This window comes from Malania oleifera, chromosome 9, assembly GCF_029873635.1.
Source record: "Malania oleifera isolate guangnan ecotype guangnan chromosome 9, ASM2987363v1, whole genome shotgun sequence".
Classification (NCBI taxonomy): Eukaryota; Viridiplantae; Streptophyta; class Magnoliopsida; order Santalales; family Ximeniaceae; genus Malania; species Malania oleifera.
Window position 1 is genome coordinate 31,418,740 of NC_080425.1, and position 72,089 is coordinate 31,490,828.

Genomic DNA, 72,089 nt, shown 5'->3' on the forward strand with positions numbered 1-72,089 from the left:
GAAATTCGGGTTCTTGTGGTGGTGGTAGTATCATCCGCGGCTTATCTAGTAATATGAAGGTCGCTTCTCTGAAAAATTTGAGACATGTACTAAAAATGGAGCAGAGTTGTGGGCTCTTACTAGTGGTATTCGACTTTGTAAAGAAATGGGATATCAAAATATTTGTATTGAAAGCGACTCCGAATTGGTGGTGGGATGGCTCATATATGGAATTTGTTCCTCCTGGTACTTATGGGACATTAGAGAATTATTAGAGGAGTTACAAGGTCTTCATTTCTCTATAAAGCAGCAATTTAGAGAAGGTAATCAGTTGGCGGAATTCTTGACTTGTCAAGGCGAAGATGAGTATTCCAAGCCTTCCTTTTTAATTGACATCATTTGGTTTTCCTTTGATTTTTCTCTAGTTTTTGTTTATGTTTGATTTGTTTGGTTTTGATTCCATATAGACATGTTTAGATTGGTTTATTGAAATAGCATTGGTATTTTCATTGGTTTTGATGCTTGTGATGGTTTTTATAGTTTATATGTAAATTTCATGTGTCCTAATTACCACGATTTTACATCGCCATAAGCAAGAGCTATCAATAAAATTGGGGTTCCGCTAAAAAAAAAAAATAGTGATTGGCAAGTTGGTCAACTTGATGCATTGTGAAGGAGATATAGTGATTATATGATTATATGATTCAAATTTTCAAACTGCTACATAAATTCGAGTGTGTTTGTGCACAGACACGTGCATGTGTGTGCATGCACACGCGGGTGTGTGTGTGTGTGTGTTTGTGAGAGAGAGAGAGAGAGAGAGAGAGAGAGAGAGAGAGATTAAAACGTTACGATTATGATATTATTTACCTAAAACAAAGAAAAAATAAAATTAAGTTTGCTAACTAAAAAACCCAAAAGTTGATTATCGAATTTGCATATATCAATTTAGAAAAAGCTTAATACCCCTGTATTATATTTTGTATTATTTTACATGGAACCAAAAAAACTACAATTATAGTATAAATGCACATTAATGGGTTCTGTAACCGTAAAGGTTGGCATATACTATGGAGTTTTCTTTCTAACAATATCATTTTCATTTCTTAACTTGGTAACTAAGAGAATAATTAAAATATGTTTAAAATTTTAATAATAGTGATAATATTTTTAAAAAAAATTTGAAAATAAGACCAATTATGCAATATGAATTTTGGACAACTAAGGAATAACATATTTAAAAAGCAAAATTTGTGAAAATGAGTATTAAGATGAACGAATAATGTAACTCAGAAAGGTAAAGTATAAATTAATTAGGCATAACACTTGTAAAAAAATAAGGAAGCCACACCTAAAACGATTTGAGCACTTACATAATACACTAGTCAAAGGACAAAATGAACTAATCAAAGTCAGTAAAAGGGTTAAGATAGAAGAACATAAAATAAAATAAAGAGAAAAATTCAACATCCCTTCATTTATTAGAGAACAACAATCCAAAATCATATACTTAAAAGTTTTCATATATCTAATCTCATTTAGTGAAACTTAAAACTTGATTGTCCTTGAAAACACAAACAATAATATCTTCATCTTCCATCAAAATCAATAATCTCAAATTGATGTGTGGGCCAAGTGTTCAGAAAGGTACCTAATAATTTCAAAGCATTAAAAAGGTTTGAAAGGTTCATACCAATTTTAAGGTCCCTAAATATTTCAAAACATTAAATAAGTTAAAAAGGTCCATACTAATTTTAAAATGTCATAGAAGCCGTTTAGAAGGCAATGCCAATGCCATATTGTAGGGAGAAGAGGGCTTAGTGAAGAAGATACCTCATTGTCTATGCGTATATATGGTCGCAATAACCTACCCAAAAAATTTCCGAACTATAAAATCACTTTGATTCATAGTAAGTCTAATCTTAGAAGTAAAACAATCATAACTTAATGTGCTTCTATCACTAAAAAAAAATAATAATGCCAAAAAAGTTTATACATTCATGAAATGTCACACAAGAAACAAATAGTCACATTTCACCCTGAAAACGTCTAGTCTTATCCTATTCCATGTCAAATGAAATAATACAAATTTTTTACATGAATATTTTTTTCAAAATTATTACATCCCTAGATACTTTTTTGCACCTTTCCTTCCATTCATAGGAATACATCTTTATCCACTTTCCTTGCTTCATTTACAGTGATTTCATAATTTTACTGTACAAGAGTGCATTATAAGAAGAAATGCACAGTAAATCAGTTGGGGCTATACAAAATGTGCAGCACCGTCGGTCCATAATCCCAGCATATATTCAAATAACGAACTGGACCAATCATTTTCGTGATGAGCTACTATGAGAGGCCATTTTCAGTTTGATCACTTTCATCTTTAACTAACAATTCCACTGGGTTTTCTTCAGCCCAGACAGCTGCATCTAGATACCCAAGCTCAAAGAGCCTGTCTAGAACATGATCATCTGCTGGCTCAAGTGCCCAATTTAAAAGCTGCAGTGGATGGAAACAAAGGCATTCTCACTGGTTCATCCTCAAAGGAACCAATTAGAAAGCAGTGGATGGAAACATAGCATTTACTGGTTCATCCTACAATGTAACCACCACTCAGCAGTACAGCAGTAAAATTACCTCACGGGGAGTAGCCCTATTCTCAGGGTTGCAGTCTGGACTGATACCAATTCCTTGTAGTCCCAACCGACTCGCGGGAAAAGCACAAACACGAACCTGCAAAGCAAAATCCACCAACCTCAAAACCATTTTTTCTATTACTTAAGTCAACAATGCAAGATTCTTGAACACATTCCATTTTGTTTCACTGAATGAGAAACAACACTTCAGTGGGAAACCTTTGAAAACATAAAAAGAATATTGAAAAAAGAAACAATCTACATATTTTATGTTGCACAGCATTTGAAGGCCTAAGTTTGGAAATTTTAAAATACAAAACAGATTCAAATCCATTATCAAAATCTGGATCCTAATAACTCTAAATGGAAAACATGGATGAGGGCCATTAGGCTATGCTACTTGGGATCCTGAAAAAAAAATCCCATACGTGACATAGAATTGATTCATTCCGTAGAATGATAGTAGAATTAATGGGGCATTTTGCTCAGATATGTACATCAAGATGAAATTGCTTATTATTACTATTGTTATTAACCAACTGGTTTCACATCAGGGGGGCAACATCCAGAGCAACAACCCCAACAGTTTGGACGATATCTTGAGAAAAGTTTTTAGCACCAGTGTAACTTGAAATAACCGCAAAATAACCATATTAAGTCCAATCCTATTTAAAGGTCATACTCCCAGCGAATCAGACAAAAATACATCCGCAAGATAGTAATCCTATTCCAGAACATAAGATACATAGGAAAGTAATACCAGGGGATCATTTAAGATAATTTGAGCTAAACCGCCACTAAAAGATAGGTTCCAATACACAAGAAAATCAATGGATCCATGGATCCATTAGAGCATAGTAACCTAATTAATGCAACTAAGCGAACGCGCTTGCTCCAAATTCATAAATTCGAGAATTTTTTGTAAATGAGCATAAGATTAGCATAAATCTTGTCTCTAGAGAGCGCGAATTATTTACTTAAGAGACCATATTGTTGTGCAAAGCACAAATTGTACTAACATAACGTATCATTACAAAAAGATCATTTATATAAGAGAAATTATAACATTTTATTCTTTCCTTTAAGCCAATTTATGTAGAGAAAAATATATAATAAATCTGCCAAGAGATAAGAACTAATTTTTCAATGCCTTAAATTCTTTCTAAGATTATATTTAATTATGAGATCAGAAAATGGTTTAGGGTTTAGGAACAAAAAGAAAAATAATCATAATACCTAAATTTTTAAAATTTTCTGCCTGGGTTCGCATCCATACATTCACTTTCACCCAATGATCCCCTTTGCTAGCAGCTTACTAGCACTCCCCCGTCAGGTTGATAGTTCTGAAATCTTTTAGATCATCAGCAGCAGCCTATCCCTCCCCCTTTTTTTTGTTCCGTTCCGTTCTCCCTTGTTTTGGAGCCAGAGCAATCAATAGGTGCATTCATGATTCCTCTCCCAACTTTCCATAAGAATTAAAAGAAATGAATAATGTCATCATGTTTTCCTTCTAATAATCTCTGAACAAAGTTGATAAGAGAGCCATAGTTAATCCATCAGGACTTCAGGCCTTCTCTCCTCAACAGGACTTAACGCTTCAGGTGTCAAAGCCTCTTCAAAAATTGATTGAAACACTTACGATCTTTGTGCAAACATCACCAGTCTCCCACGAACTGCTGTGTACAGTCCCTCATAAAGCTGAACATCCCTTAATCTCATCTCATTTTCTTTAGTAAGCATCACACCATTAAATGAGATGTACCAATACAACTTACCCCACTGAAAATTAGCCTTTCAATCTAATATGTTGATATTCTTATATCTAACTTTTAACAAATGCACCCTAGACATCTGCCTCCAACAGATCTCCTCAAAACCCATAGGATCACTCAATTCGCCTTTCACATCATCCCTCCTAACCACCTCCTCTTCCAGGAAAGGTCCAACAATGTCACAAAATTATGAAATTTTCCCCTACTCCAGGATAGTTAGATTGCATAGAAAAATAAGTTAGTATAATTTCTTCTTAACAATTCCTGACCTCAAATACTGAAAACAAAATTATCCACTTACATTCTTTCCAATAAATTATGTGTGGAACCCTGTAATCTATACTATATATAAAAGTAAGGGGTAGTGTCAATATTTTGTGGACCAAAAATATTCTCATTTTTTTAAAGTGAGGCCAAAAATTCATAATGGAAGTAAACTTCTACACTATATGTAGATATAGTTTTTAAAGTAAGATTAAGCATTCCTAAAAGTGATAAATTTTTATATTATATACAGAAATGCAAATTTTGTAAATCCTTTTGTGCACAAAAATACCCATATCTTTTAAGATAAAATTAAATATTTCTCAATGTTCAACCAAAAATAAATACAATTACATTTAGACTCTTTAGAAATTATTGTTTAAATATAATAGAGAAACTTTCATTTGGTTAAAAATAAAATAAATTAACATACAGTATGTTTCACATATCAATATCTTTATTTATGGTGCAAATTAATAAAAGTGCAAATAGGATAAATCAACTAATAGAAAAACAACATTATACTATTGAAGACAAGATATTCCTAAAAGAAAGCAAGGTTAAGAAAAATTAGATAAAATTATATTTATAAAATTGATAAGCTAAATGTTTGTAAAAAAAAAAACTTCAAATGAAGTAGCAACATATATGTGTATCATATACAAAAATATTAATAGTGTAATCACTCTATAAGACAAAAAAAAATATAATTATCTTTTAAAAGTAAGACAAAGAATTTATTTAAAAAATTATTTAGAAATTATTAGATAAATTTATATTTAAATTTTTATTTTAAATAGGTTAAGATTTTAACTTTTAAAAATCCATTAAATTACAAAATAAAATAAATATAATACCATTATAAGTACCAAATTGAAGGCATATTTCAAAATAAAATAGGTAAATTCCTTTGACATTTTCTTGTAAAATTATTGTGAAGTGTCTAACAGTTTTTTGATAAATAATAATATAATTTCTGAAAAATAAATTCTAGAAATAAAATTATAAACCTAGAAGTACACCATATAATAAATGTTAAATTTTGTTTAAAATTTAAAAAACTCAATAAAAAATAATAATTATAACTTTGGATTGATCTTCTTACAAAATTACTCACTATCTAAACACTTTACAAGTATAAGTATTTCTTAAATATTGTTAAAAAAATGATATAATTAACGGCATCACCATTGGGACCACCCTAATAATGTTCTGACAAAGGGTCGACCAACGCTAAACTATGGATTTTGAACAATACTAATGAAATAACTAGATTAACAAACAAATAATAGGAAAATGAACTATGGTAAATAGTTTCTTTGGAAGTTTTTTCTCTTCATTTAAGACTTGATATTGAGTAAGGGATAACATGGGAGAGTTAGGACCTTTGATATTTTTGTTTTGCTAATAGGCTCTAGGAATTTTAGGTTCAAAATCAACCCCTCATAATTCTACATTTGATTTTCTTGCAGGTGTATAATTAAACTCATTTGAAGAGACACTTGAAGTGGATGGTTTATTTGATTTTAGAAACCAGATATATGCATACTTTGTTTTAACTGCTCAAAATCTGCTCCGCATCTTTCCTTGCATTGTAATTTTGCATGGAAAGTTTGGAACAAGTTATTCAGTTATTTTAGAGAAAGTTGGGTTTGTCCAGAGAGAGTGGAAGAGTTTTTGGCAGTATCTTTTGTTGGGTTTGAGTGGAAAAAGGAAAAGCGCTATGGATTAGTGCTTTGTTTGCAGTATTTTGGGGTTTATGAAAGGAAAATAACTCACATATATTTTCAAGGAAGCAATTAGCTTTTTAGTTGGTGTGGGAGAACATTCATTTTCTGGCCTCTCTGTGGTGCGAGGGTAATGGTAATTTCAAAGGGATATGCTTCTCAGATATTAAGCAGGATTGGCTCTCTGTTGACTTCTTAGGATGTGCTGATTTCTTCGGGATGTTTTTTACATCTTTTGGCCTTCTTATTTTGTTTTCCTTGAGGTTTCTTAGACTTTGTTAAGGAGGTGTCTCTTCTCCTAATTGTACATTCTTATTCTATCTACTAAATTTCTTTTGCTATCCAAAAAAAAAATTACAAGAAAGTGGGAAAGTATATTTAAAAAGTAATTTTAAATAAATTAAGATTTGAACCCAGAAAAACCTATATAATTAAAAATAAAATAAGTACAATGGTATTATAAATATCAAATAGAAAAGGTTTATCTCAAAACAAAATAAGTAAATTTTTTTGACATCTTCTAAAATTATTGTGAAGTGTCTAAAATTTTTAAGATAAATAATTCTATAATATTTATAAAAATAAAATTATAGACCTAGAAGTACCACTCCATACAATAAACTTTAAATTTATTTGAAATTTTAAAAACACTCTAATTGATAGTAAATAAAAAATAATAATTATGAAAATGTAGATAGAAAATCACAATTTAGATATTATAATAAATTTATTCGTTTTCATCGTAATAAGTTATATTTGAGATTCTTTTTACACAACACAACAACAACAACAAACCAAGTCTTAAGTCCCATTAGGTGGGGTCGGCTATATGAATCATTTTCTGCCAATTTATGCGATCATAGACCATTTCTTTTGACAAATTCAGGGATATTAAATCCTTACTATCTCTTTCCAAATTATTTTAGGTCTAACCCTACCCCTTTTACTATCCCCCACAGTAACTAACTCACTCTTCCTCACCAGCGCACTATGTGACCTACGTTACAAGTGTCCATACCATCTGATTCGTCCCTCTCTTATCATATCTTCTATAGGAGCTACACCCAACTTACCGCGAATATGGTCATTCCTCATACCATCTGAATCGTCCCTCCCTTATCTTATCTTCTATAGAAGCTACACTCAACTTACCGCAAATACGTTCACTCCTTAATCTACAATGATATATAAATATTAAAATTTTGTATTTTGCATAAAGTTAATTAAAGCATTCCTATCTTGCAATATCTCAAATATTTTTTTAAGATGCCATGATAGTATCTCATGTCTATACTAATATTTTATAGTTTTAAACAATATAAATTTTTATAAATAACTCCAAAAATATTCCATAAAGTAAATTGTGATAATACATATTATTCATTTGTTTCAAATAATTTCTAAAATTTTATTAATTATAAAAATATTTTGCATCACATTATTCACATACAATTACGTGCAACGCACGTGACACATTAACTAGTCCAATAAAATGTTTCCAAGGACCATTATAAGAATCCAAAGCAAATACCGTTTGCGCAGCAGATGTTGGTGGCATAAACAATGTCAAACCTCCATCAATGCAAAGTCGATTCCGAAATGTTGTTGCTGGTCTTGGTGCAAGATACCTGCACTGCAGCACAATTTTAGTTCAACTCTATTTTACAAACTAGGATGTAGAGCAGGCATTCTGAGGCAACAAGGCAAATTAACAATTTACCCAGGTATAAAAGAAGACGTGAAGACCGCATCAATTAGATCTTCTTTGGAGTCAAACTGATCCACTAGTAAACCTCTAGGCTTCCAAAGAATCTGGGTTACAGCAACTGTAGCAGAAACATCAATTGTTCAAGCATAAAGATGGTCCACGTCAACAGAAACATAAGAACAAGAAAAAAAGAATGAAACATGTTACTTTGGCCTCTTGAATAGAACAACTACCTAAAAGGATGTCATTTTACCAACAGCAGCATAAAACAGAGTAATTCTTTTCATCCAATCCCCACACCCATGATATGGTGTGAGATTCTAGTGCAGTATGTGTTATTTTTAATTATCAATGAGGTTCCCTATCGATATAGATGCATGATATTAAGATATCAAAATAATAGTCAATGAGCTTCAAACCTTGCAGGTGACCAAGGTTCTCTCAATTTGATCAACACAAGGTTCCCTTATGATACAGGAGACATGATATTAAATATCTAAGTCATAACTCATAATCAATGAGATTCGAACCCCACCCTTTCAAAATTTACCTATCAGAAAAAATAGTCAACGCAATAAATGATTTAACAACCACAACCCTAACATTTGCACTGCGTAAAATCTTTAGATGAAGAAGAATAAAGAAAATGGAAACTTTTAACTAGCAAATCTAAAAATTTAAATTTGAATTATTATACGAAAATTGCATAACAAAAAGAAAGTACTTCCTATTTCTTTTTACCTTTTTCTCTTTTGTAGAAAGAAGATTAATGACAATATTATCATGTTGAAAAAAAACAAAAAAATAAACAAAAAAATAAAAGGCAACCAAAATACTACCATTAAAAGTCAAATCAAGAAGAAAGCTATGAGGTATTTAATATGGAACTTGGACATTATAGATTTTATAAACATTTAAGAATATTGCTGTAATTTAGCCACAAAAAAATATGAAATTCAGAATGCCAGTACATGTGCACGACATCAATCAGATACAATCACCTAGTTCAGGTAACATATGAACCCTTGTTATTCGAATAATTACTTATCTTGTGATGGGTGTTAGTAAATAAAAACCAGAGATTAAAATATTGATACATTACTCTTTAGTTAAGTTCAAACAAACTAGAAAAGTCCCAAGATGACCATAAGCTAGCCTATATTACTGAACAAAATACAAAATATTTAGGATATAGGAGGTACCAGTTACTAAAGTAAAAGCTAAAAGAAAATTGCACAGTTAATGATGCTAGACCAGATGAAAGACTTCAGGCTAGTTTTACAAAAGCCCAGTCCAATCTCAATCCCAAACTTCCCACCCCCACAAAAACACAGGTTGTGAAAAAAGAAAAAAAATTATAGCAATAATAATTTTAAAATGTAGAAAAATGATGAAGAGAAGGATTATTATAAGCGAAGGCCCTTCAGGGGCCACTTGAAAACACAGCTAAGGAATAGTTTTAAGCTCATTTTGACCACTTATGACATGTCCTACGCTCAATTTAGTCACAAAGTCACAGACTATTGCATCTAAGAGGGAAGAAAAATCCATTCTTACCACGGACCCTCCCATTAGACCTAATATGAACATCATCCGGCAGAAATTTGACAAGAACATCTTTGAGCACAGCCTGCACAAGAGGAAATTTAATGGATTAAAATTCTAAATCTTGAATTAAATAGAAGACTTAAATTATGTTTTGCTCTCTCTTAGCCATAAAGGACAAGAAGAAATATTACTAAGAGAGATAAAAGTAGAAGAATTGGAAAACAAGACATCCCCCAACACACAAAAAACAATATAAAATAAAATAAAGCTAAAGTTACAATGCCCTCCAATCTCTATGCACACAAGGCCGCTGCACTTCTCTAAGCAAACCAAAGTCCAATCACCAAAGCAAAAGCCAAAAGGTTGACCCAGTTACAAACCAAAGCAAGACACATCACCTATTCACCTACCCATGGAAGATTCTAGTTCCACTCCAACCAAATACACTGAAGTCCTTAAATTTCTGAAGAAAAAAAAAATTCCAAAGGAGGTGACGCCCAATCCTCAGTAAAATACAAAAAACAATGCAAAAAGAAACTTGCATTTGTTATGCCACTTTGAAAACAAAGAACACTAATGAGGACACAAAATCTTATGATCTTCTAACCTCAAGAACAACCTTTATAATAATTGAAGGATTACAAACCCGGAGAAAGATCTGATTTTGGAAGCAGTCTCAGCTTCCCAGACATGAGAACGTAAAGGGAAATACGGACCACATGAATCACAAATAAGATGATCAAATGTCCTAGAGGCAGCATCAACTCACACCTCTTGAGCATTTGTGCCTACTAAAAATCCAAATCATCCAACAAAACTCATGGGTTTCTAAATATCTGTCTCCAATTCACTTAATGGTCCCATATACAAGATATCCTCTTCCAAACATAAATCCCTTTGAGAATTTAGAGAATCTGTCAATCACAGATTATGACAACAAAAACAAAACCAAGCCTTAAGTCCCACTAGGTGGGGTTGGTTACATGAATCATTTTCCGTCAATTTATGCGATAATGGACAATTTCTTTCAACAAATTCAAGGAGTCAATCACAGATTATCTTATCCTAAATTGAAGTTACAACCACCACATACTAAGGAGCAATACAGAAAATATGTTTTCACAAACACGATGTCCTTTTTGGATTATTTGTTGTCACTACACACAAAGATACATGCATATAGACACACACACATACACACTGACACACACATATATATGTTAGAAGAGAATATGTTATTTTAGTAATTGGGTTGTGAGAGTAAGGGTATTTTTGTCCTTGAGCCTATTATTATTAATATGTAAGGAAACCTCGAGCTGTATGTAAAACTCCAGGAACTGCCACCTCTTTTTTCTTTCTCTTGCTTTCTTCTTCATTTGTTGTCCTTCTCTTCTTCTCCGCTCTACCTCTAACATTACAACATGGATCGGAGCATTAATCTCCCCTAAATCTGACTGATAAGAGCGTTTTTTAAGACAGTCTGTTTTCATTTTTTTTTTCCTTATCCTCGCTTAATAGAGTTCTCAAATCTGGTTTTCTGGTTGGTTTGAGAGTAATTTAGGGGCCCTTATTTGTCTTGGTTTTGTGCTGCATCCTTGGTATGATGCTGTATGTATGCTGCAATTATGCTTTGTTTCAGGTATAATGCTGGTGCAGTTCTGCTGTTTTGGCAGGTGTTGGCATGATGTTGTTGTTTTGCTTGCTTGCATGCAATCATGTATCAGTTGCCAGTAGTTTTGATTGGTGCTTAATGACCATTTCCTGTTCTTGCCTCCATTAGTTGCTACCAGCAATAACGTCTGCTGCTGGGCTACCACATTGTTTATTAAGTGCCAGTGGTGCTTATTGTGATCTGCCTTCTACAGTGTAGTCCTCGTAGGATAGTAACTCCAGGTTTGAGGTAACAGCTGCCTCTTGAAGTTCGGAAATGCAGGTCTATGCTATAGTTGCTGTGTTATTTCTCATGTGCGCTGATTGCAGTGTATAAGGGGGGGAGTCAGATGGCCTCTACAGAGAGAGCTTCAACTGATACTGTTAAATGTACAAATCACAGCCATCAATTGGTTGGATCCTCTTAACTACCTGTTGTGGTCTCAAGTATTGTGTGCTTGTATTAATGAGAATGGGAAGCATAAGTACTTGTCACATTCTCCACCATCTCCACTCACCAAGCTCCAAGGATTATGAAGATCGGATGAAAGAGAATGACATATAGCTTGTGTGGTCATGGAATGGCATGGAGCCATGAATTGCGGCCTAATTTAATGTTTCATAGAACAGCCAAGGCCATATGAGATGATCTTTGTGAAAGCTTCTCTCAAGATTAACATAATAAGCATTTTAGCACTTTGAAGGGTATGTGGGAGGAACTCAACATCTATCAACCAGTTAGGTCCGACATTGATCAAGAGGCAAAGGGCAAAGTTTTTGGTTGTTGCCAAGTTTGGCTTCAGTTCTGAGCTTCTACCCATCCGCAATTAGATTCTTTCCAGTGAAACCATGACACCCATGAATGAAGCGTATGCTACTAAAAATCCAACAAATCACCAAAGATGGCTCTTGGCTTTCTCTTCAAGCATCCATCCATGATAGTTCACCAATGTTTAGCACCACCTCCAGCTGTGTGTGTGTGTGTGTGTGTGTGTGTGTGTGTGTGTGAGAGAGAGAGAGAGAGAGAGAGAGTGTATATATATATATATCTTTGCTAGTCTGTTGAATAATTGTCAATTTTCTGAGGTGGAGGATCGTCGATCTTGGTCTTTGGATCCATCGGGGGATTATTCTTGCAAATCTTTTTGTGATTTTCTGACTAGATCTAATTCATCTTTTCCTCTCTATAGATCCATTTGGAAGGCCAAAGTCCCCTTCAAAATCAAGGATTTTATCTGGTTAGTTGCGCTTGATAGAATTAATACCAATAAGTTTTTACAGGTCAGGAGACCTTTGAAGTCTCTACCTCCAGACATCAGTGTTCTTTGTTTTAGTTGTTTTCAGAATCTGCATATATACATTGTGATTATGCTTGAAGTATATGGAACAAGTTAATTGTTTTTTAAGGCGAATGTTGGGTGAGTTCAGGGGCAGTGGAGGACTTTTTGGCAGTTTCTTTTGTTGGTTTTGGCAGGAATAAAGATAAGGCAGCATTGCCTTTTCAGTATTTTAGGGGTTGTGGATGGAGCGTAATGCTTTCAGGGAAGAAGTTGTCGCACCTGTTGGTTTGGGAAAAATACATTATTTGTCTTCTCTTTGGTGTGTGGGACGGAAAAATTTTAAGGGGGTGAGCTTTTCTGATATTCAGCACGATTGGCACTATGTGCTGGATTGTTAGTCTGTGCTGGTTTTACTTCCTTTTTTCAGTTTTACGGTTTTCTCTTTGTTTTTTATCTGGATCTTTCTGGATTTTACTACGGAGATGTCTTATTCTCCTCGCTGCATATTCTTAATCTATTAATGAAGTCCTTCTTTTACTATCTAAAAAAATAATATATATATATATATATATATATATATATTTGATAGCAAACGTTTCATTACTAGAGAAAGAATCAACAAGACAGCATGTGCCTCCAATCTCTTCGTAACTCAGCTAGCTCCTCTAACGAATCCAACCCAACACATTCCAATAAGGCCGAGTACTGAATTTTGTCCCAAACAAGCACCCAATTTAATTTTTTTCCCAAAAAAATCCGAGCATCATGCTCATCTAGTATTCCCCATAAAACCGCAAAAATGCCACACTTACATAATGCTGCCCTATGCATCCTTCTAACAAAGCCAGCAAAACAAATGGCTAACAAGTCTCCCACTGAAGGACATACCCAACTCTCTCCCAGAATACCAAAAAACTTATTCCAAATCCTCCAAGCAAATTCACAGCGCAAAAGAAGATGAGAAGCTGCAGAGTTCTTGTAACAGAGCACACATACATCAACAGAGAGCCTTCAAAGGTCTCCTGATTTGCAGCAAGTCATTAGTATTTATCTTATTAAGCACAAGCAACCAAAGCCTGAATTTTTGGGGGAGCCTTGGCCTTCCAAAAAGTAGGATAGAGCATAAAAGAAGAATTAGAACAAATCAAGAATTCAAAAAAGAAAAAAAAAAATTGCAAGAATACACTCCCAACTGATCCAAAAACCAAGAATGAGCATCCCTCCCCAAAGAAAGGTTACTCCCATTCAATAAAGATAACAAAGATGACAACACCAGAGTCTCCTTGTCACTAAGAGGTCTCCTAAAGTGGAGATTCTAGGAAACCAAGGGACTTTTCAAATCACAAACAAAGAAAGATATGGCTCTATTTTGCTCAAAACTCAATTTAAATAGACAAGGGTAAAAAAAAATGGAAAAGGAAGCATTTCCCAGCCAAGGGCCTTTCCAAAAACGGATACAACAACTACTCCCCATTTAGTGCAAGGGGCAAATGAACGATATCTCTAGGAAATGGACCTTCATGGGCTCCTCAAAGAACATCTTATATTACCATTGAATCAATAGCAAGGTTGCTCCTTTGAGATAGGTTGGTCATCAGTTCAAGTATGAGGAAACAACCTCCCTACATAAAAGCAGGGGTAAGGCTGTGTACACTGACAACCCTCTCCCTCCCCCTACCCTTGAAAAGTAGGCAACCTTGTGGCCTAGGGACCATGGTTATCAAAATCCAAATACGGATCATGCAATTCTACAATCCTACAATCCATACTTGCCTAATTGATCCGGATCTCAAGTAGAATCTTAATAAAGAAGGATTGTAGTAGGATCTTATCTGGATTGTTAGAATCTTAGGATCGCGATCCTACCTATCCTACTTTTGCAATGGAATATGGATTTTTCCAATTTAGGATTTTAAGGAAAAAAGCCCAATATATTTATTCTAATTGACCCAAACACTTTACTGTTGCAATAGACACAAAATTTGGCCTCGTTGGCTCAAATGCACCAAAATTCGGGCAACATAACAAGCATGTTCTAGGATTTGTTCGATCCAAGTCGAGAGAGCAGTTGAGCATCTCTTGAAAGCTCTCTAAGAGCTTAGAGTTCTTGATAGACAGATCCTTGGTTGTCTATCAGTAGGTTTAGACTGTTCTTCCAGCGTAGAGGCCAGCTGAGAGCTTTGAGATCAGCAAAGAGCTTCAACAAATAGGGAGTTGCACAGTTAGGCTGAGAGCTTAAAATTGCTGGCCTGTAGCAGTTAACTATCTTTGTACTTCCTTCTACTTTCTTCCTCTCTTTTTTTTTTCTCTTTCTATCGACAAGCAAGAGACCTATCTTTTTTTCCCAAAGCAGAGAGCATATAGCTTTCTTTTTCCTTCTCTTTTTTTGGCGAATAACAAAAAGTACTTCCTCTTCATTACTTTTTTACCCTTCTTCTCCTCATACTTCTTATGGTCTGATGACAAAACTGCAGAAAGTGAGAAATTTACATCAGTTCATTGAATTAAGATTAGCAATTTCTTCTTCCTTCTTCTCTTCATGCTTTTTTTTTATTTTTAATTATAATTTTTAAAATAAATAAGCTAGCAACAGTCTGCCCTTTGCAGAGAACTTCACAATTCAGGCTATTTAGATTTTTTTAGGGTCAAAATTGTTGAAGGAAAAACCTGCTAGGTGCTAGCTAGCAAGCTAGCTACATTCCTGAAATTTCTTAAACTTACTATTAAGTTTTTTGGATTATTTCATTCAGAGTTGTCATAAATTAAATATATAAATTTTCAATTTATTTTACATTGTAAGTAGAATCTTACAATCCACGATCCTACATAGGATCTTGTGAACCGTCCAAGCGATCCTATGTAGGATCCTGATTCTAACTACCTCACTAGGGACGCCCTTTTTTAATCTATTCATTCTCATCCAACCCAAACTTGCTTTTTATTATTTTATGCCGAAGGGACAATTCTTCTAAAGGGAAGTGCCATAACCATTTAGCTAGAAGAGCAATGCTTTTAGACACCAACTTACCAAGACCCATCCCTCTCTCCCTTTTAGACCTATGAACATCTTCTCAACTCACTAAGTGGTCCCTACGACTCCCTCCACCGGACCACAAAAATTCACTCATAATCCTCTCAAGCTTGCCAGCAGAACCCACCGGAATCTTAAACACAGACAGGAAGTACAACGGAATGGTAGAAACACACAGGCATGGATTAGGGTTATTCTTCCCCCAAGGGAGAAAGGACTCGCTTCCAACCATCTAATCTCTCTATCGCCCTTTCCAAGTAACAATAATAACTGTTATTATTTAAAAAGGTAAAAAAAATATATTATTATTCAAGAAACACATTTTTCAATAAAAACTAATGTTGAATTAAAGTCAGGCATATGAAATTTTACAAATTAAATATTTTATATTGGGAGCTTTTTTCTTTTTCTTTTTTTTGAAAAATGACTTATTTTTCCTTCCATTATAGCCACCATTAGAGAATAACAAACATCGGAAAGGAATAGAAACTGTGATTTGACCATGATCACATTTCTGCCTTGTTCCATTCATACCTATATTTCTTTCCTACTTAAATTTTACCCTGAACAAATTAGGTAGAGGTTAAAAAGACTGTTCAAAGTTTCATTAGCATGACCTTAGGTACTTGGTGGAACCAGTAAAGCTTAATGATGTCAAAAAAAAAAGAAATTTAAAATGAGTCATCATGTCACTAAAATGTTATTTGAAACTTTATCGCATATGTTACAATTAACATTTGCAGCAACAATACCAATTTAACACATTTCCATAAAGGAGAATCGAACACATCTAAATCCATTAAAATCTGCACCAGTTAAACAATTTAGCAAACCACATAACAAAGCAAGAGAATATAACTATACAAGCACTATACTCAGCCTCCCAAATAACATTGCTTAAAACAATGAATATATCTTTTTGATTGAAATAAGAAATTATGAAAAAAGTACCCCAAAAAAAAAATTTTCTCGGGAGATGTCATATTCTCCATTTTTAAAAATTATTTCCCTATTAATGACATCCTCTTTTGCTATAAAAAATAAATAAATAAATAAAAAGGTACAAAAAATGGAGAACAAGGTATCCTCCTAAGAAAAAAAGAAGGGCCTAATGGAAAACTAATAAAGGACAGCCCTCAAATCTCTTTACACATCAGCTAACCATACTCTAAAAACAACCCGTAAGCAGAGCAGACAACAGAAACCAAAAAGAGAATCCTACTCTAGATGTTGTAAAAGCATATAGAACAATTCTAAGTTGTTATAAGTGAGATTTTTCAAGTGCTCCAAAACAGACATTAAATCAAAGGAAATCACCTCCCCATAAAAGTCAGCTCCAGCTAAATACACCAAAACACATCAAAGTTTTTTTATAATAAAAGAAGAATTCATTAATGGAATAAGAATATACAGCTAGGAGAATAATACATCTTTGGAAAATCCATAAAAAAAAAAAAAAAAAAAATACCACACACACATCATGAACTAACACTCCAACACATAACGCCAATTGCACATAATATCAGAATAGCTCACCTCCTTAAAATTAACTTGTCCCACAAACCAAAGAGAAGCCAAATAATGTATCTTTTCCCAAACCAGTAACTAAGCCGACTTCTTACCTAGAAAAAGGCGCGCATTACGCTCCATCCACAGCCCCCAAAAAACTGTAAAAAAAAAAACACATTTCCAAAGCACTGCCATTTCCTTTTTCCCACCAAATCCAGCAAAAGTCACTGCAAAAAATCCTCCACTGTCTTAGAACTCATCCAAAATTTGCCTAAAATACCAAATAACTTATTCCAAACACTCCAAGCATAGTCACAATGAATGAACAAATGTGATGATGATTCTGAACAATAAGGCAGAGAACACATATGCCTAGAGATATAGCCTTCAAAGGTCACCCAACCTGCAGCAAGTTATTGGTATTAATTCTATGAAATGCAACCAACCAGATAAAAGCCTTAATTTTATAGGGGACTTCGGCCTTCCAAATGGAACTATAGAGAGGAAAAGAAAAATTCGACCTATTCAAAAGGCAAAAGACCAGAACGATCTACAGAAGTAGAAATCCTAAAGGCAAAAGACCACCTGGATCAACATCAAAAGAAGAAATGGACCCATCCTGCACTGAGCTTATGCGAAAAAAGGCATGGAAAAGAGGTAGACAAGACTACATTCCCCAACCAAGGATCTTTCCAAAACCGGCTTTTACTACCTCTACCCATCAGGAATTTAATATGGGGAATGATGAGGGGATAACTCTAAGAGATAGCTTTCCACGGACTCTCCGAAGAACATCTAAATCAAAAATTAGTATCCCATCCATTCTTGTCTAATCCATACTTTTAACAACCAAATGCCACAGAGAGGAATTCTCTAACAAAAACCACCCAATCCATTTAGTCAAATGGGCTGTGTTTTTAGACTCTAGATTTCCAATATCCCCAAATCACCCTCCTGCTTAGACCTACCCACCACTCCCCAACTAACCAATTGATCCCTACTACCCCCTACACCCAACCACAAATAATCCCTCATAATCTTCTCAATCTTACTAGCAACCCCAGCTGGAATCTTAAAAATCGAAAGAAAATGTAAAGGGATACTAGAAATACAGGGCTGGTTAAGGGTACTTCTACCACCAAGAGAAAAATGAGCACCTTTCCAACCATCAAGTCCCTTAGAAACCCTTTTCACAATACAATCCCGAAAGCTAGCAGATCTAGGATTTACCCCCAAAGGAATCCCAAGATAAGACAGCGACCATTCCAAAATACTACACCCCACCTCTACAAAAAGCTCCCTATCATTCTCAACAGGCATATGGATAGTCATGATACCGCTCTTACCCATATTGATCTTAAGCCCAGAAACCTTCTGGAAAACGTGAAGGAAACTCACAAATATTCCTAAAGGATGGTTTATGATCCTCTAGAAAATAGATAGTATCATCAACAAACTGAAGGTGTGAAGCCTTGAACCCCTCTCTCCCCACTTCCAATCCTTTCGCTAAGCCTCTATCCACTGCCCTATCCACCATCCTACTCCAAGAATCAGCCACTAAAACAAACAAAAACGAGGAAAGAGGGCCACCTAATCCCTTTCATAACCTTAAACCAAGATCTAGACTCACCATTTAGTCATTTACTAATACCAAGCAGCTCACATTAAGCATACAGCCTTAATCCAATGCCACCATCCATCTCCAAACCCCTTCCTCGCAAAGATCTTATCCAGGAACTTCTAGTTCACTCTATCATAAGCTTTCTCAAAATCCAACTTAAAGATGAGATACCCTTCTTCTTCCTTCTCCGAATATCATCTACAACCTCATTAGCTACCAAAACGGCATTCACAATTTGCCTTACCCCAAAAAATGCACTCTGAGCCTTAGAAATAGACCTATCAAGCACCGTACTCAGCCTATTAGCTAACACTTTAATGATGATTTTATAAACAGTGGAAACTAAGGTAATAGGTCTATAGTTTGAAATATTAATAGATTGATTCTTCTTCATGCATGAGAGTTATGAAAGTGGAATTGATACTCTTAAAATCCCATTCTCGTAAAATTCATTAAAGACCTTAAGCAAATCATCCTTAACCACCTTCCCACAATCTTGGAAGAAATCTATATTAAAACCATCTAGTCCTGGAGCTTCATACCTCTCCACCCAAAAACTGTGGCCCTCACTTCCTCTTCCTCAACGCTAGATAAAGGATCCCCACTCTAATCGTTCAATCATAGGTTTGCTAACATCCTCCTCGCGATTAAATTAGAATAAAACTCAATGATTTCAGCAGCAATTTGACTCTAATCGGTTACGGTGACCCCCCTATCCACTTCCAACTCCCTAATCAAATTCTTCCTCATTTTCCCTATTGCTATCCTATTAAAAATCTAGAATTACAATCACCATCTCTCATCCATTTAAACTTTGTCTTCTGCCTCCAACTTCTCATTTCCTTGAAAATTACCTCTTCCAACTCATTCTTCAAAGATGCTCTTCTCCCCAATAGAGTATTATCTTCTTCCTTCATATGAATCATATCTAACTCAACCAACTCTCCTAAGATACTAGCCTTTCTAAACCGTAAGTCTCCAAACACCTCCCCTATTCCATTCTTTCAACTTCACCAACCTTTTAAGTTTCTCCATGAATCTACAGCCTGCCCAATTCCTTTCCACATCCTCATTCCAAGAATTCCTGACTAAGGGCTTAAAGGAATAGTGATCCAACCACATATTTTCAAATCTAAAAGGAGTAGGTCCCTAGGCAACCTTTCTCGATTCCAACAAAATGGGGAAGTGGTCAGAAGTGGGCCTAGGTAAAATAGATTGAGAGAGATTAGGGAACTCATCCTCCCACTCTGTACATAAAAGGAATCTATCAAGCCTACTTGCCACCACTCCAGCCCCACCCACCAACCAGGTAAAATTAGCATTATCAAGAGGAAGGTCTCTCAAACACACTCCCTACAAAGGAGTCAAAACTCAGCATAGTAGTAGTAACTCTATCACCTCCTTTCTTCTCTCGAGAAAACCTCACCGTATTAAAATCACCTCCCACAATCCAATTAAAAGCACAAAAGCCATACACATAAACAAGTTCATCCCAAAAAGAGCTCCTAAGCGTTGGTCTAGAAGGACCATACACCGACGAAACCCACCAATGACTCTGGCCTCTCACCATCTACAAAAACAGAAAGAGAGAAAAAACCTACTAGACTATAGACTTTAACTATAGAGTGAGTATCCCACATAACCAAAATACCACCAGCTAACCCTCGAGAAGGTACGCAGACCCAGTCATTACTGTGACCTTCCCAAATCCCTCTAACTAACCGCCCCACCCCCCAAAAAAAAAAAATCAACATTCTCAAGTTTGGTCTCCTAAATCAAAACCATATCAAGGGAGTATCTAAGCAGGACCTCTTTTTTTAACCCCCTCTTTCTATAATATCCTAGCCCTCTTAACATTCTAGCTGATGATTTTTATAATTTCATTTGTTTGCCTTCCTTCTCAATTCCCTTCCCTCCCCCATAAAACACATCAAAGTTGCACATCTCCAAAGAATCTTCCCCTCTTCATTGCAACCAAAGCCCTCAAACTTCTAAAAAAAATTTCAAAAAAATCAAAAAAACACACCCCCTTCGCCGCAAAAACACCAAATAGTACTCCGAATGTGCCAAAAGGAGGAACAACACAAAAACATATATGTAATCAATTAACCACTCTTTTTTTATAATAAAAGAAGATATATTAAAAAAGAGAATGACTATCAAAGCAAGGATACTCAATCCTCAAAAAGAAAAAACAAAATCAAAGAACAAAAAGGAAAATAATAATAATAATAATAATAATAATAAATGAAAACTGAAACTATTCAAGAATGCCCCTCTTTAATCCCCTCCCATCATAGTCCACCGAACACTTTCAATTCTCTAATTACCTCTGATCCTTATTCGCCTTAAATTTACCCCCATCAAGTCTATTAAGGCTTAATATACATTATTGGCCCACAATCTAATAGCTTAAGCTTTTGAATAAAGTGGTAATCTAACATGGTATCAAAGTTGGTTACCAAATAGTCTTCTTGCTCGCATTTAATGTAAGTTTGCTAAAAGAAAATTATTGTCTCCCCAACATGGGTAATACACATTGCTTGTTTATCTATCAATGTGCTTTCAGGCTGCACGTGCGGGAGAGTGTTAATGTTTGATATACATTGTTGGCCCATAACCTAATAGCTTAAGCTTTTAGGTAAAGTGGTAATCTAACAAAACTTAACTTCATTTCCTCCAAGATAAGTCAATGTGAGGCTCAAGCTATCCAACAAAATCTGAGTGTCTTTAGCAGTTAATTCACCACTCTAAGAACAAAGCACAAACACATATATAGGGGCGAAGCTTTATAAGGTCTTCTAGCCAAATGCAAATCAGTGGTGATAATCCTCTTAAGAACTGCAGAGCATAGACTAGATGAAGACCCTAATTTTGGAAGAATTTCAGTTGTCCAAATAAAAAAGTGCGAAGGAGACCAAGCACCATTAGAATCAAATATTTTCAAGAAAATCCTGCCAAAATCCACATCTTGAGATGAGTGAAAAGAATCAGGCACCCCTAACAACTCAATTAAATTAGTTGTTTCCCTCTCATTTAAATTCCTTCTAATGTAGAAGTACAATAAACAATACCCCTACCCCCGAAAAAAAGAAAGCAAGAATCTAGAAATAGGAGAATGATGACAACTAGAAATTTGATGCAGACAATAATAAGAGATGTAGAACAGACACTGCTACTCCCATAAAGACGCAGAAAATAATAAGGGATGTAGAACAGACACTGCTACTCCCACAAATGAGCCATCACCCAACACAAAACTGCATCAAAGGAAGAAGAAGAAGAAGAAGAAGAAGAAGAAGAAGAAGGGAAATATGAGATATAAATTCCTAGTGACTCACCTGACTGGCATTTTATTTCAAAGCAAAAGAAAAGATTTCATTAATAGAAGAATTTACACATAGGAGAATAAGACATCTCCATCAAAATTCTGGAGCAAACCAGAAGGAAAAAACTAAAAACAACAAAGAAAGAAAAGAATTCAAAAGATTCCTCCAATCTCGCTGAACTCCGGAAAGTTAGCTCCCTTATAAAACCAAACCTAGCAGACGACAAAGACGCCAAGTAGTGAATCTTTTCCCAAATCAGATGCCAATTCAATTTTTTCCTCAAAAAGATCCTACATTACACTCCACCCATAACCCCAACAACACCGCAAAAATACCACATTTCCATAATACAGCCCTATCCTTCCTCCATCCAAAACCCTCAGATGAAGCACCCAACAGTTCCTCCACTGATGCTGGCACACCCAATTTTCTCCCTGAACTTATTCCCACCAAGCAAAAACACAATGCCAGAAAAGATGAGATGTTGTTTCAAAATTCAAATAGCAAAGCACACAAACATCTAGAGATAGAGCCTTCAAAGGCCTTCTGATCAGCAACAACTTATTACTTATTCATATTGATTTTATTAAGCACAACAAACCAAATAAAAGCCTTAATTTTTTGGGGTACTTTGGCCTTCCAAATAAACGAATATAGGGGGAAAAGAGAATTGGGATGGATCAATAACTCAAAAATGATTTGCGAGAATAAAACCCCGAATGATCCAAAACCAAAATGGAAAATCCCTATTTGAAGAAAGATGGCAAATATTCAACAAATACAAGGAAAGATAACTCCACTAGCTCTCTACCATTAAGAGATTTTCAAAAATGAAAATTCCAAAAGACCAAAGGGCAATTACACCTGCTTTCACGTCCCAACCATTCTGTTGGACCCCTTATTAACTGTGAATCTGTAATTCATCTTGTGCCAAAGAGAATCAAGCTAAGTGGAAATTTTCATAACCATTTCTTCACTAAGGCAATGTTCCAAGACAATAAGTTCCCACGCCCATACCGAGACTACCCTCCTCATAAATATATATTTACTTTATAAACAACATATCTTTAATATCAAGAGAAATAATCCATGTGAACTGTTACATATGCTCTGATAGGACAAAGTCAATCAATTCAATGCATAATAAATTAATAATTAGAATTTACCTTATTTAGAGATTAATTAAATGTCTTGTGCTTTTAAATAAAAATTATTCTCTTTACTCAACTTAAATTGACAGCTTTTTGAGGTAATTCCAATTTTTTTTTTATGTCCTATTTAGAATAAGTTAAATGGTTGACAGGTGTAGAATTTATTTGACAATTGTGTATAATTTTTTACCAAATTTTGACCAAGAACTTGTGCAGCTTTTTTAAGAATAATTTTTTCCAATATTTTGATTCCTAATCATTTATATGCCAAGTTAGTTTACCAAAATCTTTATTTTGTGCTGTTTTTGAGTTGAAATTGAAGGAGCCAAACCATACAGAAATTTTTCAGACTTGTTATTGCATAGGAGTGCAAATTTCTTTTTTTCTTTTTTTTTTGAAATTTTTTATTTTTGTATGTATTCTTATTGAAATCAATGGAGGGGGTATTTCCTCAATTAAATGTAAAATATTCAAAAACTCTATTTAATTTTCATGTAAATATGCTGCTCATTATACTGGAAACATGATACCAGCTATTGATTCCATTGGAACGAGGAAAATATGCAACATGTGCAACTTTTTTGTACCTAGTGTCCAAACAGAGGCATGCCTAAGAACCTAGGCATGTGCCTTATGTAAGTTGCCACGACTGAGGCTACCATAGGAATAGGCATTGGCGCCCCAATGCACCTTGCACTCAAGCATGCTCTTAACAACATGCACCGGACTAGAGGCATGCCCAAGCACGTAGGCATGTGCCTCATGCAAGTTGCCACAAGGAAGACCCAAATAAGTCAAAGGCCATTTTAAAATTGAATAGCCTCCAACGATGGAAAAACCTTTTAATGCACCTCTCCCCGTGTCCATACGAGCTACCCCACACTTAGACATATTGATTTTCAACCACAAAATTTTCTCAAAATTTTTAAGTAAAATTAAAACCTTTTGGAATTTCACAACACTATCTTCAAGGAGAGGAAACAACAAGCTCCTCCCTAACTATCCTAAGACCCCTAATGTAGGCCCTAAGCATGACCCAACCGCCAGAGTGGAAAAAAAAAGGAGAAAGAGGATCCCCTTGCCTTAACCCTCACAGTCTTGAACCAATCCCTCAGTTGACCATTCACAACAATTAACAAATTCACCATAGATAAGCAACCTCAGATCCATTTTCTCCACCAACCCAAAAGCCACTTAACCAAAACCTTATCCAAGAAACCCCAACTCACTATATCAAAAGCCTTTTCAAAGTCCAATTTAAGAACTCCCCTCCCTCCTTTCATCCTAACATCCTCAACCACCTCACTAACAGCCAATGCTACAACTAAAATATTCCTATCTACCAGCTCCAAAGTAATAGTACCTCCTTACACCTCACAAAGCCACTTGGACAAGGCCAAGGACTTAAATTTTGGTCAAAATGCCAAAATTTCGGTTGAAATGTCAAAATTTTGGTCGGAATTTCAAATTTTGGGGGCATCTCTTAAGGAAATTGAGACTCTGATTTTTATTTTTATTTTTTTTGCAGAAATTCAACCAAAATTTCAGGATTTCAGCAAATTTCAAAAATTTAGGTTGCTCTCACGAAATTTTGCAGAAATTATTTTTGGGGGGGGGGGGGGGGGGGGGAAACAAAATTGCAGGGGGAAATTTTAGTGCCGCTCTCTGCTTTTATTTTGTTTTACCCACATGATTTGTCAATTCTTTTTTACCAGCCCGTGAATATACAGCGGACAGAATTGAGAGAGCAGAGAAGAGACACTGGAGTGATGGAATCCTTGGACATGAGTCAAATCTCAGTTCAGTACTTCAGTTCTCACTTTTCAGATGAGTCATAACAAGAGGAGAGAGAGAGAGAGAGAGAGATCTTGCAGAGATGCTCTGCAGCCTGCATGCAAGCCCTGTCCGGCTATTCCACAAATTCCTCAAGAGGCTGAATCTACACAATAATGCAAACAAAAGGAAAAAAAATTTCTATAAATTAGGTGTGTAGCATGGACAAGTATACACATACCTCAAGGACCTCACACAAAGTCGCTTCTTCTTCTATCTTCCATCTTCCATCTTCAAACTCCAAATAAAAACCCTAGTTTGAAGAGTTATCACCAATCCACTGTCACCTGTCCTCCCACCACCAGCAACCCAGCTCCTGCCCCTTCAGTCCTTCCCTCTAGCCTTCGGCACCACCTCCATCTCCCAGCCAGCAGAACCTCCCTCCCATCTCTGCAATATGCCTCTCGCAGACTTCACGAGCAGGAGCAGCAAGCCAGCAACAAGCAAAATGGGGGAAATAAAAAATTTGGTTAAGTATATACTTAAGATCTCCCTTCCCAACCCCCCCCCCCCAACCCAACTTTTAATCTATTCACAAGATTGACCCTCATTAAATGCCTCTCCCATTTACCCCCTTCTTTAATCGTAGTAAATTGTAAGTTTAGTAAATAAATAAAATTAAATTAATTTACTACTTATCAGCTTATTATAATATCCATTATTTCATTTATTTGAATAATTTAATTTATTAGTAATTTAGCAAATCATCATTAATTTTGTAAATTTAATTTAATGTTTGTCTTATTTATTAATTTGATTTTGATTTAGCATCTAAGCAATTGTCCACTAAAATTGCTGGCTAATTTAACATCTAATCATTGTAGCCTTGTAGGAAAGTAAAATTATCAGCAAAAATGTCTAGAGGAAGAAAACAAGATCCAGCATGGGAACATGGGTACCCAATGTCCGGCACAAAGAATGGATTTATTTGCAAATATTGCAGATTCAAATGAAGAGTGGTGAAGCAACTCGATTAAAGATGCACTTAGCAAATTATGACCTACGGCATAATATAAAATTTTGTGATAAAATTACATTCAGAAGTAAAACAAGAAATGAGAATTGTTTTACAAAGAAAAACAGCAACTAAAGCAAAGAAAGTAGAAAGAATGGAAGAAACAAAAAATGAATTGTCGTGGAAATTTGATGCAACCACAAGAAATTGATGAAGAGGATGGTGCTGATGATATTGTATACCCAGTTGACTTTCTCCCTATGAGAGATTTGCATACCATCGAGCATTCTATTCTTCAAAACAGATGGAATAAGAAAGAGAACAATCTCGTAGGTTTGCAGGCCGCAAACAAGGAGGCAATTCTGGGCTGGTAACAGTGGAGAGAAACCTCCCTTGAGGCGATCCCAAAGCATGAGAGAGCCAGAAGCTGAGTCGTATATTTCAAAGCCTCCTTAGTATTACAAATCAAACAAAGCAAAGCAAAAGAACTTGAAAAATTTATTCAAATGAAGCAAAATAAAAGAAGCAATTAATAGGTTGATTTCAAAGTTTTTTAGATAAGATATTGTGCCACCTACAAAGGCAAAATCACCTCAATTTAAAAACATGTCTAGGGTTGCCAAGCATCTAGAATGGGAGTCCATCCACTAACACCCTATGAGATTAGAACAAAATACCTTGACTTAGAGGTAAAAGAAATGGGCCATGTATGGCTGCATTGTAACGTGTGATGGATGGACAAGCCCTACAAAATTATTCATTATAAATTTCATAGTTTACTCCAAAGGGAGTACAATTTTTCTAAAGTTAGTAGATGCTTATGGCAAAATAAAAGACCATGAATACATATATGGCCTATTAAAACATGTTGTGCAAAAGGTAGGAAACCAACATGTTATCCAGGTGGTAATAGATAATGGCAGTGCATACAAGAAAGCAGGCTAAAATTAATGAAAAAATTTGACTTGTACTGGACTCCATGCACTGCCCAGCATTGATCTCTTTTTTAAAGAGATCGAAAAAGGAGGGGCAATAAGCACACTGATCTTGCAGGGAAGACAAATCACTAATTTAATATCTAACCATGGATGGTTGCTTGCTAAAGTGAGGGAGCACTGTCACGGGGATATTGTGCGTCCAGGGGCTACACAACTTGCCATAAACTACATTCGTCTTGATAGCCTATGAAAAACAAAAAGAATAGAGCAGGCTTAAAATTTCTATTCACATTTGATGAATGCGCTGAGCATTCTCTTAGTCGAACAAAATTGGGTAGAGAAATTGAAAGCGCAGTTCTTAACCATCAATTTTTGAGCGAGTGGCAAAAGTTTGTAATATTTACAAACTCATATATCGAGTATTGCACATAATTGACAGTGAAATGTAACCGACATTATGAGTTATGTTTAAAGCAATAAGGGTGATGAAAGAGGCCATTGAAGTAGGGGAAAGATGAGCAAGATGGATTCTTAAAGTAATCAATGTCCAGTGGGAGAGAACCCTTAAACATCCTCTTCATGCAGCAAGTACTAAATTTAAATTTAATATTTTAAAATTTTAATAGATTCATATATCAAACTACTTATAACATTTTACTTTAATTGATTGACGACTTATTTTTTAAATCCAAAATGTCAATATAAAGGTGTTAGGGAAGATCCTTATTTGCTAGATGCAATTCATAAAGTTCTTAACACCCTTGAGTCGCATTCCCTTAGGCAGGACCAAATTGGAAAATGACATATATTTTCAAAATAAAAATTGAATAAAATAAGTTTTAATCTGTGCTTAATTATTTAATAACAAAAATTTTTTTTCAATTATTTTATTTAGAGATGCAAAAAGAAACTTTGGAGAAGCAACTACTAAAGCAGCTAGGGCAACCATGGCACCTAATAAGTATTTATATATAAATGCATGATACAAAGTTACAAACTTCAAATACAATTTGATAAACACTAGCTTATGTTCTTAAAATATCTTGTACAACTAATTGGTGGATGATGTACGGATCAAGTGCTCCAAGCCTCCAACCTCAAGGAAGCTAGTATTGCGCATTTTGTCACAAACTGCATCTTCATCAACTCATGAATGAAATTGGAACACATTTGCACTCATTCATATGAAGTTAAGCATTAGACTATATTTTTTGTTATTACAACATGAATCTTCGAATAAGTAATATGGAGGCTGAAATGGACAAAGTGGTTGAACAAGATCCTTCGGGCCTTCTTAACATATCAATTGAATTGAGTGACGAAGATGAGCACCCACATTTTCAATGGATCAGACCATCTTATCTTGATGAACGAGACAGAAATCCCCACCCACAAATGGCCAAGCATGCACGAGATGAGTCTGGCATTGATTTTAATCAAGTAATGGCAGAAGAAGTTATATCTAGCAGTGATGATTCACTAATGAATCTTGGGTCTAGATAAGGAGCTTCATCCACAATGCCCTCTAGTGGTGATGATGATAATGACGATGATGATGCTAATGGTGACGGATATAACAATAGTAGTGGGCAAGGTGGTGATGGTGGGGACTATGGAGGAAATGAAGGATGGCAAGACTATAGACTAAAAGGGGAATATACACGTCCTCCCCAACTAGAAGATAAGGGTCTACAAAGAGAAACGCGTCCAGTTGACAAGCAGTACAATTGTAGAAAAGGAAAAGGGAGGATGCCTCAAATAGAAGAGGAGATCTTTTCCCTTAGTTTGGAATCTATTAGTATAGGAGCAGAGCATGACACCAGTAGTATTAGTGGTTAGCAGTCTACCTAGGACAATTTCCCACAATCAACATCTGGCCAACCATTTCTATATGCATAAGAGCAAGCACGACAATACGGAAACTGACAACCACATACCTACAGGTATGGACAAACAGATCAAGAATATGGGTATGCAAATGCAAGCCAATCCTATAGACATACACAACAAGTAGAACCTGCAAGAAGACGTCATGGTACAAGAAGATCTTCGGGCCGAGCAGAAATTGCCATGAATCAAATGACTATGGAGGGGTATGAACAACGCATGTACACCTATACTCAATATTTTTGGAAATTATATGACATGGAATTATTTTTGTAAACAATATAAGTTATATAAAAATCCCAATGATAGAGATAAGAGATATGACTTTGAGCAACCAAGAAACTCCATGTGGTATTAGAGCATTAAATATATGATATTTATTTTAAACAATGTAGTATTTAAAATAATAAATTTTTCGGCTTAAATCATCAAATGTATAACTCAAGAACTTCATAATCATTTGAACGTTCTTTACTTCGTAGTTTCCTCCGTGATATGTAGTTTGCATACCTTACACGCTAAAAACTTGTCATATATGCATTTTTGTTGATACCATATTAAGCATAATCATCCATTTTAATATTTTCTATGGTTTCATGGTACATATCCATTATTTGCTATAATTTTCTGTAATTTCTTTAAATTGAAATCAAAATTCGAAATTTCCATCAATTTTTTTGTAAATAAAGACCATAGAAATTTCCATTGAAATCAAAATTTGAGTCCTTGGACAAGAGCACAGCTAAAATTCTATAAAGCCTACTAAGCAAACTGATAGGGTGAAATTCCCCCATCCTCTTTGAATGCTCTTTCTTAGGAATGAGAGCAATAAAAGTAGGATTCACAATCTTTGCAACCATGCCCATCTAATAGAACTCATGAAAAACCCCATAGTTTCTTCTCGAATCACCTCCCACCTATCCTCGAAGAAAGCTACAGTACGGACATTGGGCCTTATCTCTCTCCAACCCAACCCCCCCCCCCCCAAAAAAAACCAACAAAAGAAAAATCTTCCACAACAAAATGTGCTCTAACCATGTCGCTAAATATCCATCAATGGGACTCCAATCAAAATCATCCACCAAAAACCTCTGCTAACAACTCTAAGCATACAACTTCCTATAAGAGTTCAAAATGCGTTCCCAATCTGCATATGATCTCTCACCACACATCCCAGACTCTAGCCCTAGCTCTATGATCAATACTTTTCCTCCTCCACCCATTAGCAACCCTATAAAAAAAATTCAAATTACAATCCCTATTTCACCCATTTGATCCTAGACTTCTACCTCCAAAAAATGTCCTCTTGAAAAATGATCATCTTCAAATCATTACTAAGGTGAGCCCTTCCAACCATTATTATATAACAAAATATGGTGACTTCCGAGAGTGGTAGAGGGTGTGTGATATCTCCGAGGTCCACTAGTTGACAATCGTAATGGTTGTTACAGCCCATTACATATCACAGTAGGCATTATAGACGGTTATGGGATGCATAGACCATTACAGACCATTAAATTATCAAACCTGGAGGTCACAGGTTCGAGGTGTGGAAACAACCTCTTGTAAAAATGCAAGGTAAGGCTGCGTACTATAGATCCATTGTGGTCCACCCCTTCCCCGGACCCCGCATACGCGGGAGCTTTGTGCACTGGGCTGCCCTTTTTATGTTTTATGAAAAAAAAATTCATCTTTGGGTTCATTTCTTTGACATTTAGCTTGTATTTTATTCAAATAAACTTTTTCTCTTGTTCAAATTACATTTCATATTCTAAGTTCTTGCACTCTTTTTTTGTGTTTTTCTTACACCTAATCTAGAGACAAAAATATGTTCTATTTCTATGCATGTTTGTTCTTGTTCAATATATGAAGATTCAATGTTTTATTTGTAGATAAAAAAATTCCATTGAAGACCGAAAAAGTCGCAAAATATGGCATTGTATGTCTCATATATCCTTATATTTATGATTTCTCAGTGTAAACTTCACTTACAATCAACAAAGTAGTGGAAAGTAGCAAAGCCATGCTTCTTTTCAATGGTGGAAACTAAAGCAACCAAGATGACATCCAATACTTGCATTATATGTTATATTAAAATCTATTAAAAGTTATTAAAAAATAGTTAAAAGCAGTATGTGAGATTTTGTGATCCAAACATGCGAATCTACATGTTTTCAACAAGTTTTCTAATGCAAAAAGTGAATTCATGGACATGGTGTTAATTATCGGTTGTGCAACGTCCGTGATGCCTGCAACCTTTACACCAGGACCATTAACTTTACATGGATCGTTATCATTTTTCAAAACAATGCTTCCAACCCTAATCTCTTCACCAATCAAATCACTTTCCTCTAGCTCCTCCTAACACTCAATCTCAAAAAATTATCATTCTTCTTTTTTTTTTACTACCAAAAAAGGTCATTATTCCACACTTCAATTTATTTTTCAAAAACTTCAACTTTTTCATAAATTTAAAACCCGCCCATCCTTGAGTGCAATCATCTCCCCACCATGTCTTAAAACAATCCCCAAAGATGGTATGCATCAACCATATATTTTCACATTTGACGGTGAAAGGAATAGAACCTCCAACAACAATGGACAATGATCTGAAAAGCAGTCTAGCTAAAACCTCCTTAACAACATTAGGAAATAAACCTTCCCACTCATTAGTGGGAAAAAAAACTCACGAGAAGAAGCTAACCTTTTCTCTAAAGCCATTCAAGCAAAATGATAATTAGAAAAAGCCACATCCCTATGCCCTCAATCTCAACTAAGTGAATCAAAGTACCTCACACAACTGGCCACCCTCATCCCTCCTAATCTCTCACTAACAAACCGAACAACATTGAATCCCCCAACAACTGAATGTGGGCTACAAAAACCAGAGAGAAGAGCCAACTCCTTAAAAAAAGAAGCTTGCAAGGAACACAAAGTAGGCCCATACACAGACATAAACCACCAATCCCCAAAAAACCCTCACCTCAAACAAACCAGACAATGAAAAAGAATCAACCACACATTACTCAATAGACAAAACTCTAGTATCCCCACCCCATTATCTACCCAACATTCTAGAGGAAGGATGCAAAACATCCTACCTTTGAAAGGAGACTCCAAATATGCTTAATCAAAAAAGAATCCGCCTTCCCTAATTTAGATTAATAAACAGAATTTCTTTTTTATAGCAAAAGAGGAAGATTCCATTAGAGGATCAGGTATGTACAAAAAGGATAATAAGAGATCTGCATAAACAAAAAAAGAAAATACAGAAAAGGAAAAAAAACAATGAGGCCAACAAAGAGAGCCAATAAAGTTGGATATCTGAGAAGGTCACTCCTTTAAAGCAACCCAAATCACCCCACCATAGCAAAGCCAGGTAATCAATCTTTTCCCATAACAAAATCTTCAGCTTCTGCCTAGAAAAATACACGTCACATTCCAATCATAAACCCCACAGCACTGCAAAATAAACGCATCTCTATAATGCTACCAAAGCCTTTTTCCTGCCAAAACCAGGAGACTGCCAAAATTTTCTCCATCATATACAGACAAACCCAATTCTCTCCCATTAAGTCAAATAGCTTATTCCACACTATCCAGGCAAACTTGCAATTTTTCTTTGGTAATAAAAGAAGAATTCATTAATAGAATAAGAATATACATCTAGGAGAATAAGACATCCCCTTATCGAAGTCTGGAAAATCCAGATTAAAAACACAAAGGAACAACCTAAAGACTAAAGAACAAAACAGAAAAAAAATAAAAAATACCATCATAAACTAACACTCCAACACATAACACCAATCATGCTGAATATCAGAAAAGCCCACCCCCTTAAAATTCCCTTGTCCTACACACCAAATAGAAGCCAAATAATGTATCTTTTCCCAAACCAGCAACTGAGCTGATTTATTCCCTAGAAAAATGCAAGCATTACGCTCCATCCACAGCCCCCAAAAAACTTCAAAAAAAATAGCACATTTCCAAAGTACTGCCCTTCCCTTTTTCCTGCCAAATCCAGCAAACGCTGCTGCCAAAAAACCCTCCACTGTCTTAGAACTCGCCCAACATTCGCCTAAAATACCAAAAAACTTAATCCAAACACTCCAAGCATAGTCAAAACAAATGAACAAATGCAAAGATGATTCTGAACAATTAAAGCAGAGAACACATATGTCTGGAGATATAGCCTTCAAAGGTCTCCTAACCTGCAACAAGTTATTGGCATTAATTCCATCAAGCACAACCAAGTAGATAAATGCCTTAATTTTAAAGGGGACTTTGGCCTTCCAAATGGAACTATAGAGTAGAAAATAAAAATTCAACCTATTCAAAAAAATCACAAAAAGATTTGCACAAGTAAACCCCCAAAGAATCCAGAGACCAAGACCGCCTTTCCTCTTCTAAACAACAGTTATTCTACAAGACTATCAAAGGGGATAGCTCTCGCACCTCCCTATCATTTAACGATCTATGGGAGTGGAAATCCCAAAAAGGCAAAGGACCACCTGAATCAACAACGAAAGAAGAAATGGACTCATCCTACCCTAAGCTTAGGCGAAAAAGACACAGAAAAGATGTGGACAAAACTACATTCCCCAACCAAGGATCTTTCCAAAACCGGATATATTACTACCTCTACCCAGCAGGAATTTAATATGGGGAATGAAGCGGGGATAACTCTAAGAGGTAGCTTTCCAAGGACTCCCAAAGAACATCTAAATCTCAAATTAGTATATCCAGGAAAAATCACAATTAAAACAAATATGACCTGTTTCTGAACTGTTAAAGCAAAGAATGCGCACATTTGGAGAAAATGCCTTTAAAAGTCTCCTACTCTGCAGCAAGTTATTGGTTTTGACACTATTGACCAAAACCAACCAAATAAAAGCCTTAACTTTTGAAGGAACTTTGATCTTCTCCAGATATTTTTTTGGGAGCGGAAAAGGGACTAGCCCCAAACATTCCAAGAAAGAAGGCTCCTTTAACACAAGTAACCTTACCCAAAGTCCAACCTCCCTTCTCATAATTAGGCGAAGAAGCAATTCGACCTAACTCTCTACTCAGCTTCAATCCTTTCTTCCTCCCCCTGGCAACCCCTTAACCAGTTCTAACAATTGCATCACCAGGGTCCACTAGACTGAGACCAAACTCATCAAAAAGTGTTTGGGCATCCCGATTGTCCCTCTCATCCCCCAGGAGGTACATTGTACACAAGTACCCATCATTGGTTAAACCTTTTTTGGCACCGAAAGTGATTAGAAATTAGGATTAACATGCATGAGAGCAGAAAAAATACTTTCAGAAGTGTCAGCACTCCAAATTGTGCCCCAAATGGCCCTTTACTAGGATTGCTCGCCTCATTCTGTGGAAGAATCAGGAATTGATATATGAACAACTGAAGGTAAAGCCAAATCCTGACACTTACCAGAAGATTGAGGACCCTCATTAGGAATAACACCATGTTGAACCAGTAAAGAGCCATAACAGTACAATCCTTCCCTTTCCTCATCTTCTCCTTGCAGCTTGGACTGATCTCGCCTTTGAAGAATCTCTTCCCTATGGGAACCCAGACCTTCATTACATCTTAACTGCTCAAATAAGACGCTCTCTTCCTAGAAATCGTAAGACTTGAAGGAACCATCCTCCACTTCGTCTTTTTATCTGGATAGAGGCTCAAACTGATTGGAAACCAGAATCTGCTTCCTTGACCCTTTCAGCTCTAATTGATCCTCCATAACCCCCACTATCACACTCTGAGGTTGTGCTAAACCCCAATTACTGTCTATAGAACTGTCACTTTCGCCAAATTCTTCCAATCCTCCACCACACCTTGCAAAACTCACAGGTTGCAGCTACCTGGCATCAGGAATAGCACTGCCTTGCTGCTATGAACTTACATCCGGTGAAGAAAACTCCTGTAAATTTTGGTTTTTACAAGCCCTTGAAGAGGTAGGCCAGGTATTTTTCCCTGCTCCATTTAGAATATAGCCCAATTTTTCTCGACCCAAAAGAGCAACAGCCCATCAGTTGTTTGAACAAGAACATAATGTCCTGGCTTGGGCAACCAAAGCTAGGCTCAGTACCCCCGCACATGTTCTCGGCCCAGCAAACTCCCTGCAAATGAATCCTACTCCCTCATTATCCTGGTTCAATTTTCTTTAATTTTCTCCTCCAATTAGGTGAAATGCAATTTTCTAAAAGCAGCTACGTAATTCAAATTCACCTTATTTGGAAAGCCTGACCACTTCCCTGATTTCCAGCAGGATTCGTTTTTCCATTATTACCATAATTGGAAATTACCATTCTCTATCTCCAGCCACTGGAAAACCTCCCCCCTCCTGCAATTTTCAGGCTCTAACCATGAGAAAACTGGCTGCTGCTAGTTGGATTTGTGGTATTTCGACACCTCCAGCCTTACGGGAACATTCTTTGGCACAATCTAAACACCTTGTAATTCTGCTACTATTGAAATCTAGTCATGAGCACTGCATGCAATTAAGCCTTTCACCCTGCCGAGGAACATTTTCCTACTCATTGCCTACTTCCCCATCAGTAACACAATGCCTCTGTGTTCTACCCTAGAATGGGAACTTTTCCCATGATAAAAGTCTTCCACAATTGGAAAAAAAAAAATGTGGTTAGGTGCCGGAAACTTGACCGCGGACTATCAGTTTTTGTAAAGAGAACAGAATGCAACTCTGATGACAGCCATTGTTATTCATCAAGAGTTAACAAATACCAACAGCAATTATTTTTCTCCTGTAATCCTTAATGATCTTCCCTTGTGCTAAAAAAAGAATTGCTTTTTGTTGACGATTATTGAGTCCTCCCCCATAATTATAACCTACAATCATGGAACCAATGACTGCAAATAGATATGGAGAAGAGAACAAACATCAGACCCTCTTTATATGTCACCCCTCAAATTCATACATGCTATCTTAGAAGTAATTTTATGTTTTAAAATTGCTTTTACTTCAAAGCTGCCACCTACAGCCCCATAGCAAACTTGAACTAGTTCTCACCAAGGACTAGCAACTCCCCCCCCCCCCTTTTCTCGATTGACTCTGCTTCTCTCTTACTCCACTGAGATACCTTGCAGTCTGGTGATCCTTCTCACAATCTGACTAGTTATGGGGACTAAGGGGCACAAACATAACTCTCGATATCAATTTCTATCTCGCTCCACTAATCTATCCCTCACACTGATGAATTCACAAACAGAACTTTGAACTCTCTATTTCTGTCACCCTCTCTGTTTATCTCCCTGTCTCTCTTTTCTCAATCAGACACTCCTTCTAAGTCTCATTTGCTGCTCTGTTCTAGTTCTTCTTCAAACAGTCTCCACCTCTTAGACAAGCACACATTTAAACTATTTTTTTTTTCCTTTCCCTCTGTACTTGTCAAAGAACAAATTGATATTTTTCAGTCTCATATATTTTCTGTGCAGCTCAATTGATGACAAATAATCATATCTGACATTCTGAGGCTAATTCAAAGGGACAGAGAAAGGATTTTATTTATAATTCACATGGCCATGAGAGGATTTTATTTATAATTTTCCTATTTTTATTAATACACGCGCGCACATATTGACAAACAAAGAACTGTACTAGATAGAGATTTGAAGCTAGTTCAAAGGGACAAAGAAAGGATTTTATTTATAATTCAAATGGATATTGAGAGGATTTTATTTATATTTTCCTGATTTTCCTATTTTTATTAACATGCACACACACCCCCATATTGATTTACAAAGAATTGTACCTGAGGAAGAGAGAAAGAATACAACAAAAGGCTGTCCCATGGCTACAAGGCTCCCCACTTTGCAAGAGCAGGGGGAGGGTCATCACAGCATACACAGCTTTAACCCTGCTTTTACGGAGAGGCTGTTTCCTTGGACTCAAACCCGTGACCAACCGGTCACAAGGGAGCAACCTTACCATTGATCCAAGGCAAAGAAAGAATACAACAAGAAGAAAAAAATTAAAACAAGGGAAAAAGTTCATGATTTGTTACAGAGTAGAAGGCCTTCGAAGCCTCTGTCTCCATAGCTGTGCTTTCTGTGTGGTAGCAGTTTGGAGAATGTTCCACATTTTTTTTCCACTGTTCAATTGCTTGGGATCTGTGGCCTTGTAGTATTTGGTGAAGTTTAGGTGCGCCTTAAGTCATTGGAGGAACTTTTGAGTATCTATTTTGTAGGTTTTGTGAAGCAGAAGGATGCTGGGAGGATCTGGAGGTTTGCTCTTTTGGCTGCATTGTGAAGGATTTGGTTAGAATGGAATGCTCGCATATTTCTTTCATAAAATGTCCCTATCTTTACTTAACAAGATTCGGTATTTGGCGTCTCATTGACCTTTAGTGCTAGCTGCTTCAATGGTTGTCATTCTGAGGATGTCAAGAAATTGGAAGGCATCATTGAGCTGATTGTATTTTATTTGGTTCTTATCGCTTTCGGTTTGAGGACTTCTGTCCTCTCCCGTATTTTATTCTCTTTGCTGTTCTAATAAAGTTCCTTTTCTGTATCTTTCAAAAAAGGGAGAACAAGTCCTCCCTATGCACAAGAAAACAGCTAGACCAAAAAACAAAAGATTATAAGACATCTCTAATGGAGCAAAACAATCCAATCCTGCTGCAAATCTTCCATAGATACATGCTGAAATATTTCGCTCATAGAACACCACAACGACACAAGAAACACCACTCCCGCTCAAAGCTAAGAGAAAGCCACTAAAAATTCTGCTAGTTCTCTCCATCCAAATACACTAATTTATAAACAAAACTGAGCACCAAAACAGAACCTTTTCTCTTCTCACCTTTCCCAAACCCCTTAAACAAAATAGTGTGGAAGGACTCCAAAGAAGAGAGGTAAATCCAATTCTCTCAAAAAATACCAAATAAATTACTCCAAAACAAATGTAAAAATATAGTAATAATAATTAAAAATAATAACATTTTATATACTCCCAAATAAAAATAAATAAATTTCCGAACACCTTAAAACCTTGAGGTTTACGTCTTGCTTTATTATGGGTTAAATGCCTCACCAACATTGTCGATCATGTTATAAGCAAACATGCTATCCAAATAAAGTATCATAAAGATGATTCAATTTGCAAATACTCGAAATATCAGTAACAAGATAACTGTACAACTGCTGCGCTGCAGGCGTATTGCATACCCCAAGGCGAAAAGCAGTCCCTTTGAGCCGACAATCTTCTGCCAATATTTTAGTAGCTTCTAGTGCCTCTTGCATACTAGCTCCAGAGGCAATCACTGCACAAACAATAGCACCGGCTGAGGCTCCAGCTAATGGTGTGGTTTCCTGTGTTGAAGAGACATTTTGGTTATAAAAACACTACATGTAACCAAAAATATGAATTTCTGGTTTCTAACTTCATAATGAAAAAAGTATAAATATGAATTTTTCGTTTCCAGTTTGACAATGAAAAAAGAAATAACACATTAACAAGAAAAAGAATAATTTTACCTCCCCCCCCCCCCCCCCCCCCCCGGGGTTTGGCTTGCGGAATCAGACCTGGAATGGTATCAAATTTCAGGAATGGAATCGCACTCCTGCATTTGTTTTGCAGAATCAAGCCCAGAATCATATTTTGGCCAGAATACAGGAATTGGAGGAATCATGATTCCAGTCCAAATGGGATGGAATCGATCTTCATTCCATGGAATCAACTCGCTGCATAATAAAAAAAATTTCTAAAAGAAAAATAAATACTAATGATACTAATTATTATTACCTTTAATAATAACTGCAATAACAATAATATTTATTATTATAAAAATAATAATAACAAAAAGGAACAATATTAATAATAAAAAAAGCAAAACAATTATGATTATTATTTTAAGGATAATAATTATTGTAAAAATAATAACTAATCATAATTGCAATAAAAATAATATTTATTATAGTAAAATAATAATAACAACAAGAAAAATATAAAAATATATATATGAAAAAACAATAATTATCATTCTAAGCATTATATTACTATAAAAATAATAAAAATAGCAATAACAACAATAGAAAAAAGGATAATAATTAGTATAAAAAACAAAAAATAATAATAACAGCAACAAAAAATAATAATATTAACATTAATAAAAATGACAATTATAAGATAAAAATAATAATCAAAATTAAATAATTATGTATTAGGAGCTTTTTAAAAAATGGTTTATTTTTCATCCCATTATAGAAGCTATTGAAAAATACAAAAAGTTGGAAAGAAATTGAAATTGGACTCCTACATTCAGTCCATATACATACCAAACAGAGTAATTACTTTCCAAAACCAATTCCATTCCTACCTTGATTCCAATCCTCCCTCGATTCCTTTCCTGCCTCCATTCCATTCCGCAAACCAAACAGGGGGTTGGGCCATAAGAAGGATTTTCTACAGATATTAACAGCTTGTTTTGCATCAAAGGTCAAATCATTCATCCACAGAATTTTCTGCAATTCCAGCTACCACTTAATATCTCATACATCCTTGCCAACAAAATATGTGACTTTACAACATATAATCATTTCACAATGAAAACCAATACAAGGACAAGATTTAATGCTCTCAAGTAGTCAACATCACTTAACATCATTCGTAAAGCATGAGAATAGAGCAGGCCCCAATCTTAATAAACAAATTAATGGGGCAGCAATTCTTCCCATATTATATAATTTGCTTGTCAGCCTCATCTACCACAATAAGATATAAATCCCAAGCATTGTAGTAACTTTTTTTCTAGCAATTACACGTTAATAGTCAAATGGTAAATACTATCACAAATTTTCACTCCATGTAATGGTTCTCAGGATATACTAGTGTGAAGTCTGCAGAAATTAAATTGGTACCAGGTGCAAAAATCAATCTGAAGCTACAATTGTGTTGAGCAAAAAGATGTTCATTAATCCAAAAATTATTACAGCATCAAGTTGAATGAAAAATTTGAGAAAGTGCTGTAGCATGGGAAGCAGCCAAGAGGATAAGTGGACAGATCACTTCGATCCAATTTGGAGACCAATTTCAAAGAATAGGATCAAGGGACCGATGGTTCCTAAACCCAAATATTTTTAGTTAAACAGTAGTTGTTGTGTGTTTAGTTTAACTACTTGGGGGTGGGTTTGTAATAGATGTGCCTTTCATGACTTATTTGTAATTTTTCTTTTATCTTTAGAGGTTAGCAATTCTCTTGCATCATCCTCCCGCTGTTTCTGCAACCCATGACCACTATGCCATAGCCATCGCCATCACACCAAACATGTTGTTGCTGCCATCAAAGCAATAGCCAGAGATCATTCCAGAAACCAGTGACTGTACCAATCACTGTTCATCATCTGCAGCACTGCAACTTTTCTCCAAAATTACAACCCTTGCCCCTCCATTTTGAACACTACTTTTTTGCATCCCTTTGTAACATCCATCACCATCAAAAACAGAAACCCTCCCCCCCCCCCCCCAAAAAAAAGTGAAAGGCCTTTCGCCAAAACTCAATTGCCATCCATCTCTCACACTCCAGCTGAAGTTCTTATCACTGCTACCCCTTCTAAATGCAAGCCTTGCCAGAGTTATCTTGACACCCCACTACTATCTTAGATTCCTTGACCCCAATCTACCTTTAGCCAGAAAAGGATCGCCAGAGGACCCTATCTAGAGACACACACACCCCACGAGCCAGCAACACACACTACTGACATCCAGCACCTTAAATTTTAATCTGCAGTTTGAAAATATGATTACAGAATCCAGACACGATATTTTGCATTCACGCGCAATATTTTGATCTGAATCATTAGAAATTAAACAGTCATTGTACATCAGCATTTTGGAGAGTCCATTGTCACTGTGAATGTCAAGAATCAGACTTCATTGCTGCATTTTGGAGATAGTTCTGGATGATACTCAATTTTAAAGGTGAATTGGTGACAGTTCATGAGATACAGAGAGTTATGTTGAATAGATTGGGAATTATTGGTGAAGTGAAAGAATCCTGGTGATATTTAGTTGTAGCATATATTTTTTATAAGAGAAAAGTTTATTAATAACCAAATCTAAGTATAAGAAGTCTGAGCACAAGGTCTCCACATGCAACAATGAACAAAGATCAAAAGACCAAAAAGATTACATAATAGCTGCCTTCAATCCCTCTGAAGATCAGACATAATCAAACCTCAAAACAAACCAAGAGAATGGACCCAAAAAGAAAATCAGAAGAACAATCTATCCCATTGGGAATGTAGGCTAGATGAGCATCCCCTAAAAATCCTCCCGTTCCTCTTGAACCTAAGATTCCAATTGTTCATAAAGGCCCATTCCACATAGCATGCCCTTTTCAGCTTGAACCAAAACCCTATAATTCACTAACAAGAGATCTCTCACATTGCGGGCCACTGCCAATGCTTCTCCGAGACACGAAATGAGAGCAGCATTCCAAAGGTGGGATGCACCTCCAATGGAGAAACAGGTGGACGTTTGTTTCATTGGATTCATCACACGTCAAGCAAATATCGGGATTCAGGGTGAGAAACATGTAGGGCATTCTTATTTGTAACATGTCATGCGTATTAAGTCTATTCAAATATATAGCCTAGATGAAGGTCTAAATCTTCAAGCAAACCTTAGCCTTCCAAATGATTTGGCTCCAAGGAAAAGGGTTGGGGAGGGGGGGAGGGGGGAGAGGGGGAGTGCTTTTTTAGGAAAAGTGTGAAGAAAGATTGAGAGAACATTATATTAGATTACCACTTTACCTAAAAGCTTAAGCTATTAGGTTGTGGCCAATAATGTATTCAAAAGCTTTAACACTCCCCCGTAAGTGCAGCCCAATTGCATGAGGAGAGATAAACGCACAATAAATAACACCCATTACAGGGAATACAATATTTTTTTTAAAACACCACACAATAAACTCAGGCAACGACACTAGAACCCAGGGTCTCTTGGTAACTAGCTTTGATACCATGTTGAATTACCAATATACCTAAAAGATTAAGCTATTTGGTTGTGAGCCAACAACATATTCAAGCTTTAATAGATCCCAAAGAATCAGCCTCCCAAACTCTCTCATTCTCCCCATTTAAAAGAACAAAAAGGTTCAATACAAAAAGCAATGTGGTAAGCTCTTCAACCTCTCTTTCGTTACGATGCTGAAGAAACTGGAAATCCCATGAAAGGTAACCCTTGTAGGAAGAAAAGAATTAGTTGATAGGTGCATTGAAAAGAGAAGAAGTTTGAAGAACTGAGCTACCTACAACTCCAAAGAAACCTCACCCACCCAAACATGCTCTCAAAAAATGAACTCTATTTCCATTACCACTATGAAAAAAGTAAAAGGAAAGAATTGGTATGCAACCTAGGATACAAACTTCCAAGGACAAGCATAAGAGATAATATCACTTCCTCTAGTCTCCCACCCATTTTGATGGAGCCTATATTTACTTCTCATCACCTCGTTGATATAGAAATTTACTTCCAAAGGAAACCTCTACAACCATTTATTAATTAGGGAAATGTTTTTGGAAGCCACATAACCAAGCCCAATTCCCCCTTCAGATTTAAGTTCTCTAACAACCTCCCAACTAACAAGATGGCTCTTGCTCTCCCCTAAACCTGACCAAAGGAAATCAAGGAAATGAAGCAAAGAGGGATGTTCAATAGTGCACATAATGCCCAAGAGACAAATACGCCCTCTCAATCACCAAGTCTCAAAAAACCAAGGAGTTTGGATAGCCCTCAAGAGGGAGGCCAAGATAAGAAAGTGGCTGCTTGAGGGAGACACAACCCATGCCAAAGTTTTGAAGCTTTCAAACTCCCTAGCACTCGAATTAATGGCAACTACTCCACTCAACCTTTTTGGACAGATTTAAATTTAATCCAAAGATATTCTCAAAAATTTGGAGCAACGTGAAAGAAAATTGAGTACTTTGAAATATTATCTCCTCCTACAAGGTTGAAGAAAAAGAAGATTGGAGATGAACCGACATTTTTCAAACTCGCGGTTTCTCATCATCAGCTTTGTACCTTGGTTTTTGATCCTTGTAAATTATACAAACATAGTTTTTGAAGAAGCTGTGAGGAAGTTGAATTTAGAGATTGAACCACATCCCAATCCATACAAGATTGATTGGGTGAACAATAACAAATTGAAGATAATTAATCGTTGCTTGCTTACCTTCTTGGTCCAATTAAGGAGATAGTCCAGTGGTGATATCCATCACTTCAAGATTTGTCATATCCTTATGGAGCGACCATTTCAACAGCTTGGAGTGCTTTTGTGGGGTACACAAATAGTGGACGCCATTTTGGTGGTCAATGAGGTGGTGGAGGATGTTCAAAGGAGGAAAAAATAGGGATTTCATATTCAAATTGAATTTTGAGAAGGCTTATGACAAAGTTGGAATTGTTTGGACAATATTTTTGCAAAGAAGGGTTTTGGTGAGCAGTGGGGCCAGTGGTTAAGGGGTTGTGACTTGTGAATGGGGAACCTAAGTCTTGGTTTAGGGCTTCTAAAGGGAGACTTAGACAAGGGGACCCGATCTCACCTTTTGTGTTTGTAATAGTAGCTGATATGTTGAGTAGAATGATGGATAGGGCTGTGGATTGGGGATTGGTGAAAGATTTGAAAGTGAGGAGAGAGGGTGTGGTGGTTTCCCATCTTTAATTTGTAGATGATACTATCTTCTTTCTTGAGGATCATAGGCCTTCTTTCAGATGTATTTTGGTATCCTCCATGTTTTTGAGAGGCTGTCGGGCTGAAAATAAATTTGGGGAAAACTGGTCTAGCTGATATTAATATGCCTCTTGAGCACGTTAGCAAGCGAGCTTCAGAGGTGAGGTGTGGTTATTTTGAGGGACTTTTGAGTTAATTAGGAGGGTCCCTTTAGGGGGCAATCCTAGATCCATGGATTTTTGGAATCCGGTGGTGGAAAGAGTGGCAAAGAGGTTGGATGATTGGAAGGGGCACTTTTTTCCCTTAGGATAAGAATTACCGTTACTTAAGCTTGTTTATCTGAAATTCCCATCTATTATTTGTCAATTTTTAAAATTCCAGTGGAGATTGTGAATATGATTGAGAAAATAATGAGAAATTTCTTATGGTCAGAGTAGGAGTTTTCGAGATCATTTAGTTAGGTGGCAGGAGGCTTGCAGGCCTAAAAAGGAGGGAGAGTTGGGTCTTTGACATTTGGTGTCTAAAAACATCACTCTCCTAGCTAAATGGTTATGTCGGTTTCCCTTAGAAAATCATTCCCTTTGGCATAAAGTAATTAAAAGTAAGCATTGATGGGATGTGAATGGGCGGGATATCAATGTTAGTTTGCACTGTTCTTCGGAGAGTCCATAGAAATCTATTTCTCAAATTTATCCCTTACTCACTCCTCATGTTAATTTTGTTGTGAGGAGGGATTCTCGAATCATTTTTGGAAAGATCCGTGGTTGGGGAATGATGTTCCATCCACATCTTTTCCTTGACTCTTTCGATAGAGCTCAAGGCAAGACAATATGATTCTGTTTTTTGTGGTTGATTCGGGTAGCTCTCTAATTTCTTGGAACTTTCATTTTAGAAGATCTCTAAATGGTAGAGAGACGATGGAACTTTCCTCCTTCTTGTCGTTATTGAATAATTGTCATCTTTCTTCAAAAAGGGATTATTCATCTTGGGCTTTGGATCATTATTGGTTTTATTCTTGTAAATCTTTTTACAAGTTTTTGATTCATTCCAACTCTTGTTTTCCTCTATTTTCATGTATTTGGAAGGCCAAAGCTCCCCCCCCAAACCAAGGATTAAGGCTTTCATTTGGTTGATTGTGCTAAATAGAATCAATACTAATAATATGCTGCAAATTAGGACACCTTTAAAAACCTTATCTCTAGATGTTTGTATGCTTTGTTATTTAAATTCTGAGTTGGCTCCTCATTTGTTCATACACTATGATTTTGCTTGGAGCATCTAGCTGATTTATTTGGCATGTTGGGAGAAGCTTGGGTTTGTGCAATGATGGTGGATAGAATGTTGGCAATCTCTTTTGAGGGCATCGAAAGGAAAAAGGATAGGCCTGCTATGTTGAAATGTGGAATATTTACAGTGCTGTGGGTTTATGGTTGAACCAAAATGCACTAATTTTTTCAGGGATAAAATTGATCAGTCAGTTGGTTTGGGAGATGATTCATTATTTGGCTTCTCTATGGTGCATTAACTCTGGTTGTTTTGAAGGAGCAAGCTTTTTGAAATTCAGTGAGAATGGAGAAATTTTTTCTTTTTTACTTCAAAGTATTTTTTTTGTGTTTTTAGTTTCTTTCCTTTTATGGATTTTTCCAGAATTTTGATGGGAGATTTCTTATTCCCCTATTTGTAAATTCTTCTATTTCTAATGAAATCTCTTCTTTTGCTACCAAAAAAAAAAAGGTTTACATCCTCTCCATTAACAAGGAAGTAGGAATCCATGCCATCTTGAGCACTTCCATTCACCAAATCGAAGTGCACCATTAATTCCTTTTTTGTGAGTTAAAAAATGAGATGATTCTTTCCATGGTGATGGATTGCTTGGTGCTTTCCTTCCCTCAAGTTCTTTTGGGAAGAGGGAATTAATGTATGGTGGGAAGTGAGCATAGTTGTTAAATATTTCAATTTCTTGATCCAATTCATATAATTTTTATCAATTCCACACAATGTTGATTTGGATCTTAATAGAAAATCAAAAAATAACCATATCTATCAATTCACTTTGTGAATCTAATGAATCAATCTGAATCTATCAATTCACACAGCCCGTCATATCCTAACAGACTTGACTGGTTTAAAACCCCAAAAACAACATTTATTTTTCTTTATTGCTTTTATTTTACACAATTACCTTCCATTCCTTATGTACCTCTGTTGAAAAAGGGGAGAAAATAGAACTTTAAGTCTTATTTTGCCATCACAAAACGATGCTTCACTCTCAAAGCATGGTGCTGTGCCATTAAGAAAAGGGCCAAAACAACAAGGTGTTTCTCATGTTTCATTGTGTAGTAAAGGTTCAAAAGTTGGTTTTTTTTTAGTAGTTTGTTCAATTATTATCAATTTTTTAAGTTAATTGTTTTTCCCTTGTTAAATTAGAGAAAGAATATGCTTCAAACATGATTTTTTTTTTTTAAATTGTTGATAAACACCAAAAAAAGTTTAGTTCTTTATTATTTTTTCTTGATTTCCTGCCTCAAACAACATAAAATTTTAATTAAATTTTCTTCACCCATTCCCCTACTTTTTATTTTTTATAGAAAGCATGCACATGGAATATGATTTTTCTTTGTCAAAGTTTAGATGTATTTCGCTATTTTGCTTGATGTTCGTATATTAATACATGCATGTCATCCGGAATTGATTTTTGAAATTTGTATGACTTAAGATTCAGTTCAACTCTAGATTCTCAAAATTGGAATTTTGATTCACTGTTCGGATCTCATTTTGACAACTATGGAAGCGGTTAATGAGATGGATCATTTTTTACCCAATTTGTAAATCAATTTCAAAGTATAGGGTCAAGGGTTGGTTTCTAAACCCAAATATATTTGGTCAATAAGATTTGTCTCTTGGAGGCTATCGGAAACTAAAGAAATGGTCAATATATTCAAGATAATTATATATTTACAAAATATCATCTCATCCTATTTCATCTAATTCGGGGTGTGATAGTTCCAAAGGAAGAATTCAATATGGACATTTCCAATGAGATTTCATTCTTGAACAAAAATTAGTAGTTTTTTACGTGTATTTAGTTTAATTAGTAGTAAGCTTAGGTGTATTTGGGGGTTTGCTTGTAGAAGATATGTCCTTAGGGGTTTACTTGTAATTTCTTGTATCTTTAAGTTTTTTTATAATCTTCTTAGACTTTAAGCTTTCTTGTAAATAGGGTGTGAAAGCCGTGTAAGAGGTAGTTTTAGTCAAAGTGAAAATTGATGTGAATGTGAAATTTGATATAAACGTGTTTTTCGCCACTGTATCTCCTTCTTCCTCCTTTCTTCTTTCTCCCTTCTTAGTCTTCTCCCCTTCTCCTCTTTCAATCTCTCATTATTTCCCTCTAGGCACTACCCTTACTGCTGGTCTGCATCACCCACCATTGTTTCTACTTTGGTCACTGAAATACTGAAATTGAAGATCTTCAGGCATCCCATAAAATTCAAGTTTCAGATCCACAAAATTATAGCATCAAAAGATAAAGAATACAAAGTTCAACTCCAAATTCAAACAATTTTAGTTTAAGGACAAGAAGAATTTTGTTTAGAAAATGCAGAGATTAGATCACAAATAAAATACTATGCTCCTCCCCTTCCCCCGCACCAAAGCATTTTCTTAGGTTTGAGCTACCCTACAGAATGTAGGTCCACACTCCTCTCCCCCCACCTCACCCAGACCAAAAAAATCCCCCCCCCCCCCCCTCTCCACGCCTGCCTTAAAAATAAATAAAATAGAAAAATATGATCTACAATGATCAACTCAAATAGAAACCTTTCAACAAAATTTAAACACATTAAAAGGCAAAAAAATTAAAATAAATAGAATAAATATCTTCCTTTTAACTTCCCAGCTCCCTCAGACAAAACCGCCAAAGCCATCTTTTCCAGATAAAAATAGTGTGAAGCCGAATATGTCAATGACATTCCAACAACTTCCTAAAGGATGATCTAGATGTGGATGATGTCCCAGCAGGAGAGTCGACGAATGGCACATTCTTTGAGTGTAACAGAAACTTTAATTTAAATTGCAGAAATTCAAAGCTCCACATGACTGGAGAAAAAACATCAAGAAACTTACAAAACAATAAGCATATAAGAATCCTAAGAGAAAAAATAAGAAACTAACAAAAAGACAAGGATGTAGAAGGACATAAACTCATAATACTAAGAATTAACAACTGAGATTATGTAGGAGCTATCATTTAGCATTTAGAAAGGACTTTCTTGCTTGTAAGAGCTTGAAGTATAATGAAGGCAATTTTTTTTTTCTCAGAAGAAGGAAAATTGCTCCCAAAAAGACAAAAAATCAACCTTGATGTAACCCTTCTCGATCAGAAACTGAGCCGCCCCGAGATGATAGGGAAAAAGAAGCCCGGCAGCAGAGAAGCTAAACCCGGGACTCGTCACCACCCTCCGGTCCCTCTCAGCCTCGACGTCCTCCACGCGCTGCTCCCAAACGACTTCAGGATCAACCGGGTCCTCCACAACGGCCCCAATCCGGTCTTTCCTCTCCCCAAAATTCCCTTCCCTCTTTGAAGTATTCTCTGTATCGTCGAACATCAATACCGTTTTGCCATTGAGGCTATTTCGCGATTTGATAAATCGGGCGGCAAGACCAAGGAAGAGCTCCCCTGTAGCCACCGCGAATGACTTCTTTTCAGGAGGCGGTTGTGGAGGCTGCTGCTGCAGGTTGGGCTCATGGGCGGAGGAGGATGTGCAGAAAGTTAGGGTTCGATTTCTTAAAGGAGAAAGGTGTCTGTGGTTGACATTAATGTTAAGGTTAGAGTAATGGTTTGGGTTTGGGGAAGAAGGGAGGAAGAGGGACGAGAGGGAAGCCATTAAGCGAGGACGAAGAGGAGGGGAAGGAGAGGAGGAAGCTCTGTTTGGTACTTTCAGTAGCATTTTTCAGTCATCGGGTGCCTGCGCTTTTTTTTTACTGTTTCTGTTTTATTTTTTTATTTGACTTCTTGTTTCCCCCTGGGGCTGTTCTTGGTAGCCTTTGAATGATCTCTTCAATGTTTAAATCAATGAATAGAACTCAAGAATTGCGGAAAGGGGGAAAACTTTTTTTGTTGAGAGATAAATAGAGAGCTATGAGTTTGGTTGTTTTAAGGAAAGAGTTATGTTTGTTCTTATGGCTTGGTCCTTCCCCACATGGCTCATTTTTCCATGGGAAGAAGTTATTGTCATTTGCATGTGGGTGTTCAATCCTTAACATGGGTGGTTATTCACAAGTTAATAAACTGCTAGTGTGCATTTATTTTGTGTGTGTGGATTCATGCACATGGTCATAACTGTTGGAAAAATGAATATGAAAAATAGGATGCATAAAAAAAAATATGAGGAAACTTATCGGTTGAGGCAGGTCAAGTTAAGAAGATAGTATAAGAAATTATGATTAAAGTAGCAACTTTGTATATAGGGACTCTTACAGGCAAAAGTATGGAAGTTGTGGGATTTATGTTCAGAATAAAAATTAACTTAATTTGCCTTAAAAATACAAAATGGATAGGGAAGAAGAAAGTTAAAGAAATTAAAGAATCGGAATTTTAAAATTGGTACACTAGAAAAGAGAAATATAAAAATGGGCTAGAAATTATTATACAGAAATTCCTAAAAGATAATGTAGTAGATGTCAAAAAAATAAAAGATAGAATCATTAAAATCATGATTGCTCTAAGCCCCAAGATAGTGAATGTCATTAGTGCATATGCTCCATAAATAAGCTCAATAGAAAATCTTAAACACAATTTTGGGAGGATTTGGATTGTATTTTACAAGAGATACCAATGTTTAAAAAGATATTCATAGGAGCATATTTAAATAAACACTTTGGAAAAGATAACATAGGTTATGAGATGATACATGGAGGCCATGGATATGGTGATAAAAATGTGGCTAGTGCACAATTTTAGATTTTGCCACTACTTACAATTTGGTTATATTAAATACATACTTCATAAAAAGAGAATAACACTTAATAACTTTCAAGAATGGCATAATAAAAGTCAAATAGATTTCTTCTTAAATGCAGGGGTTCGCCGACGAACTCTCGTATACGGTTTGTAGACAAGTTTCAATGCCTTGTCGACGAAGAGATACCGAGAGGGGTGCATGCAGACCTTTTGGTTCGTCGACGAACTTCCTTCTTCAACTCGTTGACGAGTCCACGTGTCTCGTTGACAAAGCCACATGACAGCAGTCTATATATATATATATATACGCAAAATCAGATTTTGGGCGAAAATTCAGCTGACTCTCTCTCTCTCTCTCTCTCACTAGATTTTCAATTTCTCTCACTTCTCTCTAAGATTCTGACTCCGTTTCTCCCCGGTTCGACGATCAGAAGCTACCACAATGATCCTGGGGAGATTCTCTACAACTTAGTCGTAGCAGAATTTCGATTTGAGAAATTTGGAAACCATCCCAAAATCAGGGTAAGTAGGTTATTTAAGGATTATTTGGCTTGTAAGTTTTTCTGAACCCAATTTTGCTTTTAGATGTTGTTGTACTAGTATTAGGGATGATTAAATTTGGGTGTTGTGAATTCAGAATTTTGGGGCTTATACTACAGGCAGGTTAGAGAACCTAGTGGGTGTTCTCAAGAATTCAGGTAAATGATAAATAGTTTATAAATTCAGGAAATGTGAGTATGAAAATTATTCTAAAAATTCAGTTGATTAACAGGGAAATATGTCTATGTATAATTTCAAGATTGTGAAATTATGAACGCCATGGGCGTAAGTTAGAAATCAGTAAACTAGCCTAGTTTGTCAGGTAAGGGAAATATGCTATACTAGGAATTTTAAAAATTTTATCAGTAATATATATGTGTTTTAGGGTAAATTCTACAGAGTTTAAATTATCTTCATTATTAGAAAATACATATTTCAATATAGGGATTTTTATTTATTTAGTTGTGTGGCATGAGTTAATATCTGAACAGTTCAGAATTTATACAGTCTTTTAGAATATCCTGATATACAATATTTTTGCACAGAAATATGTTTTACCAGATTTTACAGAATTATGAATTACAGTGTATACACAGATAGATATTTTACAGTATTTTCAGAATACCATGATTTCCAAAATTTTAAAATCATAACACTCAAATATTACAGTTTATTCAGTTCAGATATTACATATTAGATATTACAGTTATTTCAGTTCAGATATTACAGTATTTTCATATCAGTTATACAATGTTATGGTTATTTTGGAATCATGATGAAAAAGTAAGATAATTATATATATTAGTATTATATAGTATCAGACTCTGATGAATTATTTTAGTCAGATTCAGTCAGTAGAGCACAAAACTGTTGCTATTTTATATCAGAGTGCAACCACATATCTCAGATAGTGTGTGAATTTCCGTCAACCATGCCTTGGAGGGATTGCAAGCTCCCCAAAAATCTAGGTTGAGGTGGCCAGTTTGACCAGGGAGAGGTTAGTTATCAAGCCTTTGGAAGGATTGTAGTATGGTCGGTCTGATGATTATAGAGTTTTAGTTGACTTATCCTAGTGGGCCAACCAGAGTTAAGTCTCGCCTACGGGCCGCATAACCCTGTCTTGAGTGGTTAAATCATGACATACAGTTTTTCAGGATAGTTTTCACAGTTTTATATATATATATATATATATATATGTATACAGATTTGCAGAATAACAACAAATATATTATAGTACTAGAAGTATGATTAAATTGAAAGCTCAGATATTACAGATGTATTTTAAGCCACATAGGTGGGACTTACACAGTATTATATTTTACATGATATCTCAATTTCAATTATTTATCAGTAAATTATTTATGTAAACTCAGCTACCACACGCTGGTAATAATATATTTCTTTTTACTGAGAGTTGTTTCATCCCAGTAAATTAACATTTTTCAGATAATTCAGCTAGACGAGCAAATCAAGCTCGAAGATAGAGAGGTCGGTTACACTGCCCTATTTGTAGGGTAAGTGTTTTCAAGAAGAAGCATTTTTGGGTAGATTTCAGGAGTCTTGGAAGTTGTTGATGAAGGTTGTTTATCTATATATATTTTGGGGAAAAATACAAAATTCTAGTATTGTAATAATGGTTGTATAGTTTTATGTTTTCCGCTACATAGATTTTTTTTTTCAATAGTCATTACAGGGGTATCAGAGTAAGATGAGTATCAGTCTATATATATTTTTTATTTGAAAAAAAAATGATATGAATTTTTGTGTCGTTACAAATGATCACATGAAAGAAACCACCAATCGAACCGTAAAATAATTTCAGATAGAAGAATTTGTGAAGAAGAAGAAAGCACTAGCAATTATGTACTTTTCTATCTCTACCTTAAGATATGTGCATGTGTAAAAAAAAAATGTATATAAATAAAAACAAGTACAAACAATCAAAAAAAATGGTTAACAGTAGCCACAAAAACAATCCCACAAACATTAATCATGACCATTTGAATAATTTTTTTAAATAACCATTAAATGAGAGAGGCAAAAAAAAGGCTTTTGAAGTAATTTTACACAAAATACCAACAATCCCCCTCTATTAAAAATAACTAAAGAATATATGATTAACCAACTACATTATAATGTATTGTATCTAGTGTCTTTTGGGTTATAAACCAAACCCAAGAAGATAAGTTGTGACCATGAGAATATGGTGAGACATTAAGTCTCTATGAACCATAATTTTTATCGTAAATCAAACAAGCTTATCATTTGCATTCAATATTAAGATCAATTGTTCAATGCGGGTTGACGCAAATAGGTTATGCATCTTGCCTTGTTTTCATAAGTACTCTATCAATCTTGCCTAAGATTACATAGAAGTGACCCACACCATACCTATATAGGTGAAATCATCAAGTATGCTCCATAATTAAGCACACCCCTCATAAGGGCTATGGAATTCATTAAGAGTAAGAGTTTAACCTTACGCATTGCAGTCTTACACTATTCTCATCATAGAAATGAATATTTATAGATTCAATAATAGTGTATACTAAGTCAACTGGTGACTTGTTATTACCTATGTAAACCTACTTTATGGTATTTCCAATCACGTAGGTTAGGTTATCATCACCTTTGACCTTCAGTTATAGGCATGAGTCCTATTCCTTTTATTGAGTCATACAGTAACGAACCAAAAATTCATACCATTTTTTTTTATAAAATATACTGCAAAATAAAATACTCTGATACCCCTATATTATTTTCTATAACATCTCAGACCCCAAGAGGGCACTGAGGAAAATCTTGTTCAAAAAATAATATACCTATGCAGCGGAAAAGATAAAATCATCCATCCATGTTTACAATACCAGAATCCAGTATTTTCCCCCAAAACATACATACATAATTACACATCATTCCAGCATCTTCTACCAAAAAACTCCTGAATGCTACTCAAAAATACAACCCCTGATAACACTTACCCTATAGATAGTGTAGTGTAGATGACATCTCTACCTGCGAGCCTGATCTGCTCGTCTAACTGGATCACTTGAAAAATGTTAAATCATTGGGATGAGACAACACTTAGTAAGACGAAATATGCTATTATCAATGTGTGCCAATTGAGTTTACATAAATAATATACTAATAATTTATTGAAACTGAGTTAGCTGGTAAAACAAAATACAGTACAACTCATACCTATATAGTTTAAAATACAATCGTAATATCTGAGTTTTCTATTTGTTCATACTTCTAGTATTATAATATATTTGCTGTTAATTTGTAAATCATTATACATATCAATAACTGTGATAATTACCCTAGAAAACCGTAAGTCATGATTTAACCTCTCATGACAGGGATGTACAACCTGTAGGCAGGACTTAATACTGGTTGGCCTACCAGGTAAGTCAGCTAAAACTTTACCAATCATCATACCGGCCAATTGCAATCCCTTCAAGGCAAGGTACTGATATCTACCTCGTCAAACCAGCCTCCTCAACCCAAACTTCTGGGGAGCCTGCAATCCCTCCATAGGCACGGTTGACAGAAATCCACACACTATCTGAGATACGTGGTTGCACTCTGATCTAAAATAGCTACAGTACCATGCTCTGCTGATAACTGATCTAATTCATCAGGGTCTGATACAGTATAATACTATTATATATATTATCTTGTTGTTTTACCATGACTCTGATATATCTGAAATAACCATAACAATGTAATAACTGATCTGAATATGTTGTATAATTTGAATAATTGAATAATTGAATACTGAATAACTGATTGTTATGGTTCTATAATCTGAATATCATGGTATATCTAAAAGTACTATAATATATCTATCTGAATGTAAACTGTAAAAATATTTGTTTGTACATATATATACATACATATATATATATATATATATATATATATATCTATCTGAATGTAAACTGTAAAAATATTTGTTTGTACATATATATACATACATACATATATATATATATATATATGTATGTATTCTATAAAACATGATATCTGTAAACTAAATAAATTTCATGCTGAATCTGATAATTACTCATGCCACACAATTAAATAAATATTAAATACATTTACTTAAATCTGGAGTTTCCTAATAATAAAAGTAATTTATATCCTGTAAAATTTTTCCCTGTAACACACATATTTTCTTATAACATTTCCAAAATTACTAGCATAGCATATTTCTCTTACCTGACAAAATAGGCTCTTTTACTAATTCTAACTCATGCCCACAGCGTTCATAATTTCATAGTCCTGAAATTATACACACACACACACACACACACACACATATATATATATATATATATATATATTTTCCTGTCAAATAACTGAATTCTCAGAATAATTTCCAAACCTACATTACCTAAATTATAAACTTTCATCATCTTACCTGGATTCCTGGGAACACCCATTAAGTTCCCTAACCTACCTGTAGTAAAAGCCCCAAAACCCTGAATTCACAACACCCACATAAATCCCAAACACCAGTATAACAACATCTACTACTAAATCTAGGTTCAGAAAAACTTACAAACCAAATAACCTTTAAATAATCTACTTACCCTAATTTTTGGATGGTGCCCAAACTTCTCAAATTGAAATTTTGCTCCGGCTAAGTTGTAGAGAATCTCCCTAGGATCAACGTGGTAGCTTTTGATTGTCAAACCGGGGAGAAACATGACCAAACTTGTAGAGAGAAGTTAGAGCAGCCAAAATTTTAGAGAGAGAAATAGTGAAATAAAAGTTTTCTCACCAAAATCTGATTTTTTGGGTATTTATAAACGACTTGACACGTGGCTTCGTCGACGAGACACATGGCTTTGTTGATGAAGTGAAAGAGGGAGTTCGTCGACAAAGGTAAGGATTTCGTCGATGAACCAATGGGTCCGAAACACCCCCTCTCGATATCTTTTCGTTGACGAACACTGAACTTTGTCCACGAATCCTTCAGGGAGTTCATCGACGAAACCAGAGCATTCGTTGACAAACCCTGATTTGCCCCTTTAAATTTCTCCTTCTTATCTATTCTTTAATTATTATAATTTTTGGGTCTTCACACTCTCCCCTTCTTATAAAATTTCGTCCTCGAAATTTGTTATCCGTACTATACACCATCCTCTAAGAAAAATTAGTTACTTATTTTATTACTTACCCTCACTTATGGCGGAGGAATACCGTAGTTACATTCATGGTTCTTGGAGATTACAAATATATATATATATATATATATATATAATAAAACTCTCCCAAAACCAAAAACATTATCTATCCTATAATCTAACATACAATTCATACCTTAACTATTCCGCAGTGAATTTAACATTACTGATTCTATCTAATTTATTATTCCTAACTACTGTCGATCCCACCAAACAGGTGCGGGTATTTTTATCGTATTTCCTCCTCCAACTGCCACGAGACCTATTCTCTTGCATGATTACTCCATAGGACTTTTACTAATGGAATTCTTTTAGTACGCAATTAATGTTCCTTTCTGTCTAGAATTTGCACTAGTGTCTCCTCATATGCTAGTGTATCTCTGAGCTCTATCTCCTTGTAGCTAATCAAGAGGGAGGGATCTAGAACATATTTCCTTAACATAGAAACATGAAAAACGTCGTGTATTTTGGATAGAACTGGTGGCAAAGCTAGTTTGTAAGCGACTGGACCCACTCTCTCAAGTATCTCGAATGGTCCAATAAACTTAGGGATCAGCTTACCCTTCCTCCCAAATCTCATTGCCCCTCTCAATGGTACTACTTTCAAAAATACCTGATCTTCCACATCAAACTCCAATTCCCGGCGGCGAGTATCCGCGTAGCTTTTCTACCGACTCTTAGCTGCACTAATTCTATCTTTAATTAGTTGGACTTTATCGTACGCCTGCTGCACCAATTATGATCCTAGAACTCGCCTCTCACCCATTTCATCCCAGTATAATGGAGAACGACACCTCCTACCATACAACACCTCGTAAGGTGCCATACCGACTGGCCTGATAGCTGTTATTATACGCGAACTCAACCATCAGCATATATTGGGTCCAGTTACCCTTGAAATCCAACACGCATGCTCACAGCATATCCTTAAGTATCTGGATCGTCCTCTCTGTCTACCTATCAATCTAAGGATGAAATGTTGTGTTGAATGATAATTGAGACCCTAATGCCTCTTGTAAGCTTCTCCAAAATCGTAATGTGAAACGTGAGTCACGCTCTGAGACTATAGATACTAGCACTCCATGGGGTTGAACTATCTCCTGAATGTAGATCTCTACTAGTCTGTTCATATGATAGCTAACTTTAATAGGTAGGAAGTGGGCAGTCTTCGTCAGCCGTTTAACAATCACGTAGATAGTGTTAGCTTTGGTGCAATCCCAAGAGAGGGTGAATTGGAGATTAAAAAATTTGTTCCCTAGGTTCAGCTAATCCAGCAACAGTATTACGCAACCCAGGGGCAATCTAAATGTATATGAAATTGCACATATGATATATTAAACAATTTTTAGAACATGCACAACAACTTCAGTATTTCTCAACCAAAAAGTAATTCTGTGCCAATCAAATATGCAGTATATTCAGTAATAAATTTAAATCAAACACAAAGTAGAATATAATGTAGGAAATGTAAACTAGACACCGAATATTATATCGAGGTTCAGCCAATCCTGCCTACATCCCCGCCTTGGCACACCCGCACAAGGATTACACTATAAGCTCACTTAACGGGTGGAGTGGCACCTAATAGAACCATGTTAATTAGCATAAGGCTAACCTCAACCTTTACAAATTCTCTTTGCGAGGCGGAGAAGGCTCTAACAATCCTTACAGGCTGGATTATCGCCCCCTCATGCCACGCCTAGAGTGCAACCGAATTACAATGCACACTATGTATAATATAATGTTTTTCCGATAAACAGATATGTACCAATACAAATCAATCAAATGCACATCAACTATATAGGTAAATGTAAGCTCAGTGATGTGTATTTTTGTGCAAGCCACACTCTGTAGCGTCCCTCAATTAAATATAACATAATAATAAAAGTGGTCAAACCGAACTCGTGGGTAGCGGGGACACCTATCAAACACAGCGAAAATCTACGCAGTAGTAAACATAAAATCCAAACATTCATCCATAAAGCATAATACTAGAAACATAATACCAGAGTTTACTACATCTCCCAATACTGTACATATATACAACCCTCAAAACATCAAAATGACACTAGGACCATATAACAAAAATCTACTAATCCTAGTACAAAGCTTACCTTTCTAGTAGGGAAGCTCCACTTACTCAATGGCGGCCTTGACCCGCCGGTTTCTTTGGGTTTCCTGAAAATCATTTAATATTGGGGGTGAGACACTTCTCAGTAAGGGAAAATAAACTAAATACAACTGTGTGGCAACATGAACATTTAATGCAATCATACATATACAGTACAATTCATATTTCCGTACACATTCATCGTCGTAAAATAAATCATCATAAACTTTCATATATACTAGTAAATCATATCATAAGTAATGCATCTGTTATACTGATAATACTGAAAATCTACCTAGGATGAATAGCTAGCAATGTCATGTATTACCCCCCATGACAAGTTGTGCAGCCCGAAGGCGGGACCCGATAATGGCTAGCCAACCACTGCCGAATCAAATATGTCTGTAAGTACGATGGGCCCGCCACACCCTGGTCCGGACTGCCAGGTGGACGTCCACACTCTACTGAAAGTCACATCGACTATCCATCTCTCATCCCCTCGTGGGATGGTTAGCACTAATCTAACGTAGATATCTGATCTACAATATAGCTATGGTACCGAGCCTTGAACTGAACTAAACTAACATCTTGGTTGTAATAACATATAATACAGGAACATACATAACATCATCACGACCTCGTGCCGAACACATAGATACGGCCTCGCACCGAAATCATAAATACGGCCTTGTGACGATAGCATAAATACATGGCCTCGCTCCAAAATCGTAAATACGACCTCGTGCCGATAATATAAATACATGGCCTCGTGCCAACATCTTAAATACGGCCTCGTGCCAATAATATAAATATGGCCTCATGCCTGATATGTTTCAGGTATTTACATTCTAAAAATAACTCATTTATCATATATTCATCAAACTCAGTATAGCATAACTCGTCTTTCATAATACCTGAAAATATGCTTTGATCGTAAAATCCTTCATATCATGATTCACTTTACATAAAATTAATGTTCATGCCACACATATGCTGTTTAAAGTCATGCTTCATATTCTAAAATCATCATTTCTGGCATCTCATACATACATATACATTTTCATCATAATAGCAGTATTTTCCAAACATACATTTCATATGTAATATACAAAGATAGCATAAGCTTTTCTGAAAATAAATGTGCTCATGATTAATAATAACATGCATGGAAAATAACTGTTTTAGTTTATTCCCTTACCTGGCTACTAAGAAAGCCCCCAAAATATCCTAGGCTAACCCCCGTATGACTTCCTGATCAACACCCTGAAACTTAAAACCCCTAGTACTAAACATCAGTATTTTCATGCGTACATCAAGTTCTATAACTACCATAAAGTTTAATTTGACTTAAAAAACCTTACCTCAACCTAGGGATGAACTTCACCAGGAGCGTCGTGGTAGCCTCAGATCTCCGATTCGGCGTAAAACTAGCCCAAAATCGAAGAGAGAGAGTGAGAGGGCCGAAGAGGAGAGAGAGAGAGTGAATAGGAAGCTTGCAAATGAATAAAAATCGGATTTTTCATATATATAGACAGCAGAATTCGTAGACGAGTTCTTCAGAAATTTCGTCGACGAGACTCTATATTCGTCGACGAAATTCAGGCTGCCTCAGAACCCCTCTCGGTATTTTCTCGTCGACGAAACCATGTATTCGTCAACGAAATTCTTAAAGCCTTCATCGACAAAGTCTACGGCCTCCTTCTATTTCTATCTCTATTTCCCCCTCTCTTTATTACTCAAATTTCCATTTTAAATTCGGGTCGTTACACACTCAACAAGATATGATCGCAAGAATGCTCAAGAGTGTTCTAATCAAGCTATTTCTTTGAAACAAGTTATATCAAATCTTAATAATGAATCAGAGTTTCAAAGATGCTGCAACAATATTCAAATCAACTCAAAAATATTTTCTTCAATGAAATATGCTCAAGAGTTGTTTAAAAGAATAATATAGCTTGTAAAAATGTTTGCATAACAAAATATAGTTATGGGAATCTTGCAACGACAATGCAAAGATCCTTAAGCTTATAAGTTTATCCCAATATAAGATTTATTATATTCAAATCTGTAGGATAAACTTAACTAAACTCCCTTAAAATCAATATCAATAATCAACCAAAGCAATGAGTATTAGCAATTTCTAATAAGCACTAGCACAATCAAAGGAACTCTCACAATGCTAAAATGTATCAAGGGAATGAAGAAATGAGAGTATTTGGGCAAAATTGGATTTTAAAAATAGAGAGGATTTTTGCTAATGATTTTTTCTACTCTCCACTTAATCCTCACAAATGAACTCATATTTATAGACAAAGGCCAAAATATAATAGTTTTGGACATGTAGGGTATTATTAGGAATTTTTTAAAACACATTAGAAAAATTAACCCTGTTTAAAGCATTTTAACCTCGGTAAATAATTTGCAACTCGAGAGGTTTCGAGTGGCTGAACTTTAGTTCAGTTGACTGAATAGACTCACCCCAGAAAGGCCATTTTAAAAGGTTCGGGTGCCCGAGTTCAAGCTCGGTTGGCTGAACAAAAGTCGAAAACATTATGTCCATAGTTCGGGTGCTCGAAGCAAAGTTCGGTTAACCAAACTCAAGCGTTCGGTCACCCGGGGCCTGTTTTGAACTAAAGTGTTCGGTAGCCCGAGTTGGTGAAAAGTGCTCTACCATGGGTTTGGTCGCCCGAGGGAGATGGAGTTATTTTTGGTTCGGTCGCCCACAGCCAGATCAACCCGCTGACTTCCCAGCAGTTCGAGCGCCCGAGGTGTTTTGAACACCTGGGGTTCGATCGCCCGACATCTCACAATTATGCCTATTATGTTCAATTTCATTTCAAGTTGATCCCCTGATTGTGAATGTGAATGGGGACTGTGTTGTGCATATGTATAGGGACCTAAGGTCTTTTCTAAGGTTGTTTTGAGATAGTCCCAAAAATCCGGCATCGGTCGACCGTATCCCTTATGGTCTTTCTAAGGTCTTAAGCTTACAACAACCTATATGCATGATATGCAGAGATTATTACAGACTTTTTCCTATAATTACTATTACAGACCCGAATAATATAAATTACAACAAGAAATAATCTTCAGGGTCTTCAGGCCATACTTCATGTGTTATCAATTGACTTGCTAATATAAACCTGCACACAAACTAGATACCCATCAAATACAAAGAGTATTTGTCATTATCAAAACCGGGAATGACCTATAAGGTCAACAAATAGCATTCTGACCATGTAGCGCTGGCGGTAAACTTGTGACGAAATCCATGGATATATGGTCTCACTTCCACTCAGGGATGTGGAGTGGCTGCAATTGCCCTATCGGCCTTCTGTGCTCAGCCTTTACCTACCGGCACGTCAAACACTGTTGCACGAATTCAACTATCTCCTTTTTCATACCGCTCCACCAAAAAGACTCTCGAAGATCCCAATACATTTTAGTACTACCAGGATGAATTGTGTACAAGGATCTGTGAGCTTCCTCCAAGATAGCGTTCCTAATCTCAGCATCCGTAGGAACGCACAATCTAGTATGGAACCATAGGGCTCCATCATCTGATATACTGAACTCCTCCCCCTGACCGTTTTACACTTTCTCTATTAACTCTACCAACTCTATATCATTCTCTAAGCAGCTTTTATTCTCTCCTGCAACATAGGTTGCATCACCAGGTTGGCAATGAATGCCTAGTGACCATCCTCTACCAGCTCCACACCTAACCTCTCTAGGTCCATCTGTATTGAATGTTGAATCTCGACAGCTAACATCGTTGTTCCTACTGCTTTCCGGCTCAATGTATCAGCCACCGCATTTGCTTTTCTTGGGTGTTTGTTAATGGTGCAATCATAATCCTTAATGAGCTATAGTCATCTCCTTTGCCTCATATTCAAGTCTTTCTGGGTGAAGAAATACTTTTAACTTTTATGATCAGTGAAGATCTCGCATTTCCATAACAAAGATAGTGCCTCCAAATCTTCAGAACATACACCAATCCCGCTAACTCTAAATCGTGCACAAGGTAGTTCTTTTCAAACTCCTTAAATTGTCGAGATGCATAGGCAATAACTCTTCCATGCTGCTTTAACACACATCTGAGTCCCTTCAAAATTACATCACTGTATATAACAAATTCATCCTCCCCCAAGGGAATAAACAATACCGGTGAAGTGACCAACTGCCGCTTTAACTCCTGAAAGTTCTGCTCATAATCATCGGTCCATTCAAACCTCACATTTTTTCTTGTGAGTCGCGTCAGTGGACCCGATAATCTAGAAAAACCATCTACAAAGCATAGGTAGTAGCCTGCCAGACTTAGAAAACTTCTAACCTTAAAAAACTTCTGGCCTCTTGGACATTTCCCGGTTTCACCCAATTCACTATTGTCTTTATTTTACTCGGATCAACTGATATTTCATCACCGGAGATCACATGCCTAAGGAAAGTAACCTACCTCAACCAGAATTCACATTTCTTGAATTTAGCGTATAACTACTTCTCCCTTAACACCTATAAAGCCAGCCTCAGATGTTCCTCATGTTCCCCAAAACTCTTCGAATAAACCAGTATATCATCAATAAATACAATAATAAACTTGTCCAAATACTAATGGAACACCCAATTCATTAAATCCATAAACACTATTGGTGCATTAGTCAACCCGAACGGCATCACCAAAAACTCGTAATGCCTATATCTGGTTTGAAAAGCTATTTTTGAAATATCCTTTGCTCTAACTCTCACCTAGTGATATCCCGACCGAAGGTAAATCTTGGAGTAGACCTGGGTCCTCTGAAACTGATCAAATAAATCATCAATTCTAGGAAGAGGATATTTGAAAAGCAAGGCGTAGTATGAAGAGGGGGGTGAATTGGTTTATAAAAATTTCTTTTAACTCCTTTGGACACTTCCTTTTTATCTCTCTTAACCAATTCTCGACTTGTTTGTTTAATTTATCAATCACACAAGAACTTAGTTCTTTTAATCCACAACACTATTTCTTAACTAAACAAGTAATAAATTATTCAACCAAACAAATCAATCAAGCACAACATACAAACCAAACAATTATAAAACATTCAATCAAAATAACCGTTCACTTGATTCTTGTAACAATATCCCTGTAGCAATATGTAATGCTTGTTGAATATGTATAAGCCCCGTGTCAAAATTCACAAACACACTTCTTCCCAATGTTCAGCTTTTAAAAAAACTTTCAGCTTAATAAGTTAAGGATGATCAACCAACGTAGTTCTTTTCGGTTTCCGTAATCAATGCTGATCAAACCAAAACAAATTATCTTCCAGTCTATTTAACAACCAAACACTTAGAATTCAAAGTTTTATAAAGCATCCACATAATTTATAAATTTTGCTGAAAAATAAAGAGTAAGGGAAGAAAGAGAAGAACACAAGGTTTTACGAGGTTCGGTTTCAATACAGCCTACGTCCTCACCTTTGGCAAAACCACCAAAGGATTCACTATCATCGTTCTTTTACCAGACGGAACAATACCGATTACAACACTCCTTGGTTAAGGCTAGAGCCCGCCTTCTCCAAACGGTGTACCCTCGTTCAGTCACTCCTTCAATTAGGTTAGAGCCCGCCTCTCTAAGAAATATCCCCTTGCTTAGCCAACGATCCAAAAAATCCTTGGAATCGTCAATCTACAAGAAATACGACCAAAATATGTGTAAAAAGAATTTGCTCACACAAAGAGCTGATTAGTACAACAGTTACAACACAATAATATACTTCAATAAAATTCAGAATATGAAATTCAGATTGAAGCTCTAGAAATTTATCACCGTAGGAATCTTTCAATAGATGAAAAAATTAGCAATTGAAGCACAATATCAGTGAGAAGATCAGCAAGACTTTAGCAACTTTCGTGCAAGATGTGATCAAGAAAGAACTTTGAGAACTTCTGAATATTTGAGAGATTTTGAATGCTGAATTGATCTCTTGGTCTCTTGGTTTTTAAATCAATGTAACTTAAGGGTATTTATAGATGCAAAAAGGTTTCTAACTTGTTCCCCAAGTTTACTTGGAGTAGGGTCCAAGTTTTAAATTAATTTGGGCTTCAAGTAATTGAAATTTCAAAAATATAACCGTTGGTTATTTTGAAATTTGCCGTGAGCCAGACGACTGTGGGATCTCTAGCAGTCAGCTGTCTAAGTATTTCATGTAGAAATTTTACAAACAGATAGGTGGCAGTCGCCTGTCCTCAGAGTGGCAGTCGTCTGTCACTGAACAACTCAGTTTAAAAAACATTCAGAGGAGTGGCAGTCAACTGGCAAAACACACCCAGTCATCTCAGTTGTCATTGGCAGTCGTCTGTCAAGAACTTAACAGTCGTCTGTCAGGCTTCTGTCTATTTAAATAAAGTCCTTTAATATACCAGACGTCTGCCCATAGACAAACAGTCGTCTGTCAACCAGATTTCCTTCTTTTAAACAAATTTTTATCTCTCTCAACTTTTCTTAATTAATCTTAGAATATTAACTTGTTTAACTTGGAAAAACATGTTCAAAGACTTTAAAACTTCAGGTTTGTAAGTATGTGTTTTTCCAATGAGCTTCAAAATGAAAAACATACTTGAATCATATTTGAAGTACTTACAAAGTTTGTACTAAAAACTCATTTGACACTTCTTTGCTTTGAGTTCTCTTTGTCGCTGATCTCTGATCTTTCAAACTTCTTTGAGCTTTCATTATGGATCACTTGCATTTATATAAGGTATTCCATGTTCCTTGATCCTTGTGAGCTTTCAAGATATGGCTTTTGAGGTCTTAAGCTTCATTGATCCTTGAGCTTTCATTCTTGAAGATTTTTCTTTAATATCAATGCTCTCATGATCTTCAAGTTTTAATCCATGCTTCAAGCTTTATATAATCATCCTTCTTTGAAGTACAAGCTTTCATGAATTCTTTAACCTTGCATTCATCATTGAGTCCTAAAAATACATCACTTAACTAAAGCGTGTTAAGTTCTACTTGTTTGTTAGCATCAAAACAGAATATTAAGGGATATTAAGCCTTGTAAGACCAACAATATTTATTCTTAACTATCAATTTGTTATTTCTGTATAATCTGTGCACATTCTTATGGTCTCGTCTTTCTTTTTCATGAATAGGACTAGTGCTCCCAAAGGCGACATATTAGGCCTGATGAATCCTTTATCCAGCAACTGATCTTTCAATTCTTTCAATTCGGCTAGAGTCATACGGTACGATGCCTTAGATATCGGCGTCGGCCCTTGTAGTAGATCCATAGTAAACTTAATCTCTCGGTCTGATGGTAAGCCAGATAATTCTTCTATAAAAATATTTGGAAATTCTTCGACTACTAGAATATGAATCTGTTTCAATTCTTCTTTTGGTAGCTCTTTTATGCAAGCAACGAACCTATGGCAGCCACCCTGAAGCAGTCTCCTTGCCTGAATGGCTTACCCTAACTACGGTGAGGCGTACACTCATGAACCCACAAATCTAAATTCCTGTTCACCTGAGGTTCTAAAGATCACTTCTTTTTTATAGCAATTTATTATGGCGTAATTAGCTGCCAGCCAATCCATACCCAATATCACATCAAATTTCCATATATCTAGTACCCCGAGATCAGCTGGTAGTACTTTCTCCTGAATGCCCACTAGAAAAATTCTAAGTACCTTCCTACATCTCACACTAGATCTAGTCAGTGTGGCTAAAGACAACTCGACATCTAACAACCGTGCCTCTACCCCAGATAGTTTAACATATCCTGATGACACAAAGGAATGGGTGGCACCTGAATCAAACAAAACAACAACTTTATATGGTAAAGCAATAAGTGTACCTGTGACAACGTCTTCGGTAGCCTCAGTGTCTCCCGGCGTCAATGCATAAACCCTCGCCGGTGTCGTGTTCCTTTGCTGGCCTCCACGGGGCACCTGGTATCCACCCCAGAATGGTTTATGAGCTGGTGCATGAGTCGATAGTCCCTCACATGCCCAAGGTTTATGACCAAGTCCAACAATGATAGCAGACATTCTCTCATCTTCTACACTCTCCCAAATGCCTTCGACCACATTTAGGACAAATAGGATAAGTTTGCTCACCCCGAAACCCTTGGTGTTTTGTCATTTGCCTTTGACCTCCACCGAACCGGTGTCCTCTCAATGGGCCCTAGCTGGAACTTGCCTTGAAACCCGGAGGCGTAGGCCTATTCCTATGACTCGGTACTCCTACATCTATCTGGTCACTCTCTTCTGCTACCGTGGCTCTGTCAACAAGTTCAATAAAGTCCTGCATCTTTGAAACCGCCACCTGCTTGTATATGTCTCGTTTCTAGCCCCTCTCGAACATCCTGGTCTTCTTAGCTTCATCTGGTACTACATATGGAGCTAATCGTGACAACTTAATAAATGTTGCCACATACTGTTGAATTGTTATCGGTCTTTGGGTCAAACTCAGAAGCTCTTATACTATAGCCTCTCTGATTGTGGCATGAAAGTATCTGTAGAAGAATATGTCTCTAAATCGAGCTCAGGTCATAGGCACCAGTATGGATCTTTACTCCTCCAGTAATCTAGTAGTCGTCCACCATCTCTCGGCCTCCCCTGCCAACTTATATGTGGCATAAAGAACCCTTTACTCATTGGTGTAGTGGAGCACCATCAATATTTTCTCTATCTCCTGCATCCAGATCTCAGCAACTGCAGGATTAGCTGCTCCTGAAAATGTTGGAGGGTTCATCTTCATGAACTTCTCTATCGTACACCCCTGCGCTGTAGATGGACCTCCCCACTCCTTGGAGTTCCATGCAATTTGAGCCATAACCTGTTGAGCAACGTTGCTCAAGACAGCATATGAGTCCCCGCCTCCCATGCCAGATGACCTTGTTCCATCATCGCCGCTAGCGTAGGCACTACTACATCCTGGGTCTATCCAACAATAATAACAAATTATTCTAAGAACCCGAACCTCATAGTGCTATTCTAACCAAAATATCTTTATACCACCTATTACTAATTTAAGGTTTAGTCATACCATATGGAAATAGAAATCGATGATATTTTACTATGATTTTCTTGAAATCATCACCCCAGGAAAATCACGGAAACCACCCCGAAATTCTTGCTTCCAAACTATAGAACAGAATCCTAAATTTTCATCTTAATTCCCCAACATTGACTCACTGACATTCTGTTCTATCCCAATTTCTATGTTTCCTTAAAATTCATTCCTATATTCTGGTATTGTTTTCCATGGTACTCTAGAGTCTGCAAAGCCTAGCAACCTAGGTTCCGATACCAAACTGTAACAACCAAAAAATTCATACCATTTTATTTATAAAATATATTGTAAAATAAATTACTATGATACCCCTATATTATTTGCTATAACTTCTCAGGCCCCATAAGGGCACTGAGGAAACTCCTGTTCACAAAATAATATACCTATGCAGCAGAAAACATAAAATCATTCATCCATGTTTACAATACCAAAATCCAGTATTTCCCCCAAAACATATATACATAATTACACATCATTCCAGCATCTTCTACCAAAAAAATCCTGAATGCTACTAAAAAATATAACCCCTTGATAACACTTACCCTACAGACAGGGTAGTGTAGACGACCTCACTACCTGTGAGCCTGATTTACTCGTCTAGTTGAATCATCTGAAAAATGTTAAATCACTAGGATGAGACAACACGTAGTAAGACTAAATATGTTATTACTAGTGTGTGGTAACTGAGTTCACATAAACAATATACTAATAATTTATTGACACTAAGTTAGCTAGTAAAACAATATACAGTACAACTCACACCTATATAGTTTAAAATGCAACTGTAATATATGAGTTTTCTATTTGTTCATACTTCTAGTATTATAATATATTTGCTGTTAATTTGTAAACTTGTATACATATCAATAACTGTGATAATTACCCTGGAAAACTGTAAGTCATGATTTAACCCCTCATGACAGGGTTGTGCGGCCCGTAGGCCAGACTTAACATTAGTTGGCCTACCAGGTAAGTCAATTGAAACTCTACCAATCATCAGGTTGGCCAACTGCAATCCCCCCAAGGCACGATACTGATATCTACCTCGTCAAACCAGCCTCCTCAACCCAAACTTCTAGGGAGCCTGCAATCCCTCCATAGGCACGGTTGATGGAAATCCACACACTATCGGAGATATGTGGTTGCACTCTGATCTGAAATAGTTATGGTACCGTGCTTTGCTGATAACTGATCTAATTCACTATCTTGTTGTTTTACCATGATTCTGATATATCCAAAATAACCATAACAGTGTAATAACTGATCTGAATATGTTGTATAATCTAAATAATTGAATAACTGAATACTGAATAACTGATTGTTATGGTTCTGTAATATGAATATCATGGTATATTTGAAAGTATTGTAAAATATCAATGTGAATGTAAAGTGTAAAAATATTTGTCTGTACATATATATATATATATATATTTCTGTAAAACATGATATTTGTAAACTAAGTAAATTTCATGTTGAATCTGATAATTACTCATGTCACACCATTAAATAAATATTAAACACATTTACTAAAATCTAGAGTTTCCTGATAATAAAAATAATTTATATTCGGTAGAATTTTTCCCTGTAACAGACATATTTTCTTATAACATTTCCAAAATTACTAGCACAACATATATTCTTTACCTTACAAAATAGGCTCGTCTACTAATTCTAACTCACACCCACGGCGTTCATAATTCATAATCCTGAAATTACACACACACACACACACACACACCTATATATATATATATATATATTCCTGTCAAATAACTAAATTCTCAGAATAATTTTCATACTTACATTACCTAAATTATAAACTATTCATCTTACCTGGATTCCTAGGAACACCCACTAGGTTTCCTAACATGCCTGCAGTAAAAGCCCCAAAACCCTGAATTCACAACACCCACATAAATTCCAAACACTAGTATAACAACATCTACTACTAAATCTGGGTTCAAAAAGACCTACAAACCAAATAACCCTTAAATAATCTACTTACCCCGATTTTGGGATGGTGCCCAAACTTCTCAAATTGAAATTATGCTCCGGTTAAGTTCTAGAGAATCTCCCCAGGATCAACGTGGTAGCTTCTGATCGTCGAACCGGGGAGAAACGAGACCGGATTTGTAAAGAGAAGTCAGAACGCAACCGAAAATCTAGAGAGAGAAATAGTGAAAGAAAAATTTTCTTGCAAAAATATGATTTTTCGTGTATTTATAAACGACTTGACACGTGGCTTCGTCGACGAAGTGAAGAAGGGAGTTTGTCAACAAAGGTAAGGATTTCGTCAACGAACCAATGAGTTCGAAACACCCCTCTCGGTATCTCTTAGCTGACGAACACTGAACTTCGTCCACAAATCCTTCAAGGAGTTCATTGACGAAACTAGGGCATTCGTCGACGAACCCTAATTTGCCCCTTTAAATTTCTCGTTTTTCTCTATTATTTAACTATTATAATTTTTGAGTCTTCACACATACACTAGCTTTCTACCTAATGATTAAGTCCAAAGATTTGCTAAGTTCATATCTATAATCCTTACATAATCTAGGGATATTGCTCTCTCACTCAATAGCTACTTTACAATATCATATCTTAAATGTATATGTCTACTTTCCTACTATACATTTTATTCTTTACAAATTAAGAAATTTCTTAGCCACTCAGTTTTAGTTTTTGTCATCTCTAGGTTAATAACTTTGACTCCGTGTTAGACCAATGTATAACTGTTTGTCTAGATGATTTTCAAGACACAACATCCCCTATATAGGGTAAAGACATAATCATTAGTGGATTTTGTCTATCAGAATCACAATTTCATTTAGCATCATTATAGCATTCTAATATAGCCAAAAATCTACTACACATGACATACCATTATCCATGACACCTCTCTAACTATTTTAATGATCTTTTTAATGCATTCAATGGTCTTGGTTAGGATTTTGGATATATCTACTCAATCTAAAAATTGTATATGCTATATCATGAGGGAAATATATAATTCAAAAGAATCTAGCTTACAATTATTTTAGCATATTTAGACTTGTGATACATTATCACCTCTGTTTTTCTTTAATTGTAAATTTGCATCAATCAAAAGACATAGAAACATGTTTCCCTTTATAATAAGGTGCATCAGTATATGATGTGATAGTAACATTTTCATGCGCTCAAATATACATTGATCGTTTACAACATTACATTTGCAAAAATGTGTAAAAGTCTCAACTAAAAGATTTTAATAATCCAAGAAATTTGTATACACTAAGCTTCAAATCTCAATAATTTTTTAATCCAAATTAATAAATAATGAAGTTTAAATCCTCATCAACAATATATATATGACTTAACTAGTCATTTATTTTACTTTTAAGCTATTAAGCAAGTAAATAAATAATAACAATATTTTCATCTTGAGTTTTATGTCTAGATTATCTAGAAAGGAAAATTAGATCAACTAACCTCAGGAACAAAGTAAAATGAACACAAGTTATGGTTCATAAAATAAAATAGCAACAATATAGTTAACAAATTCAACGACTATGACTTGTAAATCAATTCAATCCCAAGTTACAACAAAACTAGATTATTCTGTCATTGATTTTGAAAACAAACATTTTCTAAAATTCAATCGAAATATGATAAACTATAGAAGGCTATGTTGTTTTAATGTCCATTTTTAACATTTTGCCTCTAAATGTCACGTGTATATACTCTAAATTGTCAACACAAAATTTCCTCTGGTTAATCCATATAGCGCAAGGTAATGACGCAAGTTATGTGTGCAAATTTATGATCTTTTTATCATATAAATGTTGAACCCAATAACACAACTGTTAAAATTGGAGAAGAATAATTTTTCACTATTGATTATAGTTTAATACAAGGATTACAAGTGTATATATACATAAGAGAATTGGAAAAAAGGGAAAGTAAATATGGTGCTAAAATGGAAAGTGTATATATCTCTAATACTCCCCCTCAAGTTGGAGCATGGCGATCCGTAATGCCCAACTTGCGTGATAAGGTTTGGAAATATTCACGATCCAAAGCTTTGGTGAATATATCGGCAAGCTGACTATGGGTAGGAATATGCTTAGTGAAGAAGAGGCCAGCCCGTAACTTTTAACAAACAATATGACAATCGATTTCTATATGTTTGGTACGTTTGTGGAAAACATGATTTTGGGCAATGTGAAGAGCCGCTTGGTTGTCACAATATAAGAGTATAGGCTGAGAATGTGGTACGCCAAGATCATGTAAAAGAGTTTTGAGCCACATAAGTTCACAGGTAGTGGAAGCAAGTGCCCGGTACTCAGCTTTGGCAGAGGAGCAAGAGACGGCAGGTTGTTTCTTAGTGCGCCAAGAAATTGGACTAGTGCCCAACTAAATGAAAAAACCAGTGGTGGAGCGGCGAGTGAGTGGACAACTAGCCCAATCCGAATTAGAATAAGCTAAGACTTGAAGAGTGTTGGTAGCAGGAAAAAATAAGCCTTGACCTGGAGATGCCTTAATGTATTGAAGAACACGTACAACAACATCATAATGCGGTTGTCTGGGCCGGTGCATAAATTGACTGAGAATGTTGACTGGAAATACAAGGTTGGGACGAGTGATGGTGAGATAGATCTAACGTCCAACGAGTCGTCGAAACAAGCTTGGATCGGAGAGGAGAGCACCATCAGTATTATTGAGCTTTAGATTTTGTCCCATGGGAAAGTGGGCAGGACGAGCACCCAGATGACCGCTATCAGTGAGGATGTCAAGAGCATATTTGCGTTGGTTAAGAAAAATGCCAGTGGGAAAGCGAGCAACTTCGAGGCCAAGAAAATATTTCAATTTGCCAAGATCCTTGAGTTTGAATTTCTGAGCGAGCATGACTTTGAAAGTGCTAATAGCGGAGAAATCATTGCCTGCCATGCGAACGTCATCAACATAAAACAAGTATAACAGTAAAAGACTGACCCCGAGAGTGGGTGAAAAGAGAGTGATCGGCCTGAGATTGGGTGAAACCCGCAGCAAGTAAAAAAGAAGATAATTTAGAGAACCAATTGCGAGAAGCTTGCTTGAGGCAATAGAGGGATTTCTAAAGACGACAAACACGATTCTCCCCCTATTTGCAGTAACCCAGAGGGGGATCATATAAACCTCCTCATCGAGGTCACCACGGAGAAAAGCGTTGTTGACGTCCAATTGAAGGAGATGTCAATTCCGGGTAGCCGCCACTGCAAGAACACACCTGACAGTAACGAGTTCAGCAATAGGAACAAAAGTATCATGATAATCCAAACCTTCTACCTGAGTGTAGCCCTTGGCCACCAAATGAGCTTTGTGTCGCTCTATGGATCCATCTGCCCGGAGTTTTGTTTTGAACACCCATTTACAGCCAATTGGTTTTTTTCCAGGTAGAAGGTGTTGAAGAACCCATGTATTATTGGTTTTTAAGGCTTGGATTTCATAAGTCATGGCATCATGCCAATGGGAGTGTAGCACAACCTGAGAATATGAGGTGGGTTCGAGATGTTGAGACATAATAGAAAGAAAAGCTAAAAGTGGAGTAGAGAAACGATGGTAAGATAAAAAGGAGAAGAGACAATGAACCGTACTTGAGGGACATCTTGAAACTTGTGAAGCCGTGGAGGACTTTGGTAAAGTAGGGCGGATATAATCAGCTAAGTGAGAGGGATGTGTGACAGCTCGTTT

At 36.0% G+C, this 72,089-nt stretch overlaps 1 protein-coding gene across 1 annotated transcript; it reads right to left on the reverse strand.

Moving 5' to 3' along the window:
* Positions 1 to 1,954: 1,954 nt before the first annotated feature.
* On the reverse strand, positions 1,955 to 48,662 carry LOC131164646 (uncharacterized). The gene is made up of 7 exons (XM_058121996.1): positions 47,871 to 48,662; positions 38,012 to 38,155; positions 9,650 to 9,722; positions 8,105 to 8,210; positions 7,916 to 8,012; positions 2,623 to 2,718; positions 1,955 to 2,484 (listed from the first exon to the last, which is right to left on the reverse strand). Exons 1-7 carry the CDS (start codon positions 48,459 to 48,461, stop codon positions 2,332 to 2,334), a joined length of 1,260 nt encoding a protein of 419 aa, XP_057977979.1. The 5' UTR covers positions 48,462 to 48,662; the 3' UTR covers positions 1,955 to 2,331.
* Between the last annotated feature and the right edge of the window lie 23,427 nt (positions 48,663 to 72,089).

Bases quoted from the DNA above. Each gene is read 5' to 3' on its own strand.
- LOC131164646 (XM_058121996.1), bottom strand. From the start codon at position 48,461: ATGCTACTGAAAGTACCAAACAGAGCTTCCTCCTCTCCTTCCCCTCCT. The intron at 38,156-47,870 runs GTTGATTTTTTG...TCTTCAACACAG, and splicing joins TCGAGAAGGGTTACATCAAG to GAAACCACACCATTAGCTGG. The intron at 9,723-38,011 runs GTATGCAATACG...CCTCTTGTGCAG, and splicing joins GGACTGCTTTTCGCCTTGGG to GCTGTGCTCAAAGATGTTCT.